At 46.6% G+C, this 52,429-nt stretch overlaps 2 long non-coding RNA genes across 3 annotated transcripts; both read right to left on the reverse strand.

Moving 5' to 3' along the window:
- Positions 1-5,833: 5,833 nt before the first annotated feature.
- Positions 5,834-15,852, reverse strand: LOC118164645. 2 transcript variants are annotated; one of them, XR_004749585.1, is made up of 5 exons: positions 15,814-15,852; positions 8,569-8,680; positions 7,409-7,526; positions 6,930-7,071; positions 5,834-6,404 (listed from the first exon to the last, which is right to left on the reverse strand). It is a non-coding gene; the product is annotated as an uncharacterized LOC118164645 (long non-coding RNA). The 2 variants fall into 2 exon arrangements; XR_004749584.1 differs by lacking the exon at positions 5,834-6,404 and having other exon boundaries at positions 6,447-7,071.
- A 7,946-nt stretch (positions 15,853-23,798) lies between these two features.
- Positions 23,799-27,262, reverse strand: LOC118164959. The gene is made up of 3 exons (XR_004749770.1): positions 26,994-27,262; positions 25,428-25,657; positions 23,799-23,923 (listed from the first exon to the last, which is right to left on the reverse strand). It is a non-coding gene; the product is annotated as an uncharacterized LOC118164959 (long non-coding RNA).
- Between the last annotated feature and the right edge of the window lie 25,167 nt (positions 27,263-52,429).

Consider the following 52,429-nt stretch of genomic DNA (forward strand, 5'->3'; position numbering starts at 1 on the left):
TTGCATTTCTTAATTTTGTCTTGTCAACGTACTGCCCCCAGCTTCCCACCCCCTGCCATCTCTGCGACTATGGAACTCATTGCGGCGCAAAACTCCCTGGGTTTTCCCAAATATCCCCCGGTCATTGTTCCTCTCCGCGAGCACCAGCAGCATGGTTCGGTGCAGAGCCTCCAGCCTGGCGGGCTGTGTCAGACCGTCCCAAATGCGGCAGCAGAAATCACTGGAAGCTCTGGAGTCAGAAATGGCAATTCAGAGTAATATGTGGTAATGAGGAAGACTGTTCTCATCTCCACTGCGGAGCACTGACCTTTTAACAGAGCAAATGTCAGGGAGAAATACACAAATGTGTTTAGACCGCTATCAGGTGCCTCTCTGTGGGGGTGCTCACTCGGGCACAGGTACAGCCCGTGCTGCTGTGTCTGCAGAGCAGGCGTGGTGCTGTAGGTCGCTCTTGGAGAAAGCAGCCCTGGAAATCACAGTCCTCGGTGCCAGATCCTTACACCAGAAGAATGGCACCATGCACAGCCACAAGCTACTTCAACAAGGGTGAGGCCTTTGGTGGTGTGGGAGGGGTAACAGCGCCAGAGGACGACGAATGGGTATCTCGGATGAGATACACCACAGGCGATACAAAAGCCCTCCAAGTGGCTGCCTGCCTTGCCGGGTCACAGCTCTACACATCTGTGTAGCATGGAACGTGTCGTTACATCTCCACCACAGGGACGGGCCGAGCAGCAGTCTTCCAACACCCCCACAAAGCACATCTACTTCACCGGGAAGACTTCTGGTTTTCAGAGGTGGGGGGAAGGACAGAGCTTGCAAATGAGTCACAGGTAAATGGGAGAGGTTTTGGACCGGGGTCAAAAGCCAGAAGGGCAGCTGGCATGGGCCAGGATTTAAACCCATTGTGCGGCCCACCACCTGCACATCTGAAACATCTCGGCAGTCTCCTTAAGCACTTCATTGGTTCCTCTATCAGCTATGGAAGAACAACCACTGCATTCTAGAAACAAACAAAAAAAATCTGCTTCTTACTCTTTGTGTTGTAAGGGGAAATCAGACCATAGTGACAGGAAGGAGCAGACCTGTGTGAGCCTGAGTACCACTTCCACCTGTCTTCCTCAGCCCAAGGAAGTCTAACAGGACACATTTCTAGAGATCCCAATACTGCACCCTGCTGAGCCCTGAAGTTAGATGCATCTGCCTCCTAACAGGAGCTGCACCCACACAACAGGCCAAAACAACTGGCCCCTTGGCTCGGAGGCCATCACACACACGTTCAAACAGTAGGATCAATAATTTTGCATTGCAGGCTAGAGGACACCGGGCACCTTTTGGCACTGACTTTGCTTAGTTTGTCAGGTCCAAGTGAGGTGTATGTTAGTGTACGTGCTTTACACTGTGTAAGGAGGGCGCACATGGAGCCAACAGCCTTCGGTCCCTTTTCTGCGATGCCACCAGTAGGGCGAGAACATCAGGGCCCAAACCTGAACACGGCACAGGGTGCGATCCCAGCACCCAGAGGCCTGCACGTGTAAATCCGCGGCCGCGTTTCTTATACCGGAGACGAAAGCCCGAGAGGCAGAGGCACACGTAATTGGTTATTAGCTCTTTGCCTCAGCCTCACCGTGGAGATGTTCTCCCCGGCTCTGCAGAGCATGCCCCAGGTCTGGTGCCAGCGGTGGTGCCATATGGATCGCACGCGGAGGGGCTCGGCTGGTGCGCCGGGGCCACGAGAAGGCAGCACCTCACGGCTGAAAGGGAAGAGTCCGAGAAGTCAGCAAACTGTAATTACAATTGTTGTTCTTCCTGATTTAGCAATGCTGTTAGGGGGGACAGGGGAAGGTAATAAGCAGAATTTTCTAGGAAGCACGCTGAAAATAAGGTACTAAGAAAAGTCACTGAAAATGTCAGGCAAGCCAACAGGGAAAGGTCCAAGGAGCAAGCAAAAGCACAGCATATACTTTTTCATCTATTCAATCTGACCCTGGGCCCAGTGCCACAATCTTTTTAAGGTTAGTGGTGGGAAAGCTGCCTTTTGAATGTTTGCAGAGGCCTATTAACATCCTGTGCTGAGGAACCTTAAACCCCAGGTAGTATTTCAGAGGAAATGGACAGCACAAAACACAGACTGAAAATTAACCACAGCAGACCCCGGGCCTAAATAAGTTCCACTAGCCCTTTCTGAAATCACTTAAAGGCTTTCCTTCCAGTTGGACTCCTGCCCAACCACTTTAATAGGTGCAGCAGGCAGGGGGAAGAGAGGGAGTGGGGGGGGGGGGAAAGGAGAGCAAAAATAAAAGGGAAAAGAAACCTATTTGTAATTTAAACATTCCTTGCAAAATAATAATAAAGAAACAGTTTAACAAAAAATTGCAACTGTAGCAGGATCGGGAGGGTAACTCAGCGAAATACTCTGCGGATGGCTGCAAACCTCTAATGGAAAGTTGTGTAAGTGGCTGAGGCCAAAGTAGGCATTAATTACAATGAAAAATCAGTTTAGTGCAGGCCACAACTAAATTGGAAGCTGGTCCTCTAGGTAAAACAAAGAAAGTGAACAGAAGCTTTAGATTTGATTACATGGCAATACAAGAAAAATGTGCTGTATGTTGTCTATTATTAAAGCTGCTTTTGGGCCTTCTGTGTGTGCCTAAGGGATTTTAATAAAAAATTAGTAATAGCCCTGCTGCCCTGGCTCACTGTGGCTTTTGGAGCGTTTGTGGGTACAAGGCTAGTTCTGCAGTACAAATTAAGTCACTTTAGACAAGCAACCTTGAAAGCATTAGACGACAGCAAAGTTCAAACGGCACACTTCTGCTGCAAGAGGACACAGTCCCTTGCTGGAGGCCAGCTCTGGATTTAGAAGCAGCAATACAATTTCATCAGGAAAAAAGCTCTGCAACTGTTATATTTGTCTCCGATTATTCTTGGCAACACTAGAAATGCACAGCCAGGTTCATAAACACCATACAACTGTATAATACTGCAAAAGCACCGGCTAACGGCAAAAGAGTCACCATTAACACGGGACTTTTGATTTATTTACGTATTTTTACAAATGCCAACCCTAACTTTCTTTAATTTGATGTAACAACATGAATAATCATGTTTTTATTGCTAGTAGCAGCACTGGGTCTTTGGCATGGTTGGATGCAACCGAGCCAGCAAAGTTCACCGGGATTAATTTAAAAACACCAAAAAAGCGCAAATCCCCGCCCACCCACCCAATCTCCCAAGTTTGTAAAGCTGACTTCTGTAATTCCGTTTATAGAAGCAGTTACTTTAAGGTGCAATTCATTATGTTCAGTACACCGATGCATCGGTAGATCTAGTTCTGCCATTAAGTCCCTGGCTACAATTTCCTGTAAGCCAAAGGTGAAAGAGTATGCAGAATTTTCTAAAATCCAGGGAAATATGGGCAAAAGGAATTGTAGGGCTAAAGAGGCATGGAAATGTCCAGCAGACCATTAGCAGCTTCGGCCCCAGTGGGTCTCCATCCCTCCAGTGCTTCATGTTTTGTGGGTACAGCTCCCAGATGGGTGAATATGTGGTGTTTTAGGTGACACGCATCAACCGTTTCCTAGGAATGCTGCCCAGCCCCAGAGCCCTGACTGGATACGTTTAACCGTACCCTCACGTTGCCAATGTTTGCTGTTTTAGTATGAGTTGCATCGGGTTTTGTGATTTCCATTGAAGAGTCTCCTCCTGAATTACTTTTTTCACCCCCAAGCCCACTTCTGCTGCTCTTCTTGATCGCAGTGCACAATACAGACAATTCCAAATCCAATCCCTTTCTAAAGGTACCACATGAGGATTAAAAACAACAACAAAAAAAAATCAAAACCGGAAAACGAAAGGTCTACCACTACTTTAACTTGACGAATTTTAAACCCACCTCATGGTTTTTCATGCCCGACACATGATCAAGTGCACGAGGTTGTCAGTTTTGCAACTCACACGCCAAGCGTAGCGTCCTGGTGAGTTGCTCCTGGGGAGGGCGATGCTAACAGGTACGTGCAGCCCTGGGCTCTCACTGCTTGGCGGTGTGACATGGGCGACGATGTCCCCGAGTGCTACGCGGTGATGAGGCTCCTCTCTGCAGCGTGACCTGGATGTGACCCAGAAGAGTGCTGGAAAGGAAATAACTTTGTTTTCAGCTCCGTGCCACAGATGAGTTGGTCTTAAAAATCCTTTCCTCCCAGTTGCATGTGGCTGTATGCGTGGATTTCTGTCACCATGTGCTACGTGGTCCCTGCTTGTACCCACACCGGTCTTCCTTTTAGTGGTGAACTGTGTTTTGCTATGTTGGGAAAGGATGTCACAAGAAGGACAATCCCGATTTACATTTCAGTGACTAGCAGAGCAATTTTATGGCACATAGCCAATGCAGAACCAGATTACTTCTGAATCAAAGTTGCAACATTAGCACTGAATACATGCTGAACTCACAGTAGATGTTTAAAAAAATTAAGAATGAAAAAAAAAAAAAGAAAAGAAAAAGTAGGCATTCCCCCAAAAAAGCACCATTGAAAACCTGTAAGTTCATCCAGAGCAGAACATCAGAGGCCGGCAACTCACCTCCACCATCTGAAGGTCCCTGGGGATCCCACAGCTCCAAGCTGTGCCCCCTGCCCACCTCTCCCATCACAGATGCCCCCCACAAGAGTAGCACTGCTGCCATCTCCTCCAGAGACCCTGCAGAGACCCTGCTGCCTCCTCCCAGGAGCTGAAGCGCTGGCTTAGGCAGCCTGCCCCGTTGCAGCCCCCACCTTCCCCACCACGAGGGGTTTCGGAGGGGCTGAGCTGCCGCAGGGGCTGTGGGGCAGAAGGGATTTCCTTGGGAAAACCTGCTGGCACTCAGCACGCCCAGGCGCTGAGGTTGCAAGGGAAAACAGAGCAAGCGAGGAGGGTGGGAAAACAAAACCACCGTGCCTAGCAATTCCCAGCAGCTCTCCGGGCTGAACTGTGAAGACGTTTAATTGCCAGCTTGCTCGGTGACTGCTGGCAGGACCAGTGCCTGTGGCAGGCACCAGCCCACCGACACGCTGGGTGGATGGCCAGCGAGGAGTGGGGGCACCTCGCTCAGGCAGCCTGCACCCACAGCAAACGGCCCCGTGGAGCTGGGGCCTTAGAAGGGACACCAAAAAAACTCTTCACGTATAACCTGTGGCCACATCTACGTTCACATCTACATATGCTCACGGGAGTTGGAAACGTGTTAGTACATGGGTGCTTGCAGCCATCCCCTGAAGATGCACACTTGTTCCTTCTCTTTCTTCCCAAGCCTGTTTACTTGTCCTAATGAACACCCGCAGCCTCTCAGGCCGCCTGGCACCACATCTGCTCAGCGAGTGCAGGAGTGGTCTCCAGAATCAAGTCTTTCTCTGCTATCTCTTGTGCTAAGATTTGTGAAAAAACAACGTGGAAAGGAAAAAAAGAGAAGAAAAGAAAAAAAAACTTTTGTCTGTGGATTCAAAAGAGCCCTCTTTATGCCAGATTCATCTACATTAAATTGGTCACGACCTTCCAGGTGTCTTTAAGGTTGAAGTGTTTGCTGGACCATTTAAAGCTCCTCTCGCGGGCTCCGGCGACCCTCCTGACATGGAGAGCCAGGCTTTTAAGAGTGTAGCCACCTTGTCAATGCTCAGAGGTCACTAATAGCCTGCCTTGGGCCTTCCAGCGGGTCGCGTTCGGCTTGCTAGCCCGACACAAAGGAACAGGAGAGGAAGGCTGGGGAGGGGGATAATTATCATTCTCGGGGGGGCCCCCCCCCCTCTCCAGGCTGAGAGTTATGCTCCATGTCACTGTGTTAATGCGCTTGCATCCAGGGAGACACATAATGCTCCTCTCAGCCCTGTTTATTAGTGAGATCCATTTGCGAAAGGCCCTTCTTTTGTACCACAATATGAATGTGCTTTGATGGCAAATAATTACGCTAGTCCTTTTGACATGAGGATCCACAGGCTGCCCTAGTTAAGCCAGTAATTAGCCTGTCCTCCTTTTTTTTTTTATTATTGAGAAACTACAAATTATCCTCATATGAGCACTGGCCATTCCTTTTTCTCTTTTCTATTCTGCCTCCCTCTCTCCCTCTCTCCCTCTCCCTTGTATCTCTCAGCACTTTGGATAAGGGGAATGCAGCTGCACTAGAGCAAGATAAAGCTCCGCCATCAAGATGATGAACAATTTGGATGAAGAGGCTTCGAGATGAACACAAAAGCTGAAGAAGTGCGGCTGATGCAGCCCCGGACAGCTGAAGAATGCTGCAGTCTGCAGATGAATAGCCCTCATTTGTGAATATACAGATTTTCCATGATGAATAAAAACTGAGTGTAGGTCACAATAAATAAACTTTTTTTTTCCCTTCTTCTTAAATAATAATTCAGGTTCCCGGCACCAAACAGCTGTAAATTGAAGGTTGTGCTTAGTTTTCTCAACTCTCAAAGGGGATAATTAAGCTAAGCTCATATTGTTTGATATATTAGTGTAATGATGAGCTACTATATTCTGGCTTGTTTCGAGTTATTTTAGTGGTGTTTTTTTTTTCCATTATCTTTTTTCTTAAATTACATTTCAAATACATTTTAAATGTAGAAACAGCGTTTCTGAAACACAGTTGCCCTGTGTTTGGGTCTATCTGAAATGTATTCATATAACATTTAATTAAAAGATGCAACATCCCCTTTTCCTGAAAAAACATGGAGGTAACAACATGAACATTATTGGACTGGTCCTGACAAGCTCACTCAGCTGCTGAACCTTTAGCCCTACTGGTGCAAGACAATGAGACGGGGTTGTGTTCTTTGTCAATGCAGGTTAGGAACCTTCTGAAACTTCAGGACAGGTATTTCTTGGCAACACATCTTGCCCCTTATTTTTTCATAATTGCTTTCAAAGATCAACAGAAGGCAAACGATTTCTGATTTTACCTGGGTAAGAGGCTTCCACCAAACCAAGACACCACCGCTGAAGAACTTGTCTCCCTTTTTTCCATTTGTTTCCCTCCCCCGATCTGATGCCACCTTTAAAACAGCAGGCATGTGCAACATGGCACACAGCACAGCCACCTGGCTACAAGCCAAAGTGAAACGGGGGTTTACCCTCCAACTGGTGGGTGTCTTTTTAGGATAGTTGACAAGGCTCTGGTGGAGATGCAAGCTTTTCCAGGAATTTTAAAATACCTTTAAGTCCAAGCATCATCTTGGGAAGGAGAGTGAAGGAAGCTCATGAACATGAGCACAGGCGGAGGGCGATGGTCCCAAAAAACAGGGTATGCCATGTTAACAGTGCCTCTGCTAAAGGAAATGTCTAGTTTCTCTCTGCCTCAGCCTGACTCTGATCAGTTAATTTGTCTCTGAGTCAAGCTTTTGCATAAAGCTACCAGAGAAGGAGTCGGAAGCCCTCTCACCTTGAGGGGTATTGCTGCCTTCAGCCACCCGCTGCACTCCATCGAGCCACCAGCTGATACACGCTCCAATGCCTGAAGAGGAAAAGAAACCAGTGCAGGCCCAAGTACGTTTACACTCCTGAGAAGGAAGAGGCAGTAAAATGCATGGGTTTCATTTTCCAACGACTAGCCTTCAACCTGAAACCCACCCGCAGCAGGACTATGTACCAACAGAACTTGTAGCTCATCTTTTTCCGAGCTAGAACCACCCCAAGCCTTTTCTTCTCCTAACTCAAAGCCCACAAAAAGTCTAAGTATCCTCACCTCCTAAATATGCTGTAACACTGCACTGTATGGAGAATATCAGAGAAGACGGAAATAAGTGAGCCATGTACGGTGATTCAAGTTCGAGTTTTAACGTTCACTACAAACTTCTGCCAACCTACAGCACACACGCTCTTCTTTTTGTCCACATTTTGAGAATTAAGTTTAAGAACTGTGCTGGGAAGTTATTTTCTAAGGCTATGGCACAGCTTTATGACATGGTGAGTAGACACAGTGCAAATGTTTCAGAAAATAATAAGAATACCCTACATCTTGGCCTGTTTCTGGAACCAATGTCAAGACACGTGTTTTTTTATGGTTCCAAAATGTGTGTGAATTGTTCCTTTCATCTCTAGTTTGGGATCAAAGGGGAAACAGCCCCTCTGATATTTACTGCATGACTAGAAAGAAACTCCAGAACTCTTCCACTGAAGGCTGTTCCCACGAGGGTCACCACTTGCTCTGTGCAGCCGAGCTGCTCATGTGGGCTGGGTGAGCCTCTGGGCGCTACGTGGCTGGCTCTGGCAGCCCCAGCACCATCCCAGTTTCCCAGTTAGGACTCCAAGCCTTGCAACCAGTTGCTTGGCCTGTTCTGACTGGGAGGAAGCGGCCCAAATGCAGAGGATTTCGGGAGGTTCGGGATTACATCCCCCATCAGCGAGGCCTGCGCTGAAGCTGTGCCCGTAACCCACCACCCTCGTGCTCCTCCCATCTGGCAACAGGGAGATTTGCCACAGATGAGCTGGTCCCAGCTTTCTTCCTAGGGACATCCACCTCCACTACTCACGGCTGCCTTAGGAAGACCAATTAATAGGAAATCACAGGCAAAGGAAAGCGAGTTGCTTCTTTTTCCCCACCTGGGAGAAATTTCCCGTGGCAGTTCACTCCGAGACAGCGCTGCCGATTGCGAGGCCATCAGGGACCACGAGCCTTTCCACCAGCTGCCAGGGAGTTCCCACCAGGTCATTCCTACGCTCAGTGGGAACGACAACCCGCAGAGCTGTACAGTGCCGTGTATCGGAGCAAAGCGCAGCCTGTGTGCTGTCCCTCAGGGCCGCGGCTCCCAGGGCCCCACTGGTTCATTCATGGTGGCACTGGTCGTGGTCAGACCGGCCTGGGTTATCGTCTCGGGCCCAACCAGCACTTAAACCCCTGATGGATTCCCAGTCACGCTCGCGGTAACGGCTGAACATTTATTAACTCTTTTCTCACTCATTATCTCCCTCCTTAGAAGGGTGCTCACAGCAAAACCGGGATCAATACTTCGGAAAACAGATTTTTTATTTGACTGCTGTGTAAAAACCATGCCTTTCATTTGTATCTAGCCCCAGACAGAGCGAGTTACGCCGGCAAAAGAGTTTAACATCTCTGAAGTTATAATTCATACTGCTGGTGGGACCCTGCATCCCCAGACTGCACTGTGCCAGGGCCTGTCCGTGCCCATCAGGAGGCAGCTCCTGCTCCCGAGCCTGCAATTTCAGCACGCAGCAAGAGACAAACCGTCGAGAAGGCAGGAGCGGCTGAGGACAAGGTAAAGGGTAGAAAGCCCGTTCTGCTGCATTAAGTTCAGCCTCAGTTTACGCTGTTATGGGATTTCAGTTTTTTCAGATTACGCCATCTGATGTAAGAATTGTGCTCAGCACAACCGCTGCTCTTCCTTGCCTCTCCCAGAAGAGCCGGAGGAGGTAAAAGGCACTCGTACCCCGGGGAAAGCCCCGCTCTCACATTCAGAAGTTAAGACTCACCCAAGGGATCATCAATCAGTAACTCACTTTAAAATTCTCTTTAAAATGTTTTACTAGCTCACTTTACTTGGCATTTTTATCACTATTTATATCTCTAAAGCAGTGATATAATTAGTAAAGCTATTAATGTTTCTTATGTTTAGCCTTACAAAAGCCACAAATATCTATAAATCTGGCTTACAGCAAAATAAATAATGACAATAATTCTGTCAAGCATCAATATAATTTGCTGGACAGCATTGTGTAAACCAAGCAAATATCTGAACCATTAATTAGCTTAATCTGTGCCATTTAACTGCCCCTCCAGTAAATTGTTCTGCAGGCCTGAGAGGAGCATTCAGGTTAGTTACTTTGCTAACTTCCCTCTTCTGCTGGCATTTGCTTTCCTACAAAAGTGACTGGCCTGACTTTACCCAATCCTAAAGGAGAACCAACGCCAAACACTCCTCCCAAGATCAAAATTCCTATTGAATGTGTGGGAAAGGGTTTTATCCCACCCCTGTGAAACCTTCAGATTTCAGAGATGCTGATGTTCTGCACAGATCCAGGTTCTTTCTGGACCAAAACAAAAAAAACAGCCCACCTTCCTTCTCCTATCTCTCCATCCCACAGTCAGTTTTCAGTGGCGAGGCATTCACTCAGAGTACTGCAATGCCAGGTACCAGTCTGCTCTGCGTGCTTCAAAGCACGACGTGAATCCAGACCCCAGCATCCCAGGGTCTTGCCCTTAGGGCTGGGCTCTCTCATGTAAAACCCACATTCCCGCTTCAGGCAGGAGGAACTTCATCTCCAACTCATCAAACCAGTATGCTGAAAAGTCCTGCTTTTTATCATATTGTCTGTTCCTGATACAGGGATTTATGTGGAAAACACCTGGACAGCTCAAGCCTCCCAGACTTTGAACCACGGCACGGAGCACCCTTTGTTCTCCCCATACTCAAGTTTCTTGCGCTTACGCCAGTTTCCTGCATGGGCACAAACAGCAGAAAGCTTAGACCACATATTGGCATTTGCAAAGCAAAATTAAGGAAATTCCCTTTCTCCACTGCCTCTAACCCCATGAAGAAGATTGCTCCCTTCACCACTGAGGTATTCAGACATGCCCCCAAATTCCTTGTGCATGCCTACATCTACCAAAACCCAGGCAAAACTGTTATAAAATGCTATAAAATGTCATAAAATGCTGGAAGAATACCTTGTGTTTTTGCCCTCTGTATCTAAATATCACTGGAAGGTGCAGGGGCTCCTGCAAAATCAGGGCATCTCCTCTGACAAACACCCTACAACCTCAGGGCAGCTTCCAGGGTTTGGGGAAAGAAGCCATAAAGAGAAAAGGCCTTGTGACCGGCCTCCATGTCACAGAGGCTGGACACCAAGCTGGGCTGACCTTCAGCAGCCCACAGAAAAAGTGTAAATGCTGATCTAAATACAAAAATACTACCCAGAGCATTACCATTTTCAATAACAAAATAAATGTCTATGCTCACGAGCACTGAGTAATAGGCCTTTTAAGTAAAAGTATTAGAAGAATATATCAGCTCTAAGATATAATACCAGCGACTACGACCACAGGATGGGCATTTTTAACTTTCACTCTAAAATGACTGGATGATAAGAGAGTACAATATATATTTTGAATTCAGGGTGAGAAGATCTTTTTAATATAAGTGTTTTATGATGTAGTCATACATCATTTCTAACTACAATGCTAAACAAAACACAATCCTTTTCTGAAACATAGATAATGATGGATTTTTGTTATTCTATTTTATTCCGTAAGATAATTTTTCAACCCAAACTTATTTTATTGATGGTCTAAGAAGGTTCCAGTATATCTTTTTCATATCAGAGACAGTTTCATGAAAACTGTGAGCTAAAATTCAAGTGTTATTACAGAGGACGAATTTTTGGATACATGATCATTTATTGGGATAGTCCCACACGATGGAATTAATGGAGATTAAAAGGAACAGGTATGTTCTGCTGATTGCTTTGGCACTTGAAAACCCCTCTGATCTCAGAGCAGGAGTTTTGTGGGTATTATTGTAATAATGGGGATCTTGGAAGAAAGGAGGTGGATAAGCAGAAGGGAACTAAATCCAATAATGTTTGTACTGTCACAAAGCCAGGAAGGTCTGGGATATGATTTAATCCCATGGAACTGGCCTACCCAATACTCCTAAGCAAGAGATAAACAAATAAATAAATACAGTAAAACAGAAGTATATCTGCAAAGTAAAATCCCTCGCCTTTCCCTTGGCATTTTTTTTTCCAGCTTTAAAACTCGCCATCAATTTGGCTGAGAAAGAATCCCAACAAATTGCTGCCTAGTTCCTTTTATAGCCTCAGTGAAACATGACATCCAAGGAATTGCCTGTGCTTTCTGTTTCTTTGCTTGTTTGCTTTCCTGTATACTACCAAAGCAGATTGTGTCAGTACCTAGAAGGAACAAAAATATTTTAAGTACTGACTACTGCAAAAATATGAAACACCTTTTTTAGTACTTGGTTCAAACAGAAGAATAGAAGGAAGGAAAATGGGACATACCCAGGCATTTCCCACCACTTCAGAGATGTAGATGGCTGTGCACTGCACCATTCCCTTTCAAATTACCTTACAGTGCCTACCACAGTAAAATTCCCCCCCACATCTCTTGTCCAAGAGGCAATAGGCTTGACTTGCTTATGCTGACGCAACAGCCTTTATCAAAAAAAAAAAAAAAAAAAGGATCTAACATTTTCTGTTTGGGAAAATAACAGTGGTGTGAAGTTGCACAAATTATATCATACCTATGTGTTTCCAGAAAGTCTGAATGAAGCACCCCAAAATTATTACACCCACTGTGTAGTTCAGAAGTCAGTGGAACAATGCTGAGCTATACCAACCGATGGTCTGGCCCATGGCAGGCATCATCTTACCCTGCTGCTCGCTGGGTCTGCCTGCCCCGTGCCAAGCCACCCAAGCAAGCTCTGAGTTGAGCTGCTTTGGGCAACCACTTCCATCTCACCCACAGCCCTCATGGGGCTGTGGTGGCCATCCCACCACGGCTTTCCACCCAACTGCAGTACTCACTTCTCTGTGTCAGAAGAAGTCACGTCCCAGGCTGTTGATCAGAGGTATCCCTGCATTCACTGTCCTCCCCTGATCACTCCCAATTATTGTCCCCTTTATAATGCGGTAAATAATACTTGTTTTTGACAGGTCAAACTGCTCTGCATGTACCAGGTGGACAAACCTTTGCAGTGAAACCTCTGGTAAACAGCAACTTGACAGTGGGCTGTCCCAAATCATGCCAGGGACCAAGGCTACAAACTAGTTAAAAGGAGGATTGCTCGCACGGCCTAAGGGTAAAAAGGTAAAGCTCAATTTACAAAACATTTTTAGAAGATGAAACTGAAGTCCAGTCAGCATGTAAATACCAAGGAGGCAACAACTTCTTCTCATCTGCTCCACTTGGAGACCTACCACCAGCCTCAACCTCTTTTATAGCAACCCAGATGTGTACCGGGATTATGCTCAGCTGAGATCTACCATGTCACAGACTTGCACTTCAGAGATAAAGATATAAACCGAAGAAAATTTATAACGAGAGGCGGGTGAGCTCCACCACCAGCAGCCAGAGACTGTCTCCGCTGTTTAATAAGGTTAAAAATAGTTTGATGGGAAGCACTGGAGCAGAGGACTGTGACACATCTGCAGCAGAGACCCAGGGCCTGCTTTTATAGCAGTTTAATAAAAAAAGCAGGCCTGTAGTTGTTCTTGTTTTGAGTTCTTACACTAACCACTTGGTCTATATACCTCCTGAAGCTTTTGGCTGCGGTGTATAATCAGAACAATAGCTCAGAAGAAGCCAGCAGTCCTGGTTACAATTAGTTGGGACTATTTTAACTACCTGTTGGGTTGTTATAGGTTTAAGAAGGACTGACTGGTGAGAAGAGGGTTCTGGCAAAACGGCCTCTGCTGACTTAAGGAGACCTTTGGATTTATTTTATTTTGAACTTCAACATCACGGTTTGGAAAGGCTGCTTTTGAAAACTGAGATTGTGGTTCCCCCTACGTTTTTGCATGCTCTTTTATGACTCTAAGGTCTCCAAGGCAGCCTATATTCCTTCTTCATACACAGTGGCCAGCACAACAGCATCCTGTCCCTGGCTGGCCTCAGAGCTCAGTTGGAACAGAATTAAAAACAGTCTGAAGACCAAGTGAATCACAGACATCAGCATGAACTTTTCCTAAATCCTGCATGAACACCACCACACCACCCTCCCACCCCCATGAAATCCACAAGGGAAAGCCAGAGTGCATTAAACAAAAATTAATTAAAAAATTAAATGTGACAGAAAGAAGCTCCCTTTCAAATAAAAGGCATGAGAGACTGAACTGTGAGAGTCCTGGTTGTAAATAAGCTTTCATTATCTATTGACCCACGTTTCTTCTTTACGGTATGCAGAAAGCAAAAGATTTAGCTGATGGCTACTGGAGCGGAGATTTGCAGGTGGGTGCTGTGGACAGACTCGTCCTGTGGAGGTGTGGGGAGGGAGTTTTGACCATGCCTGGCAAGAGGCTGCGGTGGACTTTGCAGCACAAGAGCGCAGCTACTCAGCTAATTGGAGAAGATAAAAGGCAGGTTTTTATGAGACAGCCACTGTCATTATCACAAATGAAGGATAAAAACTTGAGCAGCTATATCCCATTTTATCACAGGGAAGTCTCAGAAGGAAAAAAAGAATTATCAAAGTTTTAGATTGTTCCATTTAACCGCAAGTAAACTATGTTAATGTAACCTTAAAGGTTTAACTAAAATCTATGAAATCAAGGCAAATCAGAGTTCAGGCCTCAGCTTCTTCCCTAACCCAACTGTAGCCCCTGGACCACGCAGGGCACAAATGCTGCCTGTCTGGGGACACCATCTCATGTGAGCACAGCAGGAGAAGGGTGGGTGGACCTTCACAGATACGTAATTTTGCATCTGTATTTTGAAGTTAGATGTTGTGTCTCTTGTGCAGAGATTTCAGGTGGTTGCATTTTCTTGTGTATAAGGATTTCCTCACCACGAAGAGACATACAGGGAGACCATACTGCTGATTCTTGAAACCCCAACAGCAGCGCCTAACACAACCCTGCACCTCTACTAATACATACTGGAAGTTGGTTCACTTTCAAGTATCAGCAGTTGATCAATTTTTATTTTAACATTATTTCCCAATTTCCCAGCTTGCTGAAACACCAGATTTCTAATGGCCCAAAGAGACAAATGCAAGTCTCACCCCAAGGAGGCCTCAGTCTAAGTTGCAAACCCAATGCATTGCACTGGGAGGGTAAACCAAACTTCCACAGTGACACAGCAAGGGGATGTGCAAATCTCGGCAACTAAATTCATTACTAAAATAGCTAATTTTGGTTCTTATCAGATGAGAAAGATGAAAGAGGAGACTGAAAGAAACACATGAAGAAGGTAGTGTCTTGGATGGTCAGAACACCGATGTAATGTCCAGTGCTATAACAGGGTGTGAACAAGTCTACAGGGCAAAATGTACATCCCTGTGCTGCTCACGAGAAGAAAAGTAGCCCTTAGAGCTACATACAGTCTTATAATTTGTTTTTTCTTTTTATGATTTGCTTCTTGTCACAAAAATATAAAAACAATAAAGAGTTTATCCATCAACAAATCCAATATAGAACTTAACTTCCCAAAGCACAGCCACAACTGAGTTAAAAAAGTGCTGCCAAAGCATCCCAGACCAAATCTTTCTGAACTTCTGAATTCTCCAAATTTAAGTGGAAGCCAGATTGATTTCTAAAAGCAAAAATAAAAATAAAAAATAAAAATAAAGTGCCTACAATTATTTCTGTCCCTGAAACCTGCCAGGCTACAGCAGAGCCTGAGCAGGCAGCAAGAAGCACATGCTTTAATGGCCAAGTTTAAAAAGCCCTGAAAGTCTGGGTTTCTAATGAAAATACTGACAGACCCTTAACTATACAGCAGCGCTCGCAGGCGCCACCATAATAACCATTTAAGCCCTCTTTTCTCAGAAAGGCTTGGCCCAGCCAATGAGGGAGGAGTAAACAGGGCTGGTAAGTTAATGACCTTTGAGCATTAGCAGATGGCCTTTTTACGAGCAGAGATTAGCAGAACATGGGAGTTTTTAATGGCCACTAACAGGTGCCAATGCTGCTTTTCTCTCTATCCTTACCCACAGCCAGTAAAGTGCAGACCGACTTCAAACTGCATCTCCACTCCCACCCCATCCCTTCTTTCTGTGTTTACAGCACAGTTTCTTGGGTGACAGAGCAATGCATGTCCCACATCAACCTGCAGACACTGGGGGTTACCGAATCCAAACAAGAGCACCTCACCTCCGGGCGATGGCTCCCTGGGCTGCCACCCTCACACTGTCGCTTTGCTGGCGCATGCGGCTAAAGGGCAACCGCCAGAATGGCCACTCCATTCTTTCTTGTACCAGGGAAGCTGTAAAAAAAAAAAAAAAAAAAAAAAAGACAGCCATGGGCTTCAAAAGCACTCAAAAACAGGGAGGCAAACCAACCCTGTGTTATTTATAACATCGTTATCTCACCAGCTTCGCCGGTGACAGCCTCCCTGCTCCCTTTCCAGCCCATCTCCCTCACCAGGGCCCTTCCTGATGCTCCCTTCCCTGGCCGGGAAATACTTCCTCTCACAACTTTACCCTGGCCCTGCAACAACCCAGAAGTGCACTGGGACTGAGGGCAATTACCAAACTGGCTTCTCTGCATTTAACTCTGTGGGTGAGTTGGCAAAAATCCTTATAGTTAATCTTGGATGCTGCATGATCTGACACAACCCGGGGCTCTGGGGCCTTCAAGGCCGGCTGGGCCCACGCGAGCACTGGAGAGCATGCATGGCAGCCGGGCGCAGGCAGGCCCCGGTGTCAGCTCTCGGTCACACCTCAGCTGTGGGGTTGTTGAAGGAAAGCTCGGGCTCTGGGGCTGATTCTCCATCTCCTCTGTTGCCCATGCCCTCAGGCACCGGCCTGTGGGATGGGGTGAAACCAGCAACCAAAAGGAGACGCTCGGCCTGTGTGCGAGTCCCCACAGACTGGTCCTACATATGACATTTATTATCGCTTTTCACACAGCACTGCACCTCTCTGTATAGTGAGACAATACATGTGCCTGTCAGTGGGCATTTAAGGGAAATTTAGTACTTACGAAGAAAACAGGAAGAGCATACCTAGAGGAACAGATTCTAGTATCCTCTGACGCTGTGACACTTACCTTCAGGAAAATGTTCCTGCCTATTGCTAAAAACGCTCTCTGAGCTGCTCCCTCGGCCTGTCCTCTCCATACCACCCATTTCTGGGCCTCCTGCTTTCTACAGGCTTCCACACCCTGAACCTCACAGTCCAGAGGCCTCCACAGGCTGGGTCTGGCACTCCCCGGGCCTTAGTTCTCTGGCCTTCACCCTCTCACACCCTGCTCTCTCAGCCTCCATGCACCGAGTCCCCCACTCTCCGTGCATCCACTCCTTGGCCTTCCACTCTTTCAGCTTCCCACTCTCTCAGCCACGAACTCCCTTGGTCTGCACTCACTGGACCTGCACTTGCTGGAGACCAGTTTGCTGGGGGCAAACACTATGAGGCTTCCCCTTTCTGGGCTTTCACCCACTGTGCCTTCCACTCTCTGGAAGCTTTAATTCCCTGGGCCTCCAATTCACTGCTCCTGGGATGCCTTGGGCCTCTCATTTGGGATTTCCCACACGCTGAGCCTCCCTTCTCTGGGCTTCCTATTCACCAGGCCTCTACTCTTTGGGCGTCCCACTCACTGGGGCTGCCATTCACTTGGCCTCCAAATCACTTGGCTTCCCACACACTGAAACTGCCACGCTTAGTCTTCCACTCAAACTCTATTCTCTAGACCGCCCTCTGACTTGTCCTCCCAAGTTCAGCCTCACATCTCATCATCCTCTACTCTCTGGGCCTCCCATTCACAGGGCTTACCAGTCTCTGGGACTCCCATTCATTGTGTCTCCCACTCTCAGACTTCCACTCTCAGGGTCTCCCACACACTGGATCTTCCACTCTGGGCCTCCCGCACGCTGGGTCTCCCTCTCTCCTAGCATCCTGCTCTCTCAGACTCCTGCCTCCAGGGCATCTATTCCTTGCACCTCTTGCTCACTCAACATCTAATCCTCAACACCTATTCTGTCTCCTAGCCTCTTGGCTACCCACTCAGCCTCCATTCTCTCAGCCTCTAAATATCAGACTCCCACTGTCCCACCCTTCCACTCTCTGGGTCTCCAAATATTGGTTTCCAATGTTTGGCATCCCACTGTTTGGGCTTGCACTTTCTTTGCCTCTCACTCTCTGGACTTCACTCTTTCAGCCTCACACTGGTATAGCATTCCCACTTTCTGGCCTCCCACTAGTTGAGTCTCTGTTCTCTGGCCCTTCTACTCAGCCTCCAACTCTCAGCCTCTGCTCTCTTGGCCTCTAATTCTGTCTTCTCACACACTGGACCTTGCATTCTGGGCATCCCACTCTCTTGGCCTCCACTCTATGGGCCTCCCACTATGGGGCTACCATTTTCTGAACCTCCTATGTGTTGGGCCACCCACTCACTTGGCTTCTTGCTCACTTGGTCTCCCACTCCCTGGACCTCTTATTGTCTCAGCTTCCACTCTCAGGGCCTCCCATTCTCTCAGTCTCCACTCTCTGGGCCTCCTACTTTGGACTTTGCACTCAGCCTCTAGCTCTCAGCATACATTCACTGGGCCTCCCAGTCTCTGAACCTACCACTTTCAAGGCATCCCTCTCTCTCATACTCATGCTTGCTGGGCCTCTACTCTCTGGGTCTCCCATTTAGCCTCTAACTCTCAGCCACCCACTCTAGGCCTCCAACTCTCTTGGCCTCCAACACACCAGGCCTCCCACTCTCTGGGACTCCCACTCCCTCAGCTTCAGTCCTACTTGGCCTCCCAGTCTTCTCCTCCAATGCCCTCAGCCTCTACTCTCCAAGCCTCCCAATAGTGGAGTCCACTTGCTGCACGTTGTCATTGGACATCCACTCTCCTTGCCTCCCAGTATTGTTCTCCAATTCTCTCAGCCTCCCACATGCTGGATATCCCACTCTTTCAGCGTCTGCTCTCTGGGCCTTCACTCTCTAAGCTTCCCACTCACTCAGCCTCAGTCTCCCTACTTCTCACATATTGGACTTTCAAGTCTCTATGCCTCCCAGACTTACAGACTCCACTTTCTATGTCTCATGATCCATGGACCTCCCAGTCTGCCAGCCCCAACAAACTGGACTTCCACTATCTTGGCTTCCCATTCTCTGGACCTCCACTGAATGAGCATCTCAGTTACTCAGCCTCCCAGTCTCTTGATCTCCCAAATGCTGGGCCTCCACACTCCTAGCCTCCCACTACCTTGGTCTCTCACTTTTGGCTTCCCACACTCTGGGCTTCCCACTCACTTGGCCTCCCACTCTCTTGTCCTCCACTCTTTTGGCCTCCAATCCTTAGGTTCCTACTTTCTCAGCTTCCCACTCATGGCTTTCCATGCTCTTGGCTGTACTGTCTCAGCCTCCCACATTCTTGACCTCCGACTATCAACCTCCCAGTCTCTTTACCTCTCATTCACTGAGCATTCAGCTCTTTGGACTTCCACAATTAATCTCTACTCTTATCCAAGTAAATTGGCTTGCAATTTACTTGGCCTCAAGCTGTCTGGACCTGTCACTCTTAGCCTCCCACTTATTAGGCCTCCTACTCTGGGCCACCATTTCTCTCAGGCTCTCTCTCAACCTACATTCTTGTGACCTTCCAGACACTAAGCTTCCAATCTCAGGGCCACTACTCTCTGGGCTTCTCATCTCTACATCTTTCTTGGCTCCCCTCTTTCTCAGCCTCCATTCTTATGACCTACCACTCTCACAGCCTCTATTCCCTTGGCATTTAAATCCTTAGCATCCAATCCTTTTGGCCTCCAACTCTCTTAGCCTCCAATTGCTGGGCCTCTGCTCCCTGGGCCTCCCACTCTCCAAACCTACATACCACTTAACATCCTTCTTTCTGGGCATCACTCATTCTCAGCCTCAACTCTTATGACCTCACATACTCACAGCCTCTGCTTTCTGGATCTCTAATCCATGCGCCTCAAACTCGCCCAACCTCCATTTTACTTAGCCTCCATCTGTTTTGCGATCCCTCTTTCTCAGTCTCAACTATAACAACCTCCCACGCTCCCAGCATCCATTTACTGGGCCTCTATAAGCTGAGCCTCCCACTATCTCAGCCTCCCATTTTCCTTAACATCTATCCTTCTTGCCAGGCCTCTTTCTCAGCCTCCACTCATAACCTCCCCCTCTGACAGCCTCCACTCTCCGGGCCTCCCAGTTTTTTTTTGGCTTCCACTTTTAATCATCCTTGATTATTCTTTGCATCCCTCTATCTCAGCCTCCACTCTTATGACCTCCCTCTCTCCCGGCCTCCAATTGCTGGGCCTCTATTCGCTGAGTGCCACACTCTTTCAGCCTCCCATTTACTTAACCTCCATCTTTCTTGGCATACCTTGTTCTCAGCCTCCACTCTTATGACCTCCGATGCTCCCAGCCTCCACTCTCTGGACCTCTATTCCTTGAGCCTCCTGCAATCTCAGCCTCCCATTTTCCTTAATCTCTGTCCTTCTTAGCAGGCCTCTTTCTCAGCCTCCACTCTTATGAACTCCCCCTCTGCCAGCCTCCACTCTCTAGGCCTCCTAATTATATGTCCTCCATATTATTAACCTTTATTTTTATTCTTATCCCTCTTTCTCAGCCTCCACTCTTGTGACCTCCCACTGTCCCAGCCTCCAATTACTGGGCCTGTATTCCCTGAGCCTCCCACTCCTTTGGCCTCCAATTTACTGAACCTCCATTTTTCTTGGTGTCCTTCTTTTTCAGCCTCCACCCTTATCACCTCCCACTCTCCCAGTCTCCAGTTGTTGGGCCTCTATCCCCTGAGCCTCCTGCTATCTCAGCCTCTCATTTTCCTTAACCTCCATCTTTCTTGGCATCCCTTTTTCTCAGCCTCTACTCCTATGATCTCCCACACTCCCGGCCTCTATTTTCTGGACCTCTAGTCCATGGGCCTTACACTCGACAACCTCCATTTTATTTTACTTCCATCTTTCTTGGCATCCCTCTTTCTCAGTCTTCACTCTTATGACCTCCTAATAACTCAACCTCCACTCCCTGGGCCTTACTTTCTTTTCTCCTCCCATTAATGGTCTCCAACTTTCTAGGCCTCCCCTTCCCCAGGTCTCCCACTAATACATCCTTCACTTTCTCAGCCTCTGCTCCTGGGTCTCAGTCTCTCTCAGCCTGCACCCTACCACCCTCCCAATATTAGCCTCCCAGTCTCCCAGCCTCCACTCCCTGGGCCTCCCACTTTTTGTCTCCCACGTGGGCCTCCATATCTGCACCTCAACTCACTGGGCCCCCACCCGAGATCTCTCATTTTCTCAGCCTCCCTCTCCCTCAGCCTCCCACTGTCTCAGTCTCCATGCTCATAACCTCCCAATCAATCTAACTCTGCTCTCTGAGCATCTTCTTAGCTTGGCCTCCCATTAATTGTCTCCAAATATGGGCCACCATCTCTCTCAGCCTCCACTAACTCTGGCCTTGAAGTATTAGCCTCCCATTTTCTCAGCCTCCATTTCCAGTGCCTCCCACTCCAGGCCTCAATCTCTCTTAGACTCCACTCCACCAGCTGCTAAGAACTGGCACCCACCCTTCGCTCTCTGGGCCTAGATTCACTAAGCTTTCCATTCTCTTGGTCTCCCACCTCCTGGGCCTCCCACTAAGACAGTCTTTCACTTTCTCAGCCTCTGCTCCAGAAGCCTCCCTCTCTGGACCTCCACCTCTCTACCAGCCTCCAAATATCAGTTTTACAATCACACAGCCTCCACTATTTGGGCCTCTAATCCCTGCATGTGCTATTCTCTTGGGCTCCCCCTCCCTGGGCCTTCACTTACTGGGCCTCCTAATTTTGGCCTCCCACTTTGGGCTTCACTGTTTAGACCTCAGCTAATGGCTCTCCTAATACTTCTCTCTCACTTTATCTCCTGTTTAATTGGCATCTGCTATCTGTGCCTTGACTTGCTGAACCTCCATGCCAGGCCTCCCATTTCTTCAGCCTCCATTTCTCTCTGCATCCTTCTCTCTCTGCCTCTACTGCAATGACCTCTTAGACACAGCCTCCTCTCCTTCACTCAGCTTCCCATTAACGACCTTCAGAGGGCTGGGCCTCCCACTCCTTCAGACTCCACTCCAGGTGGCTCCAATTCTGGGCTCCCACCTTTCTTGGCATCCACTTTAACAGCTATCAAGTATCAGCCTCCAAATGACCATGCATTCAGTCCCTGAGCCTAGACTCTCCAAGCCTCCTATTCTCCAGCCTCCAATTTACTGGTCCTCCATTCTCTGTACCTCCTAATATTTACCTCCCATTTTTGGTATCTCTATCTGGGCCTCCACTATCTAGGCCTGCAACAATTGGCCTCCTACTCCACAGACCTCAAACTCTCTCAGCATCCATTCATGGGACCTGCACTCACTGAACCTACCACTTTCTTCTACTTTTTTCTTCACTCCTCTAATGCGTAAGCCTCCAAGCCAACCTCCCAGTTTCTTGGCCTCCCACATACTAGATTTCCAATTCGGGGCCTCCCACTCCCTCTGACTCTGACTTACTGCGCCTCTTCTCTTGGGGCCTCCCGCTTAGCATCTAACTCAGCCTCTCACAGACTAAGTCTCCAACTCTGGGTCCTACACTCCTTTGGCCTCCGATATCTGAGCCTTCCACTCTCAGCCTCCAATCTCAGCTTCCATTCTCTTGGCTTCCCAGTTGCTGTGCCTCCAACTGCCTGGGCCTCCTGGTCGATGGTTCTGTATTCTCTGGGCCTCCCGCTCCTCCTGTAACTCCCTGTTGCCCGTTTGCGGGGCCTCCCACTGTCAGTGCCCCATTCTCTCAGCCACCACTCTCCAGGCCTCTACTCTCTAGGCCTTTCACTTGCAGGGCCTTTGTTGTGTTGGAGACAGTGCTGTAAGACCTGAACAAGACATAACTGCATAATGTCTTTAGTGCAACAGAAAGGTGAAGCCCTTCAGAAATACATACAAGGACTGAAAGCATTTATTGACACTTCTAGTGAATAAAAAGAGTCAGCAGCTGCCCTCTTTCTTAACAATGGCTGATTTGGGGAACCAGCACCTTTTTGTGGCTTTTCCTTAACTCCAGCAGAGGAACAAAGTACAAAACTGTAGTAAAACAATGCAGGAGCAGTGGTCCTCCAAGAAAGATGAAATACGTCAACCTCTTATTTTTCAACACGAATTAAAAAAAAAAAAAAAAAAAAAAAAAAAAAAACAACCTTGGTATAAACTCAGGATGAAACTATAAAAGAGCCTGTGAGTAATAGAAGGTTGAAGTACCAATCTTACGATTATGTTCTCTCTTTAGAGACAATATATGGCTGGGATTTGGGACAAAACACCAGGGAAAGGGGCTGGAAAACTAAAAAAAAAAAAAAAGGAAAAAAAAAAAAAAAAAAAAAAAAAAAAAAAACAACTTTAAAAAAAAAATAAAGTTTACCACACAAAGGAATTAATCCTGAATGGAGTTCCTGGAAAGCAGCACTGTGAGGTGTTTCATACAAACTACTGCAAGAAAGAAGTCCCAAGTCAGGAAGGCACCATGAAGTGAATGCTGGAGACCACAGAAAGCAGCACGTAACACTGTCCGCTCTGTGGTGAATGATACAGGTGAGGGGATGTGCAGTGGTAGCCAGTGGAGGCAGAAAGGGAAAAACAAAATGTATCAGCAGCAGTGTCAGATCTGGGAGTCCTCCTGGTAGTTAGCGCTGCTGTTGTGCTGCAGTGTGAGGATGGATTCAGCCTAGGGAAGAAAAAAGAGCATTAGTGATTGTGAGTATACAAGTCAGTGTGCGCCCAACCCCAGCAGTATTAGGGGGAAAAATAAATATATAAAAAAAAAAACAGCAATATGGAAATTAGAAAATTAGAATGTTAAATCTCAGAAGATATGGCAACTGTGGACTTATAGCAAGTGCTTGCAGGACACTCTTCAGAAGGACAGGAGAGTACCCCAAGGAGGATGTAGGAAACTCTAAGATGTGGGAGAGCTCCCAACACAGCAGGTCTAAGGAGGAGACACAGGGCCCTCATCTTTATGGGTAGGTGTTTCTGTGGAGATGTAAAAAACGAACATTTCCTATTGCCTACAGAGATACTCTTGGAAATAGGGCTAATGGCAAGCATGTTCCTGTGCTGCACATGTCCACAGTGTCCCTTTCACTCACACTCAGGACCCCTTTAGGGACTCCTTCCTGCAATGCTGTTTGGGTTGTCTTTAGCACCTGCAGCATTTCACAGGAAAACACAATTTCTTGGCAGTGAAGAGGTCCAGGGTCTGCACAGGTCCTGGCTGAATCTGAAGAAAAGAAGGATAAAAGTATAACCAGAAGCTTTAAAAAACTTTGTGTGTTGCCAAGCAAAAGCTAAATTTAACAGAAATTTAAGGGAAGAGAAAGATGTGCAAAGAAGCCTGACAGCCCAGTGACACCCAGCTGCAGAAGAAACAGGAGTAACATAAAGACATGCTAGACTTAATGTGAAGCACTAAAGTCTACAGATCCCAACAAAGAGCAGATGAACTCAGCTGTGGGATGAACTCATCTGTGATCTGAGGGGAGCTGTGCACTGCCCACTGTGCGGGTACCAGCAGCCCCAGGGACCCCCACCCCCTAATACACGGGAACTCGGCTTGCTCAGTGCGCAGATCCGGCCACCGCTGCACCAGGAATGGGGCACGGAGTGGCAGCCTGCTGAGCCCTGCGGAGACAGCACCTTGGAAATGTTTTACACGGGAAGCCTGAGTGTTTCATCAGCTTCCAGCAGGAAGAGAGAGAAAGTCCTCAGAAGCGGGTGTTCTTCCTCGGAAAGCTGGGCCAGAGGAGGAGCGCGGTGAGGCAGCCAAGTCTGTGGACAAGACACAACCAGAGCTCATTAACTCACCGCTATGGTGCTGCTGCTGCCTCCAGGGAGACCACACAGCAGCACAGAGCACCCAGAGACTAATTGAACACGGTTAATTATTAGGTGGTTTAGGATATATTTGCATTTCTTTATTGTGTTTTTGTTGTTTGTTGTAGTTATATTTGGCTGAGGAAACTGTAACTTACGGAAACTTTGAAAAGAGGCATTTGGAAGGGACTCTTGTGTCACCCAGGGGCTGGGGTGACATGTGGCTTTGCCACCCCCATCACTCCCAAGCCCTTTTGCTGCCGGCTGACATGGGAGAAGAGCCCTGAGGGCTTTTCAGGATGGCAGTCCTCCCCTGGTACCTGCTCTTGCAAAAGCACGTCACAAAATAAATGAGCCCCATGTCTCAATCAACAGACCGGAGATAGATTTCTGCTGGAATCTACAAAATCTGAAACCTGAAATAAATAATTATTTATTTAGTTAATGAAAGCAGAATCACAACCCCCTCAAATACCAGCCTCTAAGTATGGATATAGAGCTCTAGATTTAGCTGGCCTAAGATATTGTTAGCTGGAAATCTGCTTAGAAACATCACCTTTGTAAACGTGAGTTGATTCATGCCTTTGCACCAAGACCTCTTACTGTTGTGGGTTTACATAGAGGAGCTGAAGTTCAAGGCACGATTTAGTATAATGGTATAACCAGTATAACCACATCAAAGGCAACAGAGAGACACTTATTTCCAGTGGAGGATGCATTCATGTGATTGCCATTTGCCTGAGATTGTGAGATTATATGAACACTGAAATTTAAAGCAAAAGGGGGTGCAAATTAAGCAGACTGAAGCAATGGGAAATGCTTGCATGTGTCTTTGCGAAGCCAACACGCAGAGGAGTTTTGTTCCAAACTATCTGGAATTTTTAAGCCATTTCTCCCGCACTTTCACTAACCTGGCACAAGCTCTGAACATTGAGAACAAGGGATCCGCTCCGCAGGGAGTTAATTCCTGGCAGCCAAATTCATATGCGGTGCAACTCTTCAGACATTAGGGGTGTTCTCCCCAGGGATAAAATTGGCCAACAGCATCTGTATCCAGCCTGGATGAGCAGGAACGGCTTCCTTGACTTGCAGAGCTGATTTGTGCCAGCTCCAAATTTGGCCTTGTGTCTTTCTCTTTGTTCTGTGTATAGTTAAATAGACAAGATGAAAAAGCCATGACTAATTAGACTGTTAAATTAAACTGCTTTAAATTTATTTTATGTGATTCATAAAGTTCATAAAAAGAGGTACCCTGAGTAGTATCAGTGACCTTTCTCCAGCAGCTGCAGTCCACCCGGATGCTTTTTTGAACCAATTGGCTGAAAACTCATGGATTTCTTAACACCTTTTATTCCCTGTCTGCCACTTTCAAACCTGAAGGATTTATTTTTATCAGTCCCTCACCCACATAATGACTTTAAAATTCCTTAGGTTCATACCTTAAAATATAGCTGGGAATTAGAAGTAATGCCAATTAACAAGTCAAGGCTCAAAGGCACTGATGGAGTTAGCTTGTACTTCTCCCTGGAAAACTGTCATAAGTATATATAAGAATCTGCACACCTCAGGATTTCAGTTTGGAGCTCTCTGCCTGTTTGAAACAGCCTTCTCAACCATGTTTGCAGCCTTGCCACCACTGCAGTGCCATCAGACTGGGCAGCCCTGAGCCAGAGGGGTAGTGGCCAACCCATCCTGTCCCAGAAGAGCCTTCCCCAGCAGCTGCCTCCCCTCACCCTCCCAGCACCTCCGTTTGGATGGGCTTGGCTGGCGTGTCTGCATTTGGACCTACGGGGCTGCCCTCACCACACCAAAAAGGCAGTTTGTATGCTCCAGGCATCAGCCGTTTCCTGGATCTGAAAGCCCTGAATTTCAAGACAGGCAAAACCCCCTTATTTGATATGCACACGTTACTCCCACTCCCATTTACCAGGCACGCACATAAAAGGCGATTCGGTTAGACCTCGTGAGCCTCTGCTTCAGGATTTGGCACATTAAGGAGACCTGACTTTAGTTCCCAGGTCTGTCCATGTCTTCAGGCAAGTTATTTCACTTCCCCAATTCAGTTTCCTTGTCAGTAGCAAAGTGGTGTTTGCAATATAAAGCAGCATGCTCTCCCTCCAGCTACGGAGCCTTGTTTGTCTTTCTGGAAATGCTGCTTTGGCCCTTCAGGGTCCCTTGTGAGGTGGGGTGGGGGGAACTGGAGAGACAAAGAGTAAATCGAGTCATTTGGGGAGAGGGACTCACTTGAGGATTTTGTCAGGTGAGCAAGTTTTCTTTCTGTTACCACGAGCTACTCGCATGATCTTATTACCAACACCTATGCTGTTAAAATGACTGTCCCTATTTCACACTTCATTAGAAGCGATACTGGTTATTTACATCCCAATTCCAGGTTTAGGCTTTCTGTGCATATGTTATCACCATCAGCCGGGCCCCAGTGGCCAACCCAGCCTGTGTGAAATCCTGCCTGCACGTACCTCCTGCGAGAGCTGCTAGGGGCAGAGCTTGGCCCTCTCCAACCCCAGCGCAAGGGAAGCGGTGGTGGTGACCGAGGCATGCGTGAGACCTCCTCGTACCCTCTGAGCCCATGGTCCTGCTGCCCAGAGCTCGGTTGGGCAGGGCTGTGTCCTCACGGTGCTGGTACGAGGCACACCAGCTTGGCAGGGTCCAGTTTTTCTTTTCATGCCTGAGGAAGAAAACCGGGGAGGTTAGATGGCTTTTTGGAAGCCTCCAGTTGTATATTGTGGCTGTGGCATCCCCAGTTCCACACCGCTTCCCTACTTCATACTCCCGCATTCAGGAGCGATGTATTTTCAGCGAAGGTGTGAATATCGCTCCCTTTGCAGCTAATCCTGACACGCCAGCGGCCCACAAACACTGTATTGCTAAGCAACACTTGACAAAATCCGTGCCAGGTTGTGTCGGTCCCTTTTGATGTTTCACAGAAGCATTGTCATTTCCATCTCTGGCATTGTTTCCAGCATTTTGGGTGTCAGTGTTCCTGAAAACCATCACAGAAAGGATGTTTATTGAACTGTCAGAGGGTGAATGATTGACACTAGGCACAAGTACTTTTCATGTTCAGGTTTTGGCATGCCACAATTGGATTATTTCCTGATAAATGCCATCCAATTCTACCAGATGGACCACTGAGAGATATGCCAACCTGTGTGAGAAATGGAGTAGATGCTCAGTGCCACTTATTGGTAGATGTGTGCTTCTCCAGCCTATCCTTTTGTGTAGCTGCAGGGTATTTTACTGAAGCAGTGGCTTTTGTGATGCTCATAATTAGAACAGCAAGGCAGTTTTCATCGTGGGAAAGGGGAGATTTCGATGCCCAAATCTGATTTCCTTCACCTGAGTGTGGAAGCGTGTTACCTGTTCCTCTCCTCTCAGGTGTAATGCGTGCTCTGTGACTTGAGCATTAGAGAGCCATGGATTTTGAAAGTCGGGTATTTCACGTGTATAAATATTTTCAATAAAGCACTCCTCTGCCTTCCCGTTCATCTATTCCTAATGGCTCATTTACGGATCCAAATGCAACACAAGGATTGCGGGGCAGGCAGAACATCTAAGAGAATGCGTTACACATACCTTCCAAAGTTGATTAAACAGCTGAACTCATTTCACTGGTGCTCGGCCGGGGAGCGGGCGGTTATCTGTGCTCTCAGGATGAAGGAGTGGCAAGCGGCAGCAGGAGGGGCTGACGCAAGCCGGGGATGGATGTCTGCAGGGGGGTGGTAGGTTGAGGCTGCCAAATTGTCTCTGGAGCTGTTTGGGGTGTGTGGGGAAGGGGGACTGAGGACGAAGAGCCTTTCCATCGCCGCTGGTGCCTGTGCTGAGCAGAGCAGGGAAGGCAGCCCCCCTCGCACCGCCTCTCGCCAGTGCTGGGTGAGGAGTTGCCACTGGGCACAGGAGCTTTGCTTTAGTTGAGCTTGGTTTTGCTGGGTGTTGGGGGGGAGGAGGGGGAAGTTGCCTTCTGTTGGTTTGGGGTGACATAGGGTGAAATCCCTAATTCTGGAGGGTGGGAAGTCGCAGGTCCATGGAAATATAATTTTTTCTGTCTGAACTGACCCAGTAGCGAGACAAAAGAAACATTAAGTTATCTATTCCTGTACTCCCCGGCACTTTAATATATACATAAAAAGCAGAGCCTTTGTACTATACCTAATGAGCAGAAGTGAATAATGTGGTATAATTAGCTTCCCTTTCTCAGCCTGCTCTCTCAGATATCTCAGCACACTTCTGACAACAGCACGGTACAAGTGGTGACTGGTGCCTACATTTTAGATTTACCATCACTTCATTGTTCTCCGCTAACACATTTTTCATCTTTGCCATTACAAGGGCCTTTCTCCGCCGTATGTATTTCTGCATTTTAGCCGTTGGCTTTGTCACTGCCAGCTCAAATGAAACCCAGCTCAGGCAGAAGCTTCGGGGTGGGGAGGCTGTTATTGCCCCATCCCTCCCCAGAGACCTGTGGTCAAACCCCTGGATGCGCACACGCACGCACACCTAACCGTGTGTCTGACCGACAGCTCAGCCCTGCCGGCACCTAAAAACAGCACGTGGGACAACAGGCACTCCTTTTTGGATGGCCTTGGTTAACTAAGGCCTTGATCTTGCAATGGTTTCCCCACATCGGCCAATTTCTGTGTCTCACCGGGGATCTCAGAGCTGCTGATTTCCAAAGTTCACAAAACACACAGAAAAAAATACATATATACAAAATAACATGGCTTTATGCACCCTCCTACTATTCCAGAGCAAAACTCCGAATAATAGCCTTTTTTGTTTTGCTGCTCCTACGAAAGGGAGTCGAGAGACAACGTGATTATGCAGGGCTTTAAAAAACAGACAGATCAAACAACTCCAGCTCCCAAAAAAAGCAGCCTGTAAAATGATGTTACTGGGGTTACTTCCAAGAAAGTAACTAAAATTTTTACTGCAGATTTGTTAGTAAGCTTGTAAATCAATTCAAAACCAACGCTGTTTAAAAATCTGTTATGCACAGATGCAGTAAAATGAAACACATGCAGGTAATGCTGCTGGTGCTGAGAACTTCAGAATTTCCTTCAAGTAATAACTTTAATTCAGTTCTTTCTGGCATAAACTTTTTCATCCCATTATGTCAAAAACTGTATTATCCATCCATTTGTCTGTCAGAACTATTCCCCCCGGGCCCATATACCGGTGGTTCTTCTATTCTAAACCTCCCCATTACATCCTGCTATCAAGAGTCACAATTTTCAGTGGAAGTCTCTTGTGACTTTTGACAATGTTTTACAGTGAACTAGACCAGGAAGCTCAGAGTTAAAGGAAATCTTCCATCCTGGCAATGAATATGTAATAGGCATTACACTGTGCAGTATACCAAAAATGTAAGGTTCATTAAGTCTTTCAAAGGCAAGAACTTCCATGTAGCTTTGAATGAACCTGTCTTGGCGATGGCATTAGCAAATGATATTTGGGGCTAGGAAATATTAATACTGCACATTAAGGAACGAATTTGTTTAAATGTTCTGTGGCTCTGCGTGGATGCAGATGATCCAGGAATAAATAAAAAGTGAATAGTTGTCCAACTTTATATGTAAATTGTCTTCGGCTTATATGCATAAGAATGCTCTTTGCTACTAAATTCCTTCATATTAACAAGTGGGAGTGTAACTAATATATAAAATAAAGTCATTCTCTTTAATGAGAATGCTAAATATTTTAAAGAAATGCACAGCTATGAAATATTGTCAAGGGCATTTTTATACTTAAGTTTAAGAACACTTATGACTTAACTGTTGAATAATTTAACACATTCAGCCTTGAAGTACTATTTATGTATGTTTTTTAATGTTCATACTTATGTTGGCTTTTCTTTGCTAAGGATTTAGGACCTTTGATTTCTGTTTATAAAATTTACATCTTTAATCTCCCAGCTCTGTGCATTTCCCTACTTGACTCCTGCAACAATATAGGCGAAAAACACTGAGAGGAAAATGGAGCTGAAAGCCTCGCGCAGCTTGGAACGGGGATTTTAGCAAGCGTAAGGACAGATTTTAAGGAAATGAGCTTCAAGTAGAAAACCTCTATAAACATCAGCCACCTGTACGGCTCGGGTGGAGGATTTGCAAACGAGTTTATGAGCTTTCTCGAAGAAAGCCCCACCGAGCGCCCCAGCCACGACTTGCATCACGTCAGCCCTTTGCGGGGAGCCCCGGGGCATGCCCGGGGGGTGACGGGGAAATTCCCCGCATGGCCCCTGCGTGGGCAGGGGGACACAGCCAGCCTGGGGGATGCCCCTTACCCTGGTAGGCATCTGACTCTGTCCCACCACCGCCTGCACTGGGGCATGGGGCAGCTCTGAGCGCTTTGCAGATGTTAGCTTGAAAGCTAAACTACGTTGGCACCCAAAATGTTGGGGGTGATTTGGCTGACCACCCCGGGCGAAAGTTCTGCTGCGATATCGCATGAAATTCGCCCTGGGATAAACAAAAACATCGACCGAAACTGTTTACAGTGTATCTTGTCGCCTTTCATTACTGTATTTTGCAACACGCTGATGCTTCGTGACACAGCAGATGTAACTCAACGTGTCATACATAGAGCAGTGACTTTCAGGAATTTCTGAGACACATTTCTTTCAAAAACCGGCGTCTCGGCCCAGCAGCTGGACCTCGAGTGCATTTAAACCGAGGCTGGAAGAGCTGGGCTGTGATGCAAAGAGCACTGCACGTGGAATATTTGGTCTGACTTCTTGTCTGTATTTTATATGCTACAAGCCATAGGCAGGGAAATGGACAGATCATCTAGCACGATGGATGAGCTGCTGCCAAGCCGATGTTACTGTATAGCTATGGGCCCCTCAGTACCCATTCTGCCTCTGATAGTCATCACTTGCCAGTGTCCAAATGGATTATATATATCTGGCATGTTTATGGTATAAAGGAAGATGAATCTGAATATCTGCGAACCTTGGGCTCACAAGATGATGCATTTGGAAGGGAAAGCAAGTTTTTCAAGGGCAAAAATAAAATAAAATAAAATAAAAAATAAAAAAAAAACTTGGTAGGGTTTTATCAAAGGTAATTAACCTAACACCTCCTTGCATCAGGCTGCAGTACCACAACATGAAGAGATCACTTAGCTGGGCGGACAGAGGAGAGCGCTAGGACTGAGAGCAGAAGCACTGCATATTTGAGTGCAGGGACGTTTTTCAAGCTGGAAACCGTACGTGGTGGTCACTAGCACAGTGAGCTGAGTAATTTCTTCAGTGCTGATGTTGACTCAGACAAGCAGATTGGCAGGAGCAGTCAGAGGGAGCTGGTCCCATGGTGTTAACAACGTCTGGGTTGGTCGTGGCTGAGCAGGACACCCTGGAAGGAGGAGAGCTGGGGGTGCCAGCCTGCCCTGCAAGGAACGCTTGAAAGAGGCGTCCTGCTGAGCAGAAGCGGCTGCTGGGGCACATCAGCCTTCCCCCATGAGTGCCTCAGGAGCGGCTGCTTTCCAGGGCATGGGCACTCTGTGCCTGGAGAGGCAAAATGAAGAAGCCTGGACAACTAGCAGGGCCGTGAGATACAGGATGATGTAGAGCGAAGAGGAGAAAACCACTCCCTTGCAGCCCTGGACCAGATGCCCTGGCAGCAGTGATGGGGTCTCGGTGCTGAGCCCATCTGCACCAGCTCAGCATCCCTGAAATGTAAGTACAGCCCCGCTGGGGTCTTTAACTCAGCACCGCTGTCAGCACGGTCTGGGCATCCAGGGAAGGAGATACCTAATTTGCTCAGAATAACTGCTTGCACTCTGCCTTCACTTTCTGACAGACCTGAACAAGGAGGTAATTTTGTTCCACAAAAGCAGCATTAAACGAAAATTTGTAAATAAATTGAGAGAGAATTGGAGAGTGAAAACACTCGTCATCTTCCTTAAATTAAGCAACTCAGCGTGTGTCCTTGGGATATCGGCAAAGGGATCCAGAAATCTCAACGGGAAGTCAAGATTTACAAGAGGAATTCAAGAAGAAACGAGTGCTGCAGCTGTAATGCACAAACTCACAACCTTCCCAGGCCTCTCTCCTTTAAAAAGCACCGAAACCTAGGGATCCTGTAGCTTCAAGGACCTCTTTTCCAAGAGTGCCTCCTGTAAAGCTTTATTTCCTCTTGAAGCCTGCTTTCTGTTTTATCCTGGTTTTGGTGGTGGTGTCGTTTTTTTTGTCGTTAAGAATATATTTAGGTAGGAGCTGGCCTTTACATCCACAGACACCGTGGCTATCTGTCAATCTATCAGTAAACCGCTCATGAAGTTCACTAGACAAAGGGTTAGCACAGCTAGTACCACAATAATGTAGAAACAGAAATATTACAAAGTAAAGGCTTATAAAATAATAAAAATTCTACTTAGTTCAGATACCTCCCAGTGCCTTTGGCAAAATACCTTAAGCATTCCACATAAGGCGGGCATTGTCTTTATAAGATGGCACCTCATAAAATGGTATTAAATATCACCAACGGGGCTTCATATTTCATCCAGCAGGGTTTAGGCCAGACATGTTCTATATCACACATTATTAGAATGACATCTGCTTTGCAAGTTGTGTACCCAGGAGCATACCTTGATAACTCATTTCAGCACTCATTCTCGAGGCTTCTGTGGCTTCGTAATACCTAATATGTTTAACTCATTTTGAACAGAAGTCTAAAGCCTGTCGTGGCCCTCTGGCCAAAACTGTAGCTGTCAGGCAACGGAGCCAGCTATCAAACATTACTCATTTATCATTAGTGGTGATGCAGCTGTACAGAGAAATGTACCCACTGAAGTGAAGGGCTGTCAATTGTTCCCTGTATAATACTCCTCTTCTCAACAGGGCATTTCTCCATGGATGTATAGCTAGTGCACTTCACTACTTCCCCATAGCGCAGAATTTATAGTAGCAAGGAAATGGGTAACATATTTTCATTTAAATGGGTCTGCCACAAGACGAATAAAGCAATCGTCAATAGAATCTATAAGCAGAGAGATGCGACGCGCTGTTTATAAACATCACACATGCGCATGTGTATGTGTAAGTGTGTGGATGCGTGTGTGCACATATACACATGCGGTGTTTATAAATAAGCTCCCTAGATCTGTATCGGTATTTAAAATCTGGCACATGTTCAGTATTAAGGGCTCCGCTTCCTCTTTGCTCACCATTTCCATAAGAAGACTGGAATGTGCAATTTAGGCTTCAAATTTCCATGTCTATTCTGCTTACAAAACTCAAACACACGCTACCTTGAACTTCGCTATCCTCAACTCTGCTCCCCGGGGAAGAAAGCAACCAGATTAAATCTATATGAGAGATCTCCTGACTGCAGACACTGCTGCCTTTATTCACAAAGGCAAAGCGCAGCAATGGTCTGGGAAAGCACCACAGTTAAGATCGTATCTCAGGCTCCTTTGAACCACTGCTGCATGCAAATATTTGTACACACCATTATGAAGGAAGTGTGGCACAAGTCCCTGAATTTTCACTTATCTCCACACAAGCGAGATACGGAGGAGGGAGACAGACTCCGGTGGCAAAGAGCACAGCGCCAGGAGCACAGCGCCGGCACCCGCGGCGGCCTGCCCACTCACCCAGCGGGGCTTCTCCCCCGCAGCCCAGAAAGGCCAGAGGGAGCTTGCCCGTTGCTTTCAAGGCATTCACACGGCTGCAAAGATTTCAAAAGCGAGCACTTAAAATCAGGAATCCAAATCCATTTCCAGTGGCCAGATGGAACATAACTGTTACTTGTATCTTAAATTCCCTTCTCCGTCCACTTATGCCCAAGTGGCTGGAAAACGGAGATGGTCGTGATGCTCTGTGCCTGCAACACGGTTTCAGATCTTTTGAGCAAGAAGTGACTACAAACATCAGTCCTGTGAGCTGTGTGCTTCTGAGCAGGTATTATGCAAAGCCTTGATTTTCTACCCAAATTGCTACCATCCCAGATTCTCTCCAAATGACTTTGCTGAAAACTTTGCGAACTTTCCCCAGAGAACTTCAGGAAAGCTTTCTGCCCAACACGATGCAACGAGGGGACTGTAACTGCCATGCTTTGGGTCTCATTGTGCCAAGTCCCCATGAATTCCTCCACAAGTAATGCCACCTGGTTAACAAAACAGCAACTGCACAACCTTATATGTATCATTACACATTGCTGGAATACTTACGAGGTAGGGTTAGAAACCCAGTGACCAAAACACAGCTGTACTTCAGTGCTGTCCCATGTTTAAACACGGTTGCTGGCATCAATGCGATTCTCACCCATAACGGGATGAGTAATATGGAAAGGCAGGAAGCATGCAGCCCTGAATGCTGCAGACACCTTGGGACTGCTTCTGGGGAAAGCTCCTCTCCACCGGGAACGAGCCAGCTGTAGACACAGGCAAAGCTGGAGTTGCCTGGGGCAGTAGTCTCTTGAAGGGATGCCGCTGGGAAGGGGAGTCCGAGTCCCACAGCCTACTTTGTTTATGCTCAGGATCAGTTTTTCTCTTCTTCCCCGCTTCTGAGCACGACTTACATGCCATGGCGCGGGGACTGCCCACTGCCTATTCCTTCCACCCCGGCCCCGGAGCAGAAAGCTTTGCATTGCTCTGGAAATACAAGCACATTTCATGCGCAGCTGAAAATGAACACAGCAGAAAGGAAGATGATGAATGACAAACTTTTCCTGGCAGATGTGAGCTATAAAAAAGATCATGATGTGGTAAAACAAGTTTAACCAATGGGGTTTGCCAGAAACGCAGTGAAACAGGCTTCCAGCGTAAAAATGAAAATGACACCACCAGATTCATAAAAGGGAAAAAAAAGAAAAAAAGAAAAAAAGAAAAAAAAAACTGAAAAACTGAGCCTATCAAAACTATCAAACAAGCAGCAACTTGGGATGCAGTGGGACAGTGGGATACAAAGAAAAGTGGAAACATGAAACCATCCACTTTTGTTTGTGTGATATCCTTCATTATTAGCCCGTGGTCTGGGCTGGGGCTCATCGTGTGCCACAGAGCAGGACCACAGCTGCTGAGCCTCTCTCTTTGACCTGATCTGATATTATCTGCACTTCCAGCCACCCTTGGAGCCTCATGTTCTCATGTTACCACGGGTCTGCACCTACTGCTCTGGCCCACAATTAACCTGGACACATTTTCAGAAGAGCACTGAGGGGAGTTGGTAAATGGTGGTTTCAGTAGCTGCGTTTTATTGCTAAACCAACAAAACTCACCACTTGAACATGGCCCCTTCTTCTTGTTTTCAGCCGAACCCTGGACAGAATCCATCTTTCCAAGTTGGAAGGGATATACAAGACTGCATAAAATCCCAGGAGCCTCTCCTCAAAATAGCCACAGGGGTTTGCAAACAAGTCACACCAAACATCCACTTCACCTATTCCCCCAGGGCTAAGCAAGCTCTCTCTGCAACACTCCCAGCTGCTTTTTGCTCAGAGGGTAGCAAGGCCAGAGCGCAGACCTTTAGAAACATACTACAACTAGACCATGTAGGAAAATTACTGACTTCTCAAAAGTCATTTTCGTAACATTACATGCTAGCAGAAATTACAGGTTCAGTTTTGACTACCAAGTTAAGCAGGGGCTGGGGAAGCAAGCTGTCAGCCCACACAGGAAACAGCCACAGCTGAGTTCTCTATGCTAAATTGTATGCCAGGCTGCAGAGGTCAGAAACTGCTCCTGGAAGAAGACTGTCTCTCTCGGGGATGTGCACCTTCCTCAGGTACCGAAGAATAATTTCTCCGTCGTGTCCTGGAAGGAAAATGTGAACAGTAAAGGAGCCTTCCTCTGCAATGCTGAGGCTGGCAGGGTGAAACCAGGCTCCTGCCCCTTGTGGAGGGGTGGTTCACATGGTTAGCAAGACAACCTGTGCTGAATCTCCCCCAAAAGGGGAGAGAGGAAACCTGTTTGATGTCCACCCACAGGACGTCTGGGAGTTTTATGCTTCCTCCTAATTCTCCCAAGCAAAGTGCCGGTCACTGCTGCTGCTCACACACGAGTGGCTGTACCTCACTGCAGTTATCTTTGCTTACTGCTTTCCTTCAGCTCCAAGCACAGCGCCGTGCCCTGTGGCATCAGGCCTTACGTTGTCCTCTTGGATGCTTTTTCCACCGTGCTGTAGGTGACAGTGTGGCTATGAACCAGCGTGAGCATGCAACTACGCTCACCGCCTGTGTGCGCACTGATTCATACGTGATTAAAGCAGTGTCTGGGCAAGAGGAGCTGAATTCAGACAGTTTTGGGTGACTAATTTCAAAATGAATATGTTCTTATTATTGCACTGTGGCTTTTTATGGTTACAGTATTTCCTACGGGAGACCCATCCTTCCCATCCTTGCTCTCCCTGTAACCCCACTGCACCCCATGCCCCACCTGTTTCCTAACCCAGATGCCTTCCTCTCTCCAGCCTGTTCTGTGTCACCTACTCCACTTCCCGGGGGAACATGGTCCCTGCAACTACGTGGTAGTGGCCGGGAAGCAGCGAGCAGAGGGGCGGCAGGAAGGCTGGGCCCACGCTGTGCTTGCACTGCCCCAGCCCTGCAGAAACCCCCCTCCTGCGCTGGGTTTCTGTGCGAGCCTCCCTGTCTGCTGCGTGGGGTCAGTGTTCGTTTGGAACATGCCTCAGTGCACCGCTCCTTCCCACAGCTCTTCGAGGTTTGCATTACGATACAGTTGGTGAGTCATGCACAGATTAGTCACGGAGGAGATTTATTCTTGTCTACAGAAAGTCCAGCATGAGTAAGGACAACGTGAGTTTGGCACCAGCTTGTTTCGGTTCTGGCTGGTGCCGAAGGTGACTTTTGTCTCATGTGCCCAGGTGCGCGGCTCCGACTGGCGGGGCAGACAGGGCACGCGTCCAACCTCATGACCTTCTGCTGAGACCAAAGACTTTATCACAACCAGCTCAGGATGGGACCGGCTCATCTGAGATGCCCCTCTACGGGCCAGGCACTGAACAGACTCCCACTGATTATGGACCTTTGCAGGGCCACACCACCGATGCGTGGAAAGCTCCTAGTCCTGGTGAAGCCTCCAACCAAAGCGTACTAGAAAACGCTAAGTTGGATGAGCTCTTCATTGAGGCTGATAGTAAAATGCCCCTGCGAGGCTAGAGTTTTACTCTGTAGTGATGTAATTATGCAGGTAGCTAATTTCCCTATAAATCTACCAACCACGGAGCAAGTTCTCTCTACATTACCCATGGACATTTTTAACTGCAAAAAATGCTTTTTTTGATTTCATAGGGACAAATATAACGTCCAGAAGTAACAACACATTTCTGACTGGGAAACTCTCTGCCATTCAGTTGCCATAATGGCAATGTTTAGCTAATTATTATTTTTTTTTACATCCTGAATGTAAGTCGTAACTGCTGGCTGCAGTGGTAGTACCAGGTCTGCAGGACGCTTACCCAGAACCTGAGCTTCTGAAACGAGGAAATGTTTTCATTCATATTTTAAAATTCCATTCATTAACAGGTGTATATGGTTTGACTTCTTCAAAGTATGCTGCAGACACAGCCTAATAAATCTCCATGACACCTCACTGCATCTCCATTTTATAGATGTGGTGATTCGAATATATCCAAGTGTAATGACTTGCCCAAGGCTAATGAAGGAATCAATGTCAGAGACAGGATTAAAAGTAGAAAAATTCCTGGCCCCCAGTCTCATAACCTAACTGTGGTCTGCATTTCACTCATATGAAAACAGGAAAGGGAAACACATCTATTTTGAATATTGTGAAAAGTAGTTCATAGCAGATGGGCAGCCTGATGTTATAAAATTGCTTTACCATGTCATAAAATATCAATAATACACAGGATGTGGTTCTTGTCCAAGACTATAGCAAGGTGTGAACGGCACAGAATGTGTCACTGGTGGCTTTTAGAGCAGCAGAGGTTGCACTGGAAGTGTAAAATGAGCGGTCTCTGAGATGTTTCTCCTGCCCTATTCCTTAAAACCAATTTCTTCCTGTGTGTCACACAGTTGGCAAGAGCTGCTTTGAAGCTGCCTAATACCAGTTCGGTACTGAACCTGCAGCAAGATGTCTACTGTGGCACCTCAGAGGTGGAGCAAGAGGTCTGTAACGCCCGTTTCTCAACACACAGGCAGTGCCCGCTGACATTTTTTGGTGGGTCTACCCAGCGATTTCTTAGATGCTAACATAGAGCTAGGCAGCATCTTCGCTGTTGCCAAAATGTCACAGGGAGACAATGCACCTGTCTAGTTGTGTAGGAGAATAAATTAAAAAAAAAAAAAAAAAAAAAAGGTACACTTGTGTCATTAAATATTGATGAGTAAGATTCATTGACTGAGTTCGAGACAGTAGGATATGGCTTGAAATAAAACCCCAGGAGGGCCACACCCCCTAGTCTGCCCAGGGCCATCCCTTTAAAGGTAGGACAATTATAATTAATTGAGCAATCTGACAGAAAGCATACATCCATACACTGGAGCAGAAAGTGACACTGTGCACAGAGCCATCCAGGACACTTGAAGGGTTAATACTAGTTCACTAGACCAAGGACAGTAAATTCTGCCTGTGGCTACCACCAGTCTATTGTATTATTATTGCAGGCTTTAGAAACAGCTTTTAATTTTAACCCTTTCCAACCCTCTCTACTATCTTCTCTTTACATAATTGGCTTTGAATAAAATTGCACGGAATTTTCCTAGTCATACCTTTCAATTATTTCTTTTCACTTTCAGCATATGCAATATTGTACAGAAAAAAAAATCCAAAGAATCTGGGCCTTCTTCACCTATCACTTTTAACTCTTAAAGACCAAAAACATTGCCAGAAAACAGGGCCCCTTTCATTCTGTTGTGATCAATCCCCACTACCTGCCGCGAGGATCACTGGAGGATCCCATCCGCCACCTATTGGGAACCATGGTGCGAGTTCCCGGAGTTCTGGCAAACACACAAACCAAATGTAGGTAACCTTGTCCCTCTTCCCGTCTTCCCGATACCTGCATCCGTTGACCAAACTGCATTTTTAAGGTGATGTACTGGGAGTTGTTCACGCCTGTAAGAGATGGCAAATCAAACACACCGCCCATAGACAGGCTGAAGTGAAACAACCGATGGAGAAGGGATGACACGAGGTAGTGTGGGTTATAGCAGAGGACTGACTCAGCGACCTGGGAGGTCCTTTCCAACCCTACATTTCCATGTTCACGTGTTCATATTGAAGTTGATGGGAGACATTTCCACCAACTTCAAAGGGCCCCAGTTTCATTTCTTTTCAATATATAGATGCAAGAGGAATGTCACACATGATTTTCATGAGACGTGCTAATATACAATCAGTTCTGGGAGAAGCAGAATGAACCCAGGCAGATAAATTGTTCATCCCCAAATGCTAAACATGCCAATGTCTGAAAAATACATCTCCTCCTATCTAAATTGCAGATACATCCAGCAGCACCACAATTGAATTTCCAGTCATCATTAGCCATAATCAATTATGCCAAATAAATATTATCTATTTGTACTTTTGGCAAGTTACGTGGACACGGTGAACAAATAATTTGGCCTCCCCAGAGCTGGTCCACCCCTCCATCAGCAGCAAGGAGTGCCCCAACTTCAGTGTCCCACTGTGAAACCTGCACCCACAGAGCTTAGTGAGGAAGGTTATTTAATGGGTATGGGACAGCGCTCATTAGCCAGAGGAGCAAGGCACAAAATGCTCTGAGAAGTATAGACATCTAATGTGGATGGCCACAGAAAAAAGGAGTGAGACGGTAAGAACTGGGAGGCTGTATAATTACACAGTGTTTTCTTCTCCTCTCCTTTTTTTTGCTTTTTTTTTTTTTTTTTTTACCAGCCAGGCATTCAGCCTGCTCAATAGAGCCACTCCAATATGTTATCTAATGGCTTCGTCTTTACTTGTGAGATTCCCCATCTGTGGCCAGACTGTGCCACTGCCTCATTCAGCTGAGCAAGAGAACAACATTCATTCACTCACTCACATCTTAGGAGACAGGTCTTGCTCTAGAGCAACAAAAAATGAGCTGCTTCTTAGTCAGGTCTGAACCTTTGCACTTAAGCCAGCCTTTGATGAAACTTTCCTCTGGATTTCAACGCTGCTTTTTATAGCTGGGCAGTCTGCTCGCTCCCTTTTTTTGTTCTTTACAGTGGTATCACTCTGATCTGTGTGGTGGTCTCACATGTTCCTCTTGAGGTTTCTGGATCAGCCTTGTTTTCAAAGCCAAATAACACAAGCAATGATTTATAATCCGTAATTGCTTCGGAAAGATGGATGTTCAGACATAATCAGTCCATTTTGTTATTTTTTTCACCTATTACACAGTAGCTGCTTCTCCTGTTTGGATGCTTCTTTACTCTCCTTTTCTGTCTCTTTTCTCCTCATAATGTACTGTAAAACTTTAAGTGATTCATAAAACATGGAAAATAGTATCATGTCCAGCTTAGTTCTCCTAAATGACAGAGTCATTTCCTCCTATTGGCTTCGTGGTGTCTCTGAGGAGGACACCCCATGGATGGATTAAGCCACCTGCTACAGCTCCTCAGCTGTGGTGAGTCCTTCTCGTGACCAGGACCGAGAAATGACCCCACTCCATGAGAAAAGGGACGGTCCAGATGCTAAAGACACTTGATATGCTTCTTAGCTGTATCTGTATCTTCACACATACCAAAGAGGTGTCAACCTGCTGAAACCTGTCGTGTGTCCTGTGGGTATCAGGGCAGAAACCCCAGTGAGAAAGAGAAGGGAGAGAGACTGAGGCACACCTGAGCTTCTGCTCATTAAGTACAGGGAACGCATCTAGGAACGGCAGACAAGGAATGGGAAATCAGCACGGATTCAGCTCCTCATTGTAATACGATTGTAAGATGGTTTAATCGGTTGTCTTCTACTCCATTCAAGTGCCAGCTTCAAGTCATGGGTGTTAAAGGCCCACAGCCAGCAACAGAGACCTTGGGGTCTTGCCATGGCCTTGCTGATGACATCTGAACAAGCAGGGGAAATCACATGTGACAGGTTGGCAACAAAACAGCTAGTTTGGAGAATAAGGGCTTAGTCCTCACTCCACTGTCATGCTCTGCAGACAGCTAACAGCAATCCCGAGAGACCCTTTTGTGCCTCAAAATGAGCAATGCAAGGACGCTGACAAATGCAACAGACAACTTGTACATGTTGCAACGCTCAGTATCCAAAGCAGAAGGGTCTTGCATGAGGACCAGCAGAGTGTCTTCGTTTCTGAAGCCCCGCATGTTCCCAAAGCAGCCTGGATCCACAGGAGGCACAGGTCTGACGGAGTCAGATCGAAGCGGAGTTCCCGGACAGCCTGTATTTGGGTGCAGAGTGGCTCAGACAGACCTGCAGAATTGCTCCAGCTGACTTCATGATTATCTCATCAGCGGCCACATGTCACAGAGGAAACTCAGTCATGGTTTGCCTTAATTTACAAGTGTCATCTCCTACAAGTGGAAAGAGGAGCATGAGAACAGCAAAGCTGAACTGATTTGTTCTGGCACCAGTACTGCAATGTGGCAAGATATACCTATGACTGTCACATACAAATTTAGTAGATAGCATGCTTGCTTTTTATTTGATTTTTAGCAGGTCTCTCCACAATAAATATAAGAGCAGAATGCATAAACAAAACACTTGGCACTTACAGTTTATCTTGGTGACGGAAAATTTGATTGATGAATAATAAGTTCAGAAAGTGGCAAATGTTCAACATAGGGCTAAATAACCTTTTGTTGCCTTTTTTTTTTTTTTTCCACAGCTCAGTTTCTCTTAGCTTTTACTCTTCCCGCCTTGAAGTTGCTTTGTTCTAATGCTTCATCAGCTAGTGGGGAAAAAATCTGTCCTATTTGTTTCTTATATTTTTTCACTAATCAAGTTTCTTATTGCCAGGAAAAGACTTGAAGAGAGATCTTCTGCGTGTCACATTGCTTCCTCCTTTCTCTTTCACTTCACTGGGACAGAGCCTGTGAGGCAGACCTTCCTGCTTGCAAAATGGTAATTTTTATCCCAATTATTACGATTACTGCAATACCAAAAGAGGGGAGGTGTGCACACAGGAAAGCAGAGCAAGGTGGCTTGGAGGAAAGTCCAGTCCAAGGAGGCTACGTTCATAAAGCTAAAAGAAAACAACTATTGTACAGAGAGGGAAACCGAGGCACAGAGCCTTACAGCGCATTGTGTCCAGGAGCATATAAGGAAGAGAGTGGCAGAAGGCTGGAACGCAAGCTGGACCGCGTGGCTCCCAGTCCTGTGCCTTAGCAACGAGACCACTCTGCCTCTACGTGCAGGCTCGGCGAGAAGGAGCAACCTTCTAGGAGGGAAATCCTTGCTGGATTAAGCACTTTGCCTGCTTTTCTCTTCTCACCCCTTTCCTCCTTCAAAGCACAGAGGATGGGGAGGGGGCAAGGCGGTGAAGCGGCACCCATCTTCGCCCCCCGCTCTTCATCCCACCCCACATCCAGCGGGGTATCGGGGCTCCTCAGGGGTCCCCAAAAGCTTGCACCCTCGGCCGGGAGGAGGGATATGATTTGTAATTGCAACACTTTCATTACCGTCTCTTAGTTCTTTGCACACTAATGTCAAGAGCTTTGTCTTTGTAGTGTTATTGGCATTTTTCATCATATTCATGAAGTGTGGGTCAATTTTCTTCAAAAGGCTCACTTCGCCAACTTGCCACAAAGACAGACAGTAATAAATTCTACTAGTGCACAGCGAAGGCTTCGTAGCTGCAAGCAACAATAAAAAGCAATGAGCTGGGTGTCACTAAGTAACTCCAGTTTACACTGCATTTTCTTCTTTTATTGAAAACTCAGAATATGAATTTATTAATGAATACACAGGCCTACTTTGAAGGGGTGTGGGGGGGTCCGAGTCAATTTATTTGGTATTCACACAGTGTGTGCCTACATTGTATTGTTTCATCATTTTATGGCCAGGCACAGCTTGTTAGGCTGTGGCCCTCCAGAAAAAAGCAGGCTCATATAGCAACACCTTGACGTAGATGTACAGCTGCTTTCACTGTGGCTGTCTCACCTTTAGCCCCGTCTGTCTACTGCCGGCTTTCATTTTCCGCATTCATACATCAATAAGCTTTGCATGCTGACACCTAATTTTGCAGGCTACTTTGGTTATGGAGGCCGTGTTTTGCATATCACTACCCACCCCCTTCTGACATCTACTGCCTTTAAAGAGGGAGAGAATAGAGAGAGCACGAAAGAGGGATTCTTTTCTTCTCAGCCTAATCAGAGATTTCTTTATATTTGTCAAAAGCAGATCTGCCAAATCAACTTTAATTGATTCTTCCACAGTTCTCGTGTATGATTTTTGAAGGACTGGGCTTGTGTTCCAAGACACAGTGTTGTGTTTCAAACAAATATGAGGTTTCTACAGCAAATCAAATTTGGATGCCAATTAGTTAGCATTTTCCATTCCAATTAAATTTGAGACCTTTCTGATTTTGAAAGACTTGTATGTCTGCATGTGTGTATGTATGTATTCGTGTGCACCTATCTGTATCTATTCTATATATACATAAAGATATATATGCATAAAATATTTAAAGTGCCCTCGGTGCTCTAATAGGCAGGGAGGGGTTATATCCATCCATTTAAATATACATTTTGGAGGATTTTTTTTCTACCTTGTTTATTTCACAAGGGCTTACCAGCCCATTCTAACCTGTTATGTGACACCGCAAAGGTTTTTACTTCTCAGTCAGGTGGCTAATGTCATTATATCGTTGACAACTCATAAAATGTTATAATCTAATAGGGCTTTCCCTCCCCACACGCACTCAGTGAAAGCTCATTGTAGCAAAGAAAGGATTAGGGGCAAAAGCAAGATTAATGGTTAAAAAAATGGAAGCAGGCGGAGTCCAGACAGAATACTGTAGCTTAAAAACAAATATAATTTGTATATTAAAATGCATCTTTATCTAACTAGATTTACTCTAAATAAGCCAAGCATACTATATAAGGCATTTCCTTCTGGATACTGCATATTTCAGCCAAGCCTATATATTTGTTTTGAATGAATTTTAAAATCAACTCCTCAAAAATCAGGTTTCAGGCAGGCTCATAACAGACACTAAGATTGAATCCAACCCTACAGTGATGGGAAGGAAACAAAAGCTTGTTGAGATCACCTAGAACTAACCTGTGCAGTCACCGTCGACCATAAAACTATCCATGACAGCATTGTGCTGCGGAGGAGAAATCTTCCTGGCACCCGGGGCTCCGATCGCCACACAAGGCGCGAACGACCAGCCAGTGAGTGTTACCCCCTGGGGTCCCCAAAAGGACCTCAAGACAGCCGGACAACCCAGCTCCAGCAGACGTCAGGAGCCAGACTCACTCCTGTACTCTTCCAGGGCCCCAACAGCACCACAGCGAGGAATTCACCCCCAGCAAATCTCAGGTGGGAACAAGCACATGCCTGCCTTTCTTTGGCAAAGAGATTAATTAGTTTGTTCCTCCTATAAAACATAAGTAAAGGAACAAAGACCTGAGCTCAAAAAGGTGAGAAAATCCAGACATACTTCACCAGCAGGGAAAAACAATGAACTTCAGGTAGGTTGGAGCTCGTACACCCTGCATTCTGTATTCTGTCCTCCTCCATGCGACTACCAGTCTATGCAACCAAAAGCAGCAAAATGAGAAATTATGATGGCTATTGAACACTACTCACAAATTCACAGTGTCGCATCCGATGTCAATTAGCATGCCTGTTTACATAATTGTTATACAAGGGGAAAATCTACAGTGTTAAATAGCCCTCAGATTCGCATTTCTGGATGGGCTTTGTTTTGTGGAGTGTTTAGCACACATAAAATAAAATCCGTGGGAAATCTGTCTGGCACGAGATCTTTGACGGATTCATATTAGGAGAGGGTTTTAATGTGGTTTTAGATCAAATTTTTCAAGAGAGCTTCTCTTTACACCTGGGTAAAAACAAGCCTTTTGGGTGAATGTTCAGACTTGCTAATAGCTTAAATTTTGATTTGACTGAATGGACAGGTTGAGAAGGGAAATTTCAAAGAAGTATGCAAACATTTTGAAACTTTCAGAACAAAAATGTCTCAAGCCTTTCACATGAATTCTCTTCTACTGTGATATCCTTTAATTGCTGGCTTGCAAAAAAACAAAAGAGGTCAATGTTGAAATAAAACTCTGAAACCAATGTTGAATGTTAAACTGGCTTTTTATGGTTATGTTCTTTCTTTTTTTTTTTTTTTTTTTCTTTTTAATCAGAAAAAGTCCAGAATTTCATTTTTGGTTCAGCTGATGATCAATTTTTCTTCTATATTTCAGGTTGTCTGCAATAACACGCCAAATCCTCTACTTATCTCCCATTGTGCTGACTTCTGTAAAAAATGTAGCCCTTCAAGCTACAAAATGATACAGGAAAAATCAGAGAACACACAATAAAGTCTATAAAATTATGAACAGTATAGGGAAAGCAAATAGAAAAGAATTAGTCATTATTTCTCACAGCATAAGAACGAGGGTGCACCCAACCACAAGGCAGCAGGTTTAAAAGAGCCCATAAGAAACTCCTTTACAAAGAATAACTAAATTATGCAACTTGCTGCACAGCATGTTGCAAAGGCCAGGAATATAAATGGATTTGAAATGCGATGAGACAAATCCACAGTAGAGGTTTGTGGAGGACTGCCGAGCACCACGGTCTGGTGCTGCCTCGACTTTGGAAGGACCGAACAAACTGCCTGGTCCGGGTTGGGCACCTTTCCTCTCCATGCCCCGTGTCCTGACAGTGCCCCGGCCACGCAAGCACGCCCGGACCGCGACATCACCCTTGCAAAGAGAGGACGCCCACGATGCAAACTCGTAGGGAGCCGTGGGATCCTCGGGGACTGTCTTTAACCACTGGCAAAGACCGGAGCAGAAGTCTTCAATCTTTTTTTGTTTTATGGACCCCTAACATTTCCAGTGGAGACATGATTGCCTGTAAGAGGGAACCAAAGCCTCCTGACAAAAGGCTTTTTTCGGTTGCCTTTCAGGCACCCTTTAGAGAGGTGGCTCAGAGATGCTCTGGGAGGTGTGGCCCACAGCTGGAAACCTACAGGCAGAGGAACAAGCAAAGACATGGGGACAGAGACAGGGACCGTCTGAGTTTGAGGAATGAGCCATCATTCCGTTTCCTATCTAACTGTGGTAAAAAATAATAGAAAAGACCTTCATTTTCCTTCACAGTTTTAAGGTTAACAAGGACTATTAGATCATCTTTCTGACCTTTTACATCCAGAGGCCATCAGATTTCCTCCAGTTTATGAGTACCTCCATAAAATAACAGCCTATATTAATTTCAATCATCAGTGAGGGAAATAAACCCGCTCCAATCAGAAACGAAATCAGATTTGTCTGAGGTTCAGTATGTGCCGCCATGGGCTCTCTCATTATTCACATCCTTTCTAATTACGCTACTATTTTCCCTTTATATCCACAAACACGGTGTTAAAATACTGGGAATATTTAAATTACAGTGGTATCCCGTTTTGGTCACAATCTGTGACCATGGCAAAAAGGGTCCCCAACGGGAAGACAAGGAAAAAAAAAAAAAAGGAGAAATCATCATTCTCCCGACCTCACATAAGCCCAAAGAGATTAAACGATTAGTCAAAAGTCACCCAAAAGTTGGTGGCAGAGACGGAGCTGAAATCTACTTTCTCAAGTCAAATCCAGAGTTTTAATCACCTGAACACCCTTCCTCTCCCTTCATTGCTTTCATTTATCATTTCAGGCTAGGCAGACTACATCGAAATGATGGCTTTGTGAAGCATAGAAACACAGTTTTACGGGCAATAAACAATAAATATGAACCTGAGAGACTTCTCCACGAAACCTCCCTTCCTTTTTTTTTTTTTTTTTTTTTTTTTTTTTTTTTTTTTTTTTTTTTCCCTAGAAGATGGCAAAAGCCTTCCCTTTCCCTCCCGCCCACATCCCTCCACTGGGCTCCGCCAGCTCCGCGGCACAGCACGTTGGCTGTGGGATGGCACCAAGCGCTCCCTCTCCCTGCCAAGATGACAAAGTCCTGGCTGGCTCAGCCGCCTCCTCTGCCAGTGTACCAGAGAATCGGTTGTGCGATTTCATTTAAGCGCTGCTAACTAATTATTAACTGTAGGCTCAGCATTCAGGGTGCAGACAATGGGATCAGCCAGGCACCGCTCCACTGGCGGGGGGGCACCACCATCAGCACGGGTTTCTTTTTAATTATTGTGCAGTGGAATCAGTCCTGGAGAAGCGAATTGAAAAGTATACAAAATTCTGATTAATAACCAGGGCGGCTTTTTTTCAGTTTTTCTCCAAGTTCCCGCCCACAGGACCCCAACTGTCTTTTCAGCTGCAGTACCAAAACCTGCATGCACTTTAAAAACTGGGATAAATCATTTTGCCTTACAGGACTGCTCCGCCGCAACGAATTGTGCAGAGCTGAGCCCTAAACCAGCCTCTGAATCCAGACTTCTGTGTGTGGAACCAGATTTGAACTCTGAGGATGACTCCTGGATGGTCTTGTTTTTTGGCACCTCCGCACAGGACATAAACCACTTGACAGGTTGGAGAGGCTCTGCTCGGGACTGAGGCCCAGATTTTACCATCTCAGGCCTTTGCTTGACTCTACACTTTGCTTTGTGTAAAGGCTGAACCCGTAAGGTACCTATGTTGTCTCCTCTCCCAAGGAGAACTATGCATCCCCAAAGATGGGAAATCTTTGTGATTTAGGAGCTAAAAGGGTGGTTTAGGACTTGTTGCTTGTATTAACAAGTCTATGTCGTTGAGGTAATTGTGGTTGCACTTCTGTTAACGCCCAGTGGGGCAATTCAGGACTTTCTGCCCACTTCCCAGCTGCACTGAGTAAGGGAGGCTATTCTGTCATCAATGACCTAGCCCTACTTACAGTTACATCCCTGAGAATTTGACTCTTTCCCTCTGGGGTTAGTGGTGGCTGTCTTGATGTGCTACTGAATGCTGCACTGGAAACCACACGTGTACTGGGGAGGCTGTAGAAATCTTTCTTTTTATATGGGTTCAGCTAATGGACAGTTTTCACCATGAATCCGAGGAAAATAATAATAATTTGCCCAGGAAGCATTGACTTCTATATTCTCTAGTGTTCAAGTCATACTGGCTCTGTTACCTTTAAACTGCCAAACTACAGACCAGGTCAGGTTCACTGTGAAAGTGGTTGCAGCCTCGTTCAGAAATTGGATGCAACTCCAACCCTTAGCTTGCCTATGCAAGGTGTTTCTTCATTTCTGGCAGCCTATTCATTAACATATTCTCATCACAGAGAGAAAGCCAAGTGGCATTTTTATTCAAAAGAATAGGAGAAAAAACACTCCAGGTCTTCTGATAGAAGTGCTTCATCCTGGAAAAGCTTCACTCCACGCAAGGAAAGTCATGAGCCGTGATCTCCACTCGCTCCTATCAGAGGAGGCACCTCGGATGGCAGCTGGAGTCTCTCCTCTCTCTCCTCTTGCTCACAGTCCTTCTAACAGTGGAAGCACATCCTGTGCTCGGTGTGCCGCTGGACCCAGCTGAGGGCTTCAGTGCCGAGGAACCGGCAGCCCTGCCACGGGCTGACCAGCGCCCCGGGAGGCACAGCTCCTCTCAGACATGGAGCACACAAGCAAGGGCTGTCACGACCAGGGATAAGGAAAAGCACATTGTTTAGATGCAGTCAGGGCAAGGATTAGAGAAAATAGGCTGCTGTAGCACACAGGGCGAGCATGCATTAGGGTCTGAAAGTGATCTCAGTCCTTTGGTCTGGCAGCCTGTGCCATACCTGCAATGAAACCTTTCCTGTAAATGGAGACATCAGAAGGAGACGACATTCCCCAGGGGCAGCGAAAACGTTATGTGAATCATGCCTGACTCTGCTCAGGAAACATCTCTCTTAGTTCTGAGCGAAATTCTATACCAAAGACATATATTTTTAAATTAATACTTTTCGTCCTTTCCACTTTCGATACCTTTGTAGTGCTTTTTCTCTAAGCACTTCTTAAAAAGAAGGAAGATATAGTCTTGCATTTGGCTAATAATTCTTCCCCAATATTTCTCAATTTACCCATGCAACACTCCATCTTCATCTTCCTCAAGCCTTCTGATTTTGAGTCATGATGCATTCCAACACGGCGTCCCCGTGCTGCCGCTGCTCAGGCTCGCTGCCGTGCGGGTTGGTGCGCAGCAGGGACCCCAGTGCACACGGGCTGCCTTCCACGCCTCGCCCAGGTGCTGGCAGGAGGAAAGAGTCCTCCGAAACGGGGGTAGGAAGCACCGCTTCATTCTCGGGCCGTACCAGCTCTTACAGAGCCATTTCTCACACTCACGCGTGGTGGGGTGTTGTGGGATCCTGTGACTCTCAACAAACTGTGTTGCTAGGACGACATTTATTATGATACATAATGCGAATAAAGGATGGAACTGTACACAGCGCGCTGATTTGCTATAACTGTCAGCTGCGATGATAGCCTCTAGTTTATACCTCGAATGAATTTTGCATGGATGGTACCGATGCTACCAAGAGCTGCAGAGGTGTATTTCACAAAGCTGCCTGGGCCTGGCACGAAGATCATGCCTCTTTAAACAGCGAATCTGTTATTGTGATGTTTGTGAGAGGAGAACAAGTGGGAAAGTCACTTTCAAGTGCAGCTCAGTGCTCTTTTAATGAGGAATGGGGTCTTCTTCAGAGTCAGCCAACTACTGAGGAGGAGCTGACACCCTTAGTAGTCAACATCCTCAAAACAGCTGACAGCTCCAGATAAATCAGTTTGTGTACTTCCTCCCCTTCTCATATCACCTGCAGTGACAGGAAAGCACTAATTTCCTTTGAGAGGGAGAGAGATGGATGCACGCGTGCATCCTGGGCTTGTTGATCCTTCAGTGTAAAATTAACAAAAACAGAGGCCGGGGAGAACTGGGAATAGGCACGGCACTTTGTCAAGAGGAAGGCTTTGCCATGGTACAGCCCCATATTCATCATATGGTAATTTACAAATATGCATACGACAGAGTCACATTGCATTAGCCCCTGCAAGAAGCAGCTATGACAAATACAGGGCGTTTGGCGAGCCGGCTGCCCGGCTCGCAGCTGGAGCTCTGCCCCACGCACCACGGGCAGGGCAGCACCCCACGAGCTCTGCTGCCCGCCGAGGGGACCCCGGGAGCTCTCAGCCACCATCCTCTCCAGCAGGGCTGCCCCCATACGAGCAAAGCACTGAAGAGCTGCGATTAGAAATTGTGGTCCCAGTCCCAAACCCGAACAATCAAGTGCCTTAAGGACCCTGGGACGCGCAGCACCCTCGGGGGAGGCACTCGCTCGCTCATCCGCTGCCCAGGGCGATCAATAGGGAGGTAAGCAATGAGCACACCCGCTCACACAGACAGTCCTCACCACGCACTTCCCGAATTCATTACTCTGACGCTGTCACATGGCTAAATGATGTTATAAAAATTAGATACTGCAGGCCATTAGAAGCAGTGCACACTCTGTTCAGAAACCTACTGAAGAAGCCCGCCAGACAAAACCGTCGTGAAATTTCTCCCCAGCAGCCAGTGCAGCTCACAGCTCCCCCCGCCAGAAGCCCCAGGCAGCAGTTTTGGCAGAGCTGCTCTCCCTTCATTTTGTATCGTCACTTCTGAGGGTTGGCTCGCTCCGGCGTGCTCACCGACCCGTCACCTTCCCAGACACAGGCTCTGACACGAGGCGAGCTGAAACCAGGCAGAAACAAAAGCAAGACACCCAACCTGTTTAAACAGGAATCTGAACTGCTCCCAGTGACCCTGTCCCAGGGAGGATCTTGCCCCAAACCAGACACGCGCTGTCCAGGGCTGAAGACAGGCTGTCTCCCCAGCCTCTGCTTGATGCACACTGTATTTCAGCAGCATTTAAGAGTCTGTCTCCCGCACAAGGACCTTTCAGTGAAACTAAAAAAAGAAAAAAAACCTCTAAAAAGATATATGAGAATCTGAGTAATCCTGTCTCCCAACTTCTGTTTTCCTAAGCTGACTATAACTGTGGAGGTGCTGTGATGCATCAGGTTACGTTCGTTAAGTCACCAGTGATTTCATCATACGTATATATATTATTTCATATGTATACACAAAGGGACACGATTGACATGATCAAAGGAGACAAACACAGCAATGACATGTTGGAGCAAGAAATCTAAAAGGAGGTATTTGCCTTACAAGCTTTTAAAAACAATTATGAATTCACATTTTAAATAAATATGTGTATCTATATACGCATACATAAAACTATAAATACATCTAGACGTGCATGCATGTGTGCACACACACATGTGTAATTACATACACATGCTCCTGTGGTTTTCCAGCTAAACTGCCGCCATGTGTTGTACGTTATTCCAGGGCCCAGAGCAGAAAGGCTGAAACCCACCTCTGGGCGCAGGGGGGGGTCAGACAGTTTCTCCCAGAGCAGAAGCCCAGTAAGCCGCCCCACGCAGGGACCCCGCGTCCGTGGCCTGAGCACAGGAAAGCCAAACAGCACAGAGCCTTGCAGAACAAACGAGGCCATCTCAGGGGAAGAAAGCCAGGAGTGCTGTTCCCCGTCTTCTGCTGTGTGCCAGGCTCTCAGGAGCTCTCAGCCTTTGCAGCCTCCCTGGCTGCAGAGCGCGTGCGAGACGCACCCTGCACACCCCCATGGGCCGCCCCATGCTCTGCAAGTGGCCGTACCCGCGTGGGTGATGCGGAATTACACGCTCCTGGGCAGAAGCCCTCGCTTTTGTTACAGCTCCATACTAAGCTGGGTGGGTTTTTTCTTACAGTGTTGAGTATTTCAGGGGAAGAGCTCTTTTGTGTGTAAATAACTATTAGGTGCTTTTTTTAAAAAAAAAAAAAAAAAAAAAAAAAAA

This window comes from Oxyura jamaicensis, chromosome 3 (assembly GCF_011077185.1).
Source record: "Oxyura jamaicensis isolate SHBP4307 breed ruddy duck chromosome 3, BPBGC_Ojam_1.0, whole genome shotgun sequence".
Taxonomy (NCBI): Eukaryota; Metazoa; Chordata; class Aves; order Anseriformes; family Anatidae; genus Oxyura; species Oxyura jamaicensis.